This window comes from Vigna unguiculata, chromosome 3 (genome assembly GCF_004118075.2).
Source record: "Vigna unguiculata cultivar IT97K-499-35 chromosome 3, ASM411807v1, whole genome shotgun sequence".
NCBI lineage: Eukaryota > Viridiplantae > Streptophyta > Magnoliopsida > Fabales > Fabaceae > Vigna > Vigna unguiculata.
The window spans coordinates 25,938,331-26,010,419 of record NC_040281.1 but is presented as its reverse complement, the minus strand read 5'-3'; the positions used below and the strand labels follow the sequence as shown (position 1 = coordinate 26,010,419).

At 34.7% G+C, this 72,089-nt stretch overlaps 2 protein-coding genes across 2 annotated transcripts; one reads left to right on the top strand and one right to left on the bottom strand.

Moving 5' to 3' along the window:
• Positions 1 to 21,370: 21,370 nt before the first annotated feature.
• LOC114175899 (scopoletin glucosyltransferase-like) lies at positions 21,371 to 23,110 on the bottom strand. The gene has a single exon (XM_028060746.1). The coding sequence runs from the start codon at positions 23,004 to 23,006 to the stop codon at positions 21,573 to 21,575; it is 1,434 nt and encodes a 477-aa protein (XP_027916547.1). The 5' UTR covers positions 23,007 to 23,110; the 3' UTR covers positions 21,371 to 21,572.
• A 37,585-nt stretch (positions 23,111 to 60,695) lies between these two features.
• On the top strand, positions 60,696 to 62,284 carry LOC114179558 (scopoletin glucosyltransferase-like). Its single transcript, XM_028065940.1, has one exon. The coding sequence runs from the start codon at positions 60,759 to 60,761 to the stop codon at positions 62,190 to 62,192; it is 1,434 nt and encodes a 477-aa protein (XP_027921741.1). The 5' UTR covers positions 60,696 to 60,758; the 3' UTR covers positions 62,193 to 62,284.
• The last annotated feature ends 9,805 nt before the right edge of the window (positions 62,285 to 72,089 follow it).

The window sequence follows — 72,089 nt, the reverse complement described above, 5'->3', positions numbered from 1 at the left end:
CACAAATCACACCCCCTTTTCTAGAAGGAAAATTGTTGCTTTCACAGTCGGCTTTCTTTATTAATTTAACTTCTAGCATGCATCGCCTTTAACTTGCGGAAATCCTTTATAAGTTGGTACTATCATTTATTAATATTATTTAGACCATGTTTGTTTGTGATGATGTTAATGCGGAAATTGATTAGAGAGTACGGATTCATGAATGACACTATGTTCCATTGTATGGATTCAAACCGATTACGAAGAGCGGATTTGAGGGATGTGTAGATTTTTTCATCCACTCTCTGATGAGCAGATTAGAGAGTAAGGAGAGTTTATTCCGATTTTGCCCTCGCTTTTTCACTTGGCTCACATGCACACTACAGTGCAATATTTGTCCTTTGAAGTGGATGGCACATGTGAGGGTGGTGAGAGAGGCGGTCTGTCGCGGTGGTGGTGAGGTGTTGTGGTGTTGGGGTTGGCACCGGTGGCACTGGTGTTGTGTGTAGTGTGGTGCTGTGTGTAGTGTGGTGTTGTGTTTAGTGGAGTCATGACATCGGTTACGTAACCGGTGCCTTGTTTTTACAAAGGGCGACACCGGTGTCGTTGATTTTTTTTTTTTTTTTACGTTTTCCTTAACTTCTTTTGACTTTTTTTTTAATTTTTTAACTTTTTTTTTACATTCATAAAAATTTAATTTTTTTTTATTTTAAAATTTTATATAATTTTAATATTTTTTTTTAATTCGTATTAATTAATGATAATTATTTTTATAACATCAAATTACAAAGTCATTATCTTTTTTTACACAAGGGTATTATGGTAACTTAATAAATATATCTATTTTAATATATAATTTTATCTATCACATCAATCAAATCTTTCACTAACTTTCATACAAATTATCTCAAAATCCATTCACTTTACCCTCTAAATCCACTCAAAAAAACACAAATATCCATCCACCTAAATCTACACAAATCCATCTTCACACTCTCCCCTATATCCATCTACACAAAGGAACACACCCTTAGAAAAACTAACTACGAAATAAATTTTTGTTAAACTTGACGTTTTTCAGATTTAAAGTGAATAAATATTTATGCATCTATGGTTAGAAAATATTTTAGAAATAATTCACTTATTGTGAATTTAAGTAACAAAAGTTTATAAATCACTATATTTTCACTTGATATCAATTTCAATCAACATGCATTTCTTTTTAAAAATTATATTTTTGATATTTTTGTTGTTAAAGATAGAATGACAAAGGAATCAAAATAAAAGATAAAGCAAAAATAATAGATAAAGAAGAAAATGGTGATGAGGGTTTGCAAATTGTAAATTGTAGTAAAATAAATTATCAAGGATAAATAAGAACTAATAAAAGAAATCGATGAAAATAATGACTCAAATTGCTACAATCAACATTAAATTTCTCATTTCCTCCTGTTTGTGACATTATGAAAATGTTTTAAATTGTTTCCATAATTTGTTACCCCTTAATTACATTTGATCTATCTATATTTATATTTTCCTTGTTATTCTGACAGTTACTTGACATAATAAAAGAAATACATAAATTGGATTAACTGCCTTAAATTGCCCATATCGTGCCAGATATCCTTGTTGATTATATGTTTTGCAGTAGTTATTGCAGATAAGATCCCTCTCAAATTAGTTTAGATTTCTGTTTCGATTACTATTCTCTCGATGTTTTCTCTAAATTACCCTTCTTTCGATGTATCCTCTGCTTCAATCCAACTTCTTTCGATATGTTTTCATCTTGGTCAAGCTTCCTTCGATGTCTCAATGTTGCATTTTACTTGATTCCTCTTCTCGATCATACTTGTCTTGGCACGTTCTTTTTCCACCCTTTACATGACAATGTACTTCTTGAATTATTTGATTCGATTATTCAACATTTTTACATTTAATGCACTACCCACACCTAGTTGAGTGTAACCACCAAACTATTACTAAAGTAACAATGTGATATCATATCCCTTAATGGGCCTCGACCCATTCGAGTTTTAGTTTATAACGTTTTTCAAATTTTATTTTATAATCTTTCTATTCTTTCCCCTACTTCTTTAAACATCTATCTTTGTACTTATGCTTTGTTGCTCTCTAATCATCTCTATATTCATCTTCTTCCGCCACCTAAATCCTTTACCTTTACCTCTCACATCACTTCAATGGCTTCCTCTTCTCAAAGTGCCTTTATCTTGCATTTTTCCCCGGCCAACATGGTCAAGCTTAATGGGAAAATCTTTGTGTTTGTTCTTGTCTTGGATGAAGAATCCAAGAAGGTATGTGAGACTTAAGTATTGATCACCTACTTTGTGGGTGACATTATATAAGCCTTTGGTGGCCCCTCAATACTATGAGTTTCATTGAGGCATTCCCTAACTTTCCACCTCAGGCACCACCAAACTTATCAATCAACATGACAAAACAAATATGTATTTATGTCAAAATACAAGCAAAATATACCACTCAAGTTCATCTTCCCCTAAGCTTTGATACAATTTTTAAAATCCCTTGTTGATCCCTATGTGCATGTTACTTTGAGTAGTGGATTTTAGAGGCTTTCCAAGTTTGTTTGATTCTTGTTATTTTCATGGGTGATTGGAAAGAAAATAGTAGCCTAGACACTTGAGTGATACAATGCATATTATGTGTGGTTCTATTGCTTTCAATTCACCCTTTGAGTTGACTTGAGTCACTTGAGTTGAATTGTATGTATGATGTTCATAAATATCTTGCAACTTTGTCTCCTTTTGTGTTGAGTGTGTTCCATTTGTCTATTTTGTGTTTGTTTGTTTGTGTCTTGTGCATGTCTCTCTTTGATTTGTTTGTGTTGTCCTTACTTTGCTTCATGATTTTACCCAAGAGTGCAAAAGGATAAGTGTGGGGGAGTTTGATGAACCATTATTTTCCCATATTTTTGTACCTTTATGTATCAATCTTGATGAAATTTTAGTGTTTAATTATCTATTGTTAGTGAATTTTCATTTATTTGGCTTCATCGAGTGAGTAATTGAAATTGTAATTAATTTGGATTTAATTGGTCTAATTTTTATTTCTTAATCATTTTAGGATTTTGGTGAAGCATTTTCGGGGTTGGAAATTAATCTTAAGCTGAAAAGAGAAAAACCATAGTGTTACATCAACCCTTGTTTCCATGTCAACATTAGTAATAGGCTAGCATTTGGGCCTATAGAGGAAATTTTGTAATTCTGCAACCTAGAATGGTAGTTTTGTAACGTTGGAGTTTAGGGTTTTAAGGGCAGAACCCTTATTTTTCCGTTTTGTCTTCTCTTTTTACGGTTAGAGAGACCATTAAAGAGCCATTGAAGGCAACCACTCCGTACTAACATTTTCTTTGCATTTGGACAACACCCACTTCGTGTTTTCATATCACTTTGTTCACATTTTTCCTCTCTTCTCTACACTACTTGATGTATTTTTGTTTCTGTTTGTATTAGAACTCCATTTTTATGAAGGCCTAACTTTGCAGTTGATTCCTTGAAGAGAATGCATGAGCTTTGAGGTTTTTGTTCAATAATCTTTTATTATGCTTTGTTCTGGTTTGTTTTTCGTCTCTTAATCTCCATGGGTAATTTGGAAATATGGGTATGCTTAATATGCAGTGTTATTTTCGTGTTTAAGTCAACTTCTATTCACGCTTAATGAGTGGGTTGCTTATTCAGTGTGTAAGATTAATTGATGTGTGCATTGCTTAGATGTATAATGAAACTGTTTTATCAATGATAAGAGTTAACCTAGCATATCGTTAATTTGTGCAACCAAAGATAAGTGGAATTGCATTTGAATAAGGGCGTCAACACGTTTTAATCACTATTTTATCAATTTTGTTTTGCTATTCTATCAAATTGCCATTTTGTTGAATCTGCCATAACCCCCCAATTGTGTTGTGTTTTGTGTAAGACCCGTTAAAATTAATTAATTAAATAAATAAATAATTAATAAATGTGGGTAGTGGGAGCCTTTATGGCATTTAATTCTAACATGTATGACGTGGAAAAGTACTAGCTCAAATGGTTGAGAGTACTTGATTGTGTGAGAGGACTTGGGTTCAAGTCCTATGTATGTCATGTGTGTGTTATTTAATTTATTATCATTTTAGATAATATGCTTGATCATGTTGAATGATAATATAATCATAGAATTATATTAATCATCACGAAAGATAAATTGGTTAAATGGTTGTGCATTGATTAAACATTGGCATGGTTATGGGTTTAATCCTTGGTAGATTCTAATTAAACTTTATTTTTGCAAAAATTAGTTTTGGCCTGAATCTGCAAAGCCAGAAACCCTTGCAGCTTTAGAAACAACCAAGGAAGCTGGAAAAATACCCACTAAATGAGTATTGAATGAAAATTAAGGTCATGTTAATGCCAATTTTCGTTTTTGCCATTAACCTTAATTATGAACCAATTAAAGTGACTAATTAAGGGTGAAAGAAGGGTTTTGTTGGAGTTGCCATTGTCTTGGAATTTTGAGAGAGAGAATTCAGAGTGGAATTGGGCTGTGAGTGAAGCATAAAGGCTAATTAGAGAGAACCAAGGCAAACCATTTAGGAGCAAGGAAGAATTAAAGAATATTCAAGTTTAAGCAAGGAATTCCAAATTAGGGGAGCTTTACGCGTTAATTTGTATGTGTGAGCATGAATTGTATAATAAAATGTATGATGATCATCTATGAACCCTTCTATATGTTAAATTTCATGTTTCTGGAAAATTTTCAGAAATTGCCTGGCGGGCTATTCATAGCCACCAAGCGACTCATACGTTTTTTGTGTATTTTTTGGGTTCCGTGAGGAACCGCCTGGCGATGAAGCCCTGTACCGCCAGGAGACACAAGCCTGTAACTCAGTTATGGGTTTTCCCTGATGAATTGCTTGGCGGTGATGAAGACTCGCCAAGCAACGTGAGCCATGTTGGCTCGATTTTTATGTTTTTGGGGTTCTGTGTTGTTTTTGATCGATGGAAAATGTGTCTAAACCATAAAATGATTAAAGGGAGATGAGAATTGGTGGAATTTACATTGCAGTGCAATAGAATTAAGTGAAATTAGTTATATGTGAATATTAGGGTTAACAGATTTGGGGTTTTGAAGATTGGGTGTAATTATTGTGAAATTGAACTAGAATCCATGCTGGAAATAGTTAGAGTTGATTATCGTACCCCTGTTATTGTGTTCGTGATTGAAATGAAGGAGATTGAACAGAGAAATGTGAAAAAGGGAGTGAGGGAAGTTGTTAGCAGGTGTAACAAAATCTGAGATTTTTCCCACGACTGATGCACCGCCTGGCGGGTTATAGCGTGCCGCCAGGCGACAGCGCGACACCCAAAAGCGTTCTGGGGATTTTTGGGTGTGTTGGGTTCGGGTTGGATGCTGTGATGACCTTGATATGGAATAATATTGAACAATTAATGAAAATGATCCTCTTGTACTATCTCTAGAGTCGGTGAGGAACTTGTGAAGGAAAGGAGATGGGAACTAATGATTGGACTACAAATTTGTGATTTTAATTGTATTAGGGTTGAAGTATAAAATATGGCAGAGGTTAGTATATATTTCTCATAAGCTTAGCTAGTAGTTCAGATGGTTGACTTAGAGAAATTGACAACTTGTGCATAGGGAACAAATAACATATAAGATTATAAGGCATAATATATGGTTGTGGTGTGGGTATGAACGGACTAAATATGTTCCTATCAGGTAATAGTAAGGTTTAGTCATAAGTTAGTATGAGATGCAGGAGTTGTAAGGTTGATGAGTAGGTTTGATCTTAAAGTAAAACAATCATTGGTATAATGGGATTGGGGAACCACATGAGAGTAAGAACAGTGGTAAGCTCCCGACCGCTAGGTGACGCATAACTATTTCATCCATATTATGAGTTTTTTTGAAGCGCTTGGCAATGGCAATTGAACCGCCAAGCGATGCGAGCCATGTGGCTCGATTTTGATGTTTTATGGGTGTTGGGATGATTTTGATCGGTGGGAAAGCTAACTGTAATTGTCAAAGGATGTTTTTGATGTCACATTGCGCTTAATTTCACGTATTCGAGGGCATGATTGAATGGAACAGTGGGGAGATATTTTAAGTTTGGAAATTAGGGTTTTGATATCCTAAGGAAAATTGGTAGTTTAGTTGCACTGGAAAGAGTGAATGAATGTAGATGGAAATGGGAATCGTATGCTATAAAACTGTGGAAATGAGTAAAATCAAAGTTGTGTGCATGGGATAAGGTTCACAGGTGCTGTGAAGAGTTTTGGGTTCCTGGAATCCCAGGAACCGTCTAATGACACTCATTTTGCCGCCAGGCACTGTATCAGTGTTGTGGGTTTGGCGGGTTTATGGTTTTGTGGTGATTGGGAAGCTCTTGAGGATCATCTGAACTACAAATTTTTAAAGATTGGAAATATTATAGGGATTGGCATAAGTTGAAACTTGTGGTGAGGGTTACTAAGGTGAATTGGTGATATATGGGTATTTTTAGGACATTAAGCAATGAGGCATGGTAACTTGGGAGAAATTAGTTAGGTGATATAGGGAAAATATTGTAAGAAACTGGTACTGTGAAGGTTAAGAGTTCATGAATGCTTATATAAGATATTGCTGGATAAGCTTGAATTTTGTTAGCCATGGGATAGGCCTATGTTTCAAGATAAACCATATTATAAGTTAAATTGGGTGGTACAATAGTGTTCTGACTTATCTGTGATGTTTGGCTTGTATCAATCGTATAAAGTATAGGAATAACTCAAGACTAGGAGTTATTAAGGAGTTTAAGGAAATGATGGAGAATGTAAAATACTATGTATAGTAATCATGGGGGTGATATTGTATTGTAGGTGCTTCTATTGAGCCAAGACATAAGGACTAGATTGGTGGAGTAAATATGTGAATAAGGGAATGGAATACAGACCTGAAGTCGAACTAAAACCAGTACTGTGTGAGTACTGGTGTGGCGCCTGCCGGCAGTATGTGACCCGCCAGGCGAAAGTTAACCAATAGAGGAGAACTAGAACGCGAGTCGCCTTCCGGCAAGGGGCGTCTCGCCAGGCGACACCTGCAAACAGTGGGAACCAGAGGCGTGGGGCATTTGGTGATTTGTGTCCCCCGCCAGGTGGCCTGGAAGTCCGATGCGCCCGATGCCTCATAGTTTGCGCCAGGCGATGATGCTGTAGTATATGGGCGTTGCGCTTACCGTGGTGTGCCTGGTCTACAAGGCTTCTTTGATACCTTAAAGGTCGGCTTGCTGGTGTTCCTTGAGTTGTGGCTCAGAACGTATCCCATGAGTTGAGCTCGGGATAGGGGTTAAGCACATGGCATTCATTGAGTTGAGCTCGGAATGGCATCCCTCGAGTTGAGCTCGGGATGGCGGAAGAACATGAGGAAACCTTGAGTTGAGTTCGGGTTGGCGAGTGTTACCGATGTGAGTGTGCTGGTTGTGGCAGGTACGGATGGTTCCAAAAAATTGCCCTCCTCAGTAATTAGCTGACGAGTTTGGTAATCTTGGGACGTTACGAATTATGTTTGTATATGGGAACTCCACTTGGTGTTACGGTGTGTGATTCGTAGCATGGTTTCCCACACGTGCTCTATCGGTTGTGGCCGATAGGTATGATAGCAAGACACCTTGAGGTGCTCACTAGAAGACGTAGAACACATTTCACATGGTTGTGGCAATGTGGTCTGAATCAAAGAAAGGAAATTCCCTTGGCGATGATCGTGTACTCGGTACACGTGAGCAGAGGATGTTGCAGGTGGATTTGGTGAGGCATAGAGACAAAGCAGGGACTAACTGGGAGAATTTTATAGAATGGTTTTATTTTGGATTTTACAGATTGTAATAATTGGTTATGAACATGGATTTGTTTATAAATGAGTTTACATGTATTTGAGATACTTTTATTTGAAATAAAGTTTTAAATTTCCCGCGTTTTTGGGAAATGAGGTTTTATTAAATGAAGCTGATGTAATGATTCTTTAATTTATTATTTTAAATCCGTAATATCTGGTCGGGATGTTACATTTGGTATCAGATCTTTGTTTTCAAAAATGATTTTTGGGGCTTTTGGGGAGTGAGCTTATCGTGTTTTGCTTGCGAGACTATTATGTGTCTTGTGAAATTTTCTATTGTGTAAGCCTTAACTGTCGTTGTTTGGTGTGAACAGCTGAAAATGTGGTGTGCTCAGGCTATGTCAAACAAAAGGAGGAGGAATAACGTTGGGGCTGACGAGATCACGCATGCGATTCATCAGATCGTGCATGCGATGCAACCCATTGCAGCACAACCTAGAGCCGTTGTAGCACCCACTCACCCGGTGACGATGGAGGACTTTATGAGAAACAAACCCTCAAAATTCACGGGCAAATCCATTCCCCACGAGGCAGATGCTTGGCTCAGGGAGTGCGAGAAGATCTGTAGAGTTATAGAGTACACTGATGCACAAAAGCTGACCTTCGTCACTTTTCTGTTGGTGGCGAATGCTTAGTAGTGGTGGGTGAGGATGCAACAGGTGATGCAGACTCGAGCTGAGGAGATAACCTGGACAAACTTCAGGACACGATTTCTAAAGAAATATTTCCCGAATAGTGCCAAACACGAGAGGGATGCTGAATTCCTCACGTTCCAGCAGGGGAACTTTATTGTGCAAGCATACACAGACATGTTTGAGTACTTGGCGAGATTCTACTCGCTCACTGTCACAGAGGAATGGAGATGCAGGAAGTATAAAGGCAGGCTAAAACATGAGTTTCGTAGATTCCTCATACCCTAGAGGATCAGAGAGTTTCCATTCTTGGTGGAGCAGGCCAAGGCAATGGAGCAGCTAGAGATATGGCCCAACAAAGTGGCTCGATAGTAGAAGACTACTTTAGACTCAGATCACCGAAGAAACCAGACAGCAGACCACCAACTTTGTCCAGAAAACTATAGTGCTTTAACTGTGGTGGATAACATCTTAGGAGGTATTGTTCAAAACCCTTTGGCAGTTCTGGAGGAGGCTCTAGCATTGGCAAGTGCTATGTGTGTGATCAGACTGGACACTACGCACATCACTGCCCTAACAAGAAATCGGCTAGAGGTGCGCCCGCCAAGAAACCAGTTGGAGACTGGCCCAGAGCACCAGGGCGTGTATTTGTCCTGACGACCACCGAGGCTACTTAGTCAGGTATTTTAATGCAGACTACTTGCTTATTATTTAATCACGAGGTTGTTATGTTGTATGACTCAAGAGCTACCCATTCATTCGTATCCAATGAATGTGTGAGGAGGCTCGGACTTGTGATGCAGGAGTTAGGGTGCAAATTAATGGTCACGACACCGGCATCTGGTGAGGTATCCACCACTTCTGTTTGTGTGGGATGCCCTATGGAAGTGGCAGGTCACAGGTTCAAGGTGAATCTCATTTGCTTGCCAATGGAGGGCCTGAACGTGATTTTGGGAATGGACTAACTATCAAACAACCATATTGTCATCGATTGCGGACGATGCAAAGTAGTGTTCCCAAATGCAAAAGGATTGGAGCTTATATAATCTAATCTGGCAGTGAAGGAGATTGAAGTTGGAGCTACTTGTTTTATGATAGTGGCTCAAACAGAAAAGAAGAGAACTGTAGAGCAAATTAGTATGATTCCAGTAGTTGAGGAGTATTCATATGTGTTTCCAGACAAGATACCTGAGTTGCCATCGAGTAGGGATGTGGATTTCACCATTAATCTCATCCTTGGAGCTGGCCAAATCTTGATGGCACCATAAAGGATGGCGCCGGCAGAATTAGTTGAGTTTAAAAAGCATATTGAAGACCTGCTCGAGAAGAAGTTCGTCAGACCGAGTGCATCACCATGGGGAGCACCGGTATTACTAGTGAAGAAGAAGGATGGCAAGTCCAGACTGTGTGTTGACTACCGACAATTGAACAAGTTGACAATAAAGAATAAGTACCCACTGTCGAGGATTGAGGACCTGTTGGATTAGTTGAGGGAGCAGCAATATTCTCTAAAATTGACTTGAGGTCTGGATATCAACAAATCTTGGTCAAGCTTGAGGATGTGCAGAAGACGGCTTTTAGGTCACGCTGTGGGCACTACGATATGTGGTGATGCCGTTTAGGGTGACAAATTCTTCTGCCATGTTCATGGACTACATGAACAAGATTTTCCGACCATATCGGGATTAGTTTGTCGTTGTATTCATTGACGACATACTGATATATTCTGAGAGTCGGGAAGAACATGCAAATCATCTGAGAGTGGTGTTGGGAATTCTCAAAGAGCATCAATTGTATGCGAAGTTGTCAAAATGTGAATTTTGGTTAGATGAAATACAGTTCTTGGGCCATGTAATTTCATCCCAAGGAATAATAATGAATCCGGCTAAGATTGAAACAGTGGTGAAGTGGGAGAGACCGTAGACAGTTACCAAGGTGCAGAGTTTCCTAGGTTTAGCAGGATAATATAGGCAATTCGTCGAGGGGTTCTCCAAGATGGTGAGTCCATTGACACTGCTCACCAAAAAGGACTAACATTTCTCGTGGACATATGAGTGTGAAACCTACTTTGAAGATATGAAGAGGAGATTGACCACTGCACTAGTACTTGTTATTCCTGACATAACCAAAATGTTTGAGGTGTATTGTGATGCCTCGTATCAGGGGCTGGGTTGTGTGCTGATGCAAGATAAACGACTTGTGGCCTATGCGTCGAGATAGTTGAAAGTGCATGAGAAGAATTACTCGACGCATGATTTAGAACTAGCTGTAGTAGTGTTTGCTCTAAAGACTTATAGGCACTATTTGTATGATTCATAGTTCTAGGTATTCAGCGATCACAAGAGTTTTAAATACTTGTTTGATTAGAAAGAGCTGAATGTGAGACAGAGGCGTTGGATGGAGTATTTAAAACACTATGCCTTCGAGCTTCTATACCATCCTGGTAAAGCTAATGTCGTTGCAGACGCTTTGAGTAGGAAGAGGGTTCACATGTCGGCAATGATGATGAAGGAACAAGAGCTGATCGAGAAGTTGCGGGATATGAATATGGGACTGAATATGGGTGCAGGTACTATACGGTGTAGTATGTTGAGAATCCCCAACGAGTTCCTAGATGAGGTTCGAGTGGAACATGGTAATGATCAGGAGATGCAACAAATTATGGGTAAGGACAACATCCTACGTTTCAGGGAGAGGGTTTGTGTACCTAGAAGCCATGTACTAAGAAAGATGCTTTTGGAGGAAAGGCATAAGAGTCGTCTTAGCATACATCCAGGTATGACTAAGATGTATAAAGATTTGAAAGCAACCTTCTGGTGGACTGGTATGAAGACAGATGTGACAAATTATGTTGCTTCCTACTTGGTATGTCAGAAGGCAAAGATTGAGCACTAGAGACCGGGTGGTACGTTGGAGCCTCTTGACATTCCCCAATGGAAATGGGATAACATTTCCATGGACTTTGTTACACATTTGCCGAGGTCAGTGAGGGGGCATGACTCGATCTGGGTAATAGTAGATAGATTGATGAAGTGTGTTCACTTCCTACCGATTAATCAGAAGATGTCTATGGACAAATTGGCAGAGTTGTATGTCAGAGAAGTGGTCAGACTACATGGGGTGCCTGCGAGTATTGTGTCAGATGGAGATCCGAGATTCACATCGAGGTTCTGACAGTTGTTGCAGAAAGCCCTAGGCACTCAGTTGAGAATGAGCTCAGCCTATCACCCTCAGACAGATGACCAATCTGAGAGGACAATAAAGTCGTTGGAAGATTTGTTGAGGACTTACGTGTTAGATCACCTAGGTACTTGGAGTGATATGTTGCCATTGGTGGAGTTCACGTATAATAACAGTTACCATTCCAGTATTGGAATGGCGCCATACGAGGCTTTGTATGGTAGGAGATACAGGACACCATTGTGTTGGTAACAAGAGGGAGAGTCAATGGTTCTTGGGCCAGAGTTATTACAATAGACCACTGAGAAAGTAAAGGTGATACAAGATCGAATGTGTGCAACTCAGAGTCGACAAAAATCCTATACAGATAAGAGGAGGAGGTCGTTTGAGTTTGAGGAAGGTGACCACGTGTTCCTTAGGGTTACGCCTACGACAGGTATTGGTAGGTATTGGGAGAGCTCTCAAGTCGAGGAAGTTGACTCCTAGATTCATCGGGCCGTACAGATTACGAGGAGGATTGGACCAGCAGCTTACGAGATTGCCTTGCCACCTCACCTGTCAAATCTACACAATGTTTTCCATGTATCGTAGCTAAGGAAGTACATTGCAGATCCTACTCATGTGTTGGAGGAAGATGATGTTCAGGTGTGTGAAGACCTGACAGTCGGAGTTGGACCAGTGAGAATCTTAGATTCTCAAGTCAAGCAACTCAGAAGGAAGGAGATCCAGACGGTGAAGGTACTATAGGACGAGGCAACCCAGAAGATGACGTGGGAAATGGAGGATCTCATGAGAAAGTTTTATCCTCACCTATTTCCCTGGTAAGTCTTATTTTCGAGGACAAAAACTTTTAAGGTGGGGCGAATGTAAGATCCGTGAAAATTAATTAATTAAATAAATAAATAATTAACAAATGCGGGTAGTGGGAGCCTTTATGAAATTTAATATTGATTGATGTGATGTGGAAAAGTACTAGTTCAAATGGTTGAGAATACTTTAATGTGTGAAAGAACTTGGGTTCGAATCCTATGTATGTCATTTATGTGTTATTTAATTATTATTCTTTTTAATAATATGTTTGATCATGTTGAGTGATAATATAATCATAAAATTATATAAATTATCACGAAACATGAATTGATTGAGTGGTTGTGCATTGCTTTGACATTTGGCATGGTATAGGTTCAAACCTTGGTGAACCCAAACTAAACTTTATTTTTGCCATAATTTCCTTTGGCATCAAGGTGAAAGGGCATGATAACCCTAGCTGACTAAGGAGCAGCCAAGGGTGGCTGAAAAATAGATTATAATGAACCATTGAATGGTAATTAACATTACCATTAAGCCTCATTTTCGTTTTTGAGCATTAACCTTCATTAAGACCCAATTAAAAGGCCATTTAGAGGTAAGAAAGAAGGTTTTGGTGGTTGCCATTAGAGAGGACCTGTGAGGAGCAAAAATTCAGAGAGAAAAGTGTGTTTCTAGTGTGAAAAGAATAGTTGTTTTGGGAAGGATTCAAAGGAAGTACATTAGTGCTCAAGAGAAAAACCATAATTCAAACTCTAAGCAAAGGAATTCCAGGTTATGGGAGTTATACACGTTAAATTTTATGCTAAAGCATGAATTGTATGATAAATGTATGTGTTTAGTTCCATGAACCTCTACTATATGAAAATTTTCTTGTTTCTGGAAAATTTCCAAAAATCACTTGGCAGGCTATTCATAGCCGCTAGGCGACACATGCATGTTAGCCTTTTTCTGGGTTCCTGAAGAGGAACTGCTTGGCGGTAAGCTCTCGATCGCCAAGTGACGCATAACTGTTTCACCCATTTTCTGGGTTTTTATGAAGCACTTGGCAGTGGCGATTGAAAAGCCAGGCAACGCGAGCCATGTGGCTCAATTTTGATGTTTTATGGGTGTTGGGATGATTTTGATCGGTGGGAAAGCTAACTGTAATTGTCAAAGGATGTTTTTGATGTCACAATGCGCTTAATTTCACGTATTTGAGGGCATGATTGAATGGAACAGTAGGGAGATGTTTTAAGGTTGGAAATTAGGGTTTTGATATCCTAAGGAAAATTGGTAGTTTAGTTGCACTGGAAAGAGTGAATGAATGCAGTTGGAAATGGGAATCGTATGCTATGAAATTGTGGAAATGAGTAAAATCAAAGTTGTGTGCATAGGATAAGGTTCGCAGGTGCTGTGAAGAGTTATAGGTTCTTGGAATCACAGGAACCGCCTGGCGGCACTTAGTTCGTCGTCAGACACCGTATCAGTGTTGTGGCTTTGGCGGGTTTATGGTTCTGTGGTGATTGGGAAGCTCTTGAGGATCATCTGAACTACAAATTTTTAAAGATTGGAAATATTATAGGAATTGACATAAGTTGAAACTTGTGGTTAGGGTTACTAAGGTGAATTGGTGATATATGGGTATTTTTAGGACATTAACCAATGAGGCATGGTAACTTGGGAAAAATTAGTTAGATGATATAGGGAACATATTGTAAGAAACTGGTACTGTGAGAATTAAGAGTTCATGAGTGCTTATATAAGAGATAACTGGATAAGCTTGAATTTTTAGCCATGGGATAGGCCTATGTTTCAAGATAAACCAAATTATAAGTTAAACTGGGTGGTACAATAGTGTTCTGACTTATTTGTGATGTTTGGCTTGTATCAATGGTATAAAGTATAGAAATAATCAAGACTAGGAGTTACTAAGGAGTTTAAGGAGATGATGGAGAATGTAAAATATTGTGTATAGTAATCTTGGAGGTGATATTGTATTGTAGGTGCTTCTATTGAGCCAAGACATAAGGACTGGATTGGTGGAGTAATTATGTGAGTAAGGGAATAGAATACAACACCTGAAGCCAAACCAGAACTAGTACTGCATGAGTACTGGTGTGGTGCCTGGCGGTAGAGTGTGATTCGCCAAGTGGAAGTTAACCAACAGAGAAGAACTGGAACGCGAGTCGCTTGGCGGCAAGGGACGTCCCGCCATGTGACACTTGCAAAGAGTGAGCACATGAGGCGTTGGGCGCCTGACAGTACGATAGGCGCCTGACGCCTCATGGTTTGCGCTTGGCGATGGTGCTGCAGTATATGGGTGTTGCACTTGCCGTGGTGTGTGTGGTCTACAAGGCTTCTTTGATACCTTAAAGGTCAGCTTGTTGGTGTTCCTTGAGTTGTGGCTCAAAACGTATCCCTTGAGTTGAGCTCGGGATAACGGTTAAGCATGTGGCATTCCTCGAGTTGAGCTCAGAATGACATCCCTTGAGTTGAGCTCAGGATGGTGGTTGAACACGATGAACCCTTGAGTTGAGCTCGAGTTGGCGAGTGTTGCCGGTGTGAGTGTGCTGGTTGTGGCCAATACGGATGGGTCCAGAAAGATTGCCCTCCTCAGTAATTAGCTGACGAGTTTGGTAGTCTTGGGACGTTACGAATTATGTTCGTATATGGGTACTCCATCTAGCGTTACGGTGTGTGATCCGTAATATGGTTTCCCGCACGTGCTTTATTGGTTTGGGCCGATAGGTATGGCAGCAAGACACCTTGAGGTGTTCACTAGAAGATGTAGAACATGTTTCACATGGTTGTGGCCATGTGGTATGGAATGAAAGAAAGGAAATTCCCTTGGTGTGAATTATGTGTTATATATATATATATATATATATATATATATATATATATATATATATATATATATGTATATATATATATATATATGTATATATATATATATACATATATATATATATATATATATATATATACATATATATATATGTGTGTGTGTGTGTGTGTGTTTATTCTATTAGCTCACCCTATCTGCTTGTGGTTGGCAATGATCATGTATTCGGTACACGTGAGCAGAGGATGTTGTAGATGGATCCGGTGAGGCATAGAGACGGAGCAGGGACTAGTTGGGAGAATTTTATAGAATGGTTTTTTTTTGGATTTTACAGATTGTAATCATTGGTTATGAACATGGATTTGTTTATAAATGAGTTTACATGTATTTGAGATACTTTTATTTGAAATAAAGTTTTAAATTTTCCGCGTTTTTGGGAAATGAGGTTTTATTAAATGAAGCTAATGTAATAATTCTTTAATTTATTATTTTAAATCTATAATATCCGGCCGGGATGTTACACAGCTCGCTGTATTGGTGTGGCGCCTGGCAGCAGAGCTCAACCCGCCAGGCGATAGTCAGTGTTCCAGGTGTTTTGCAAGACGCGAGGTGCTTGGCAGTGAGAGATGTCTTGCCAAGCGATAGTTTAGAGGTATTGTGTTTCAAGGCGCATGGTGCCTAGTAGTACGTGTCCCCCGCCAAGCAGTCTGAAAGTCTGATGCGCCTGGCACCTCGTGTGTTGCGTCAAGCGATACCGTGAAGCAAAGACGTTTTGTTTGCTTTGATGTGCGTGGTCTACAAGGCTTCTAGGATATGTTAAAGGTCGGCTTGCTGGTGTTCCTTGAGTTGTGGCTCGTGAAAGGGGTTAAGCACGTGGTACTCCTTGAGTTATGACTCGAAATAGCATCTCTTGAGTTGCAGGTCGGGATGGCGGATGAACACAAGGAACTCTTAAGTTGTGCCTTGGGTTGGCGAGTGTTACCGGTGTGAGTGTGCACGTAGCGACGTGTACGGATGGGTCCAGATAGATTGCCCTGCTTGGTATAAGATCAACGAGTTTGGTAGTCTTGGGACGTTACGAATATTATTTGTATTGGGAACTCCACCTGGCGTTATGGTGTATGATCTGTAGCATGGTTTCCCACACGTGCTTTATCGGTTGTGGCCGATAGGTGTGACAGCAAGACATATTGAGATATTCATCAGAAGACGTAGAACACAGTGAACATGGTTGTAGCCATGTTGTATGGTATCAAAGGATGGAATTCCTTTAGTGTGATTATGATATATATATATATATATATATATATATATATATATATATATATATATATATATATATATATATATATATATCGATGTGTGTATATTTATTGATTCTAACATCAAAGGGCTAAGATGAAACTTGGTCTCTCCGAAGGGTGGTTCAATGTAACCTACATCATGATGTAACCTCTTCCATGTGGTATTTTGAATCAACATCACTTTAGATTCCATGTCAGGATGATAATGGTCTTCCCAATGAAAGTCATATAGCATCGAGCAATCTTTATGCAAACTTGCGAATTCTTTAGGAAGAATTAAAATGACCACTATATTAAAGTCATAGTAAATCAAATTCATGAATCAAACATGTATAATTGAAGTTTGTACAAATATCTTATTGGTGGGCTAACTAGGATTACCATGCGCGAAATTTCTATGATTATGCATTGGCCTCCAGAACAACTTGATCATTTTCTCCAATGGTGCCTTTTGATAGAAAGGCCCCTAGAAGAGAATATTACCCCCAACATTTGTACTGAAAGACAATTATCAAACACATTCTTATACCTATGTATTACTTGATTCCTATGATAGAATGGACACCTTCAAACCCACTTGTTCAATGGTACTCCTGCTTGAGGGAGAAAAGTCTTCAATGGCTTCTGACTCACCTCATTCTAAGTTACCTATTGCATGTCCTTTGTTATGCTTTCTTTCTTTCTTCTTTCGATCTTGAAATTTCTAATGTTTTCTTGAATTCCAAAATTAATATTTGCATGTAGATTTGAGGAATCTCGATAACTTGTACACGAGGGATGGCTAAAGCATCCTTATTCGAGTTATCTAGTCTGCTACCTTTTGAAAACTCTTAATTGTTGTTTGAAGCAAAAGGCTCAATGCAAATGTCATTTGACTTGATAATATATTTACTATCTCATAGTTACTATCATCAATTTGTTGTCTTATGTCACCCAATGAGGTATTTGACAATCTTGTTCCTATAGCTTCAAGTTTTGCATTATTTTTTCCTAAACTAAACCGATTGGTGTTAGGTGAAGTAGGCATACCCCACTAGTATTGCTCATTTAGAATTCTTTGATGATCCTACATTAAAATTACTCGCCCCATGTAATGCATGTTCTGCTCGTGTACTTACAATTGGTCCCATTTATGTTATTATGAGATTACTTCAAGTTTAACCAATCAGTTGACTATTATTAACTCCAATGGTTTGCACCCCACTTTGACTAACATTATAAAAGGGAAGGGCCATAAACCCATTGTTAATGGATGTTATTGTACTTAGTATATTTTGAGACATATAATTTTCCATTCCCCAATCTCATACACTCTTCAACCTTGTTCTTTTAAAACTAACCCTTTGTGAAAGATAATTAAAACACAAGTAGTCCCACCAGGTGTGCCAGTTTGTTTCTTGAGGATTTCGATTTGATGCTTGTATAATGTCTTTCAATGAATCCAATCTAATCGACATGGGTTCATTTACAATGGACTAGCAAAGTTAATGTTTCTCAATTTGATTTAAAGTGTCTGAGTGTTTATGCATCCACGGTTAGAACAAATTTCATAAATACTTTAGTTACATTGTGGATCAAAGTCACATAAATCTTTAAATCACCAAACTCTAGATTGATATTGACTTTAATCAACAATTTTTTCATTTCTCTCCAGGAATCGTAGTTTTGGTAATTTTGTTGCTAAAGATGGAATGATGGAGGAATCAAAATAAAAGATAAAGTGGAGAATGATAAATGAAGATAATGGTGATAAGGGTTTGCAATAATGTAAAATGCAGTAAAATAAATTACCAAGGGCAAGATTGTTGGAACAAGCAAGCTTGAAGCAAAGGATTGATAAAGCCATGTACATGAAGATCACATGTGTTTGATAAAGATTGATGAGGATCCACTTGAAGATTAAGTTTTTAGTGTGTTAAATGTGGAATTAATACGTTAAATATAATGTTTTGGTGTTATATCATGTTGGTAGGCTATATGATATAGGTTAGATGTCTTGTTAGTCTTGGTGTGTCTCTTTTAATATGTTAAAATGGGTTTTAACAAGTTAAAAGACTTATAGTATATAGTTTCAGGTATGAATGTATTCAGTTAGTTGAATTATTTTTCAATCGACTAATTTCACTTAAGTCAAGTAAAATCAGTTGACTGTACGGAAAATTCAATCGACTGATTTCATTTAAACCAGACTATATATGTTGTATTTTCGAGAGCAGAACAAAGTTTCTGACTTTTTAAGCACGAAATCTTGTCATTCTTCTCTGGAAAACTCTCTCTCTCTCTCTCTACAATACACAACTGCAACGTGAAGTTTGAAGATCTTGGTTGATCTTAGAGGCGTTTTTGCTTGTGAGTAGCTTGAAGAACACATGTATGGTTGGCTAAGGAGAGCCACCATCATGTTTGGCTAAGGAGAGCCACCATCATGTTTGGATGTTCTTGTCCCTCTAGTTGTTTTGCCTGATGTGATTTCAGATTTGTAAGTGTGATTCTTGCCAAATAGTTGTCTAGATTTTGTGAGTCAAAAATCTTGTGTGGTTCGTTATTCAAAAGTCTAATCTTGGTGTTAGATTTGTAAAACTTTTGAATATAGTGGAAACCAAGCTCATGTTGTCCTGATAAACTGGATGTAGCTTTGTGAATGAGTGAACCAGTATAAAAACAATTGTGCAATTCTCTTTCCCTCATCTCACTCACTTTGAATCACTTTAAATCTCAAGAAAATCAAGTAATCCACTATTTGTTGTGTTTTAATGTGCTCTTGTGTAATCTGGGGCTGTATAGTAGTTAGAAATATTGATTGGAACAAGTCTTGCATGTAAAAGATTGTTGTTTGAGTTAAATCTACGAACTCTATATTCTGCATAAATTCTCAGTATTTTAGCTGACTGATTTGTCTTTTTAATCGACTGTTTCATAGCTCAAGAACAAATTAGTCTACTGTTTTATTTTTTGACCGATTGAAAGTGTATTGGTCTACTGCTTTTACATCTTAACTTTCCAGTCTATTTGATTCAATTGAAAAGAGTTTTAAGCTTTCAAAAAAGTTTTAAATAGCCAATTCAATCCCCTCTCTCCCCCCTCCCCCCTTCTTGGCTTAAATCATCATTTCAAAACTAACAAAGATAAGAATTATTAAAGGAAATAAATGTAAGTGGTGACCCAAATTACTACATTGAATTTGTCATTTCTTCTTGTTCACGACATTCTTAAATTATTTTAAATTATATCAACAATTTGTCATCTCTTATTTATATATGATTTATCTATTTATATTTCCCCTATTCTAACAATTACTTGAGACAATAAAATAATAGAAAAATACATAAATTGGAAAACTACCTTAAATTGCTCACATCGTACCAAATATCCTAGTTGATTCTATGTTTTGCAAGAGTTATTGCATATAACCCCCCTCTTTTATTTCTGTTTCAATTACTCTTCCTTCGAAGTTTTTTCTAGATTACCCTTCCCACGACACTTTCTCTGCTTCGATGTAACTTCTTTCAATATCTTTTTATCATAATCAAGTTTCATCTCAACAATATGCTTTACTCGATCCTACTTGTCATGACACACTCTTTTTCCACTCTTTACATGACAATATACCTTTTTTGAATTCTTTGAATTGATTATTTTCCCGATGTCCCGAACCTATACCACCGTAGCTAGAATTTCTAATGCTTCTACTAATTATAGTACTTTTGATAAACTATTATACTAACTCGACTTATTAAATATTTAAATTTAAAATTACTAACTCCATATGATATATTATAGATTAGTAAATTAAAAAGAATCGATTAAATTTTCTAGATAAAAAGTAAGAAATATTTATTTTTAAATTTTTTATATATTTAAGAAAAATATATGATATAAAAACTAAGATTATATAGTTAAAAATTAAATATTTCACATTATATATAATATTTAATAAATAAATAAAAATCATAACATTTTTAATAATTCTTAAATTTTTCAAATTTTGATATTACTTTTTCTATCAATATAAAAATTTCTTGATTTTTACATCATAATAAATTAAAAAGCTGAAATCTTCATTCATGAATACTATTTTTTTCACTGTAAAATTTTCAACTCATTTTAAATAGTTTGGTGGGAATCTAAGAAAAAGTCTTATCTAATAAATAGTTAGGTTACATCAACAATTTCACCTTACTTAGAAATAGAAATAATTAATAACATTTTAAAGATACATCTTTTTTCATTTCTTTTTGAGATACAATTTAAAAAAAAAAATATGATGAGAATCTAAATTTTAAATGAGACAATGTCTTAAAATCAGGGATTCATTCTTATTTTTGTTTGCGAATTGAGAGATGTAGCAAAGGAAGCGAAAAGAATGAAAAAAAAGGAAGAAGAATGTAATTGTTTGAATGAAGAGAAAAGGTATAAAAAATAAATAAATTTTCTTAAAAATTTAAGAAAAATTTTAAAATTTGTAGGAAATTTGATTGATATAATAATTATTTAAAAATGTAAAAGGATATTATAAATTAATTTTAACTGAATTTATATTTAATAAATTAATAATAATAACAGTTAGTTATGTAAAAAATATAATATACATATATAACAAATATTTTTAAATTAAAATTATAGCAAAGTATAATGATATTAATTCAATATATTTTAAATTAAAATCGCACCAAAATAACATGTTCAATTTTAATAAAAGTTTTGTAAAAATAATATAACTTTAAAATCGCACATGCTTTAGTTCAATTTTAATATGATATTTTTTTATCTAAAAATAAGATAACTTTAACTTCAAATGTTATCAAGTAACACCTTAACACAACTTCTTCATAACTTCGACGACTAACTTATATCTTACTTAAAAAAAAGAAGAAGAATACTGTACTTTAATAGAAAATCTAACTTATATCTTCAATGCATCGTGCACGGACCGGTAAGTCAGAAAGTTATTGAACTTAACTCTTCAATTAAAGCTATCAAATCAGAGTGAGAAGATCCTCCTTCTTCCATCGCCCGCCTAGCCAGCTTCGAAAGCTCCATTGCGCTGTTCCTCATTACAATGGCTTCTCCCCCGTTCATTATCCTCTTCACTGCCTTCTCCACCGCATCCCATGAAACACTATCTCCTTCTAATCCAATCCACTTTTTGGCACCAACGGGTACCCCAATTTTAAGGACTTCCGTCACCAACTTCTCATTGAAAAATTGATCGGCAAAAATCGGCCACGTTATCATGGGAACCCCAGCAGTCACTGATTCCAAGGTTGAATTCCATCCACAATGGGTCACAAATGCCCCAATTGCATTGTGTTCAAGAATTAGCACTTGAGGTGCCCACCCTCTTATGATTACTCCCTTCCCTTCCATCCTTCTCTCAAATCCATCAGGTAGCCATTCAACTCCATCTTCTTTGCTTTTCCTCACCACCCACATGAATGGTTGCCCTGAAGCCTCCAGACCAATAGCAATCTCTCTAAGTCGAGAATCAGGTAACCGTGTTGTACTTCCAAAGCACACGTAAACAACTGAGTTGGGTTTCTTTGTGTCAAGCCATTTTAGACACTCGTGCTCATGCACAGACGCATCCTTTCCTCTATGTGCCTTTTCTTCGATGTCCCTGTTGCAAAGTGATAAGGGACCAATATGCCATGCTTTTCTTCCAAGAACCTTGCTGTAAAGATCCGCATAGTCCTTCTCCAGTGCGTAGAAGGTATTAACAACAATCCCATAGCTTCTCAACTCTGATTCCTTTGCTTCCTTCAACAAGTTGTTCATGTCCGTTCCCGTGCCATAAGATGCCAACGACGTCCTTGCTATTTTAATCTCACCCGGAAGATTAGGAATGGTGACTGACTCAGAATCGGAAGAAACATCGTTGTTAGGGTCCATAAACCGCATACACGTTGTAGCACAGAGTGAGAAGAGACTAGTTCCATGGAAGACGAGCCTAGGAATTCCAAATTTGGCGGCAGAATCAGTTGCCCATGGGAAGAACATATCAGCAACAACGCAATTCGGACGTTGTTTGAGCAATAGTTGTTCAAGTGGCTCTTGCAGCAAAGAGATGGCCATGAAGAAAGGTTCAATCATACATGGGTTAGTGATTGAATCAGTAGTTTCAAGGCCATCAGGTAAACCAACCTCTGCAGAAGAGAAGTTGATGGTTTGGATCTGGATCTGGTTGTTGTTAGTTTTGGCTTTCCCAATGGCTTTGGAGATAAAAGGTGCGTTGCCTGGTGTGGTGATAATGGTGGCCTTCACACCCTTTTCTGCAAATAATTTAGCCATGTCAACTGTTGGTATTATATGACCATAAGCCAAGAACGGGAAGAAGAAAATGTGCAGAGTATGATGTTCATCACTGCTACCCATTTTTCTCTTTACTGAGTGAGTATGTCAATGTAAACTTTATCCTCAAGGCCTTTCTATATATATTCAGACTATCCGACACCTTAATAAAGATAAAGTGGAGATAAATATATATTCAGAGCATCTGGCACCTTATAATAAAGATACGGCAGCGAAGAACATTTAATCTACTTGCCAACAGTGTCAGATATACATCCATAAAGATATTATTTTTAAAAAAAACACCTTAATTTTCTTTTAAATAAATAATATTTTAATTACTCGTATGGTACTCACTTTGATATAGGTGTGTCAATTTGGTATTAGCTTTTAAAAAAGTGTCAATTGCATCCCAACTTTAGAAAAAATGTTTCAATTAGGTCCATTTCAAACGGAATTGACTAACGTCGTTAGTCAACGTGCCACGTGTCAGTCTGTGGTTTTTCTGATTTTTTTTAGTTTTTTTTTAATATTTTTTAATTTTTTGAAAAAGAAAATAGAAATGTCACGTGTCAAGTCCCTGTGTGTGACACGTGGCATTGTTAGTGTCACGTGACATTACAATGTCACGTGTCAGTGTCACTATCAGATGTCATTGTGTTGATTTCGATTTAGTCCCCATATATGTCTTTTTGTTTCAATTTAGTACCTACTCATGTGTATCTAATTCAATCTTGACCTAATTTTTTTTAATAATTAAAATCCATTTTTTATAAAATTAAAAGTAAATAAGTATAATTTTTTTACAAAAATTAAGTATTTGATATTTATATTAAAATTTATTGGTAAAAGTCATTTTATTAAGTCATTTTTAATAAAAAAAATTAGTATAACATTCAGACAAATATAAATTTTGGTTTAAAATTAGTATTAGACAATATTGTTCTATTTTGAAAAAAAATAATAATTAACAAAACATGAGTACTTAATAAAAAAGTAATTAATAAAGTAATATGTTAAAAAGTCATTTTTAATAAAAAAATATTAGTAAAGCATTTTATACAAATAATAAATTTAGTCTAAAAATATTAGTAAAACAATATAAATATTAGTACTTAATTTTGCAAAAATATATATATACTTAATTAGTTTTAATCTTAAAAAAAATGGATTACAAAAATATTTTTCTTATTAAAAAATTGGGACAAAATTGAATCAGATACACATAAGTGGGTACCAAATTGAAACAAAAAGACATATATAGGGATTAAATCAAAATCAACATAATGGCATCTGATAGTGACACTGACACGTGGCATTGCAATGTCACGTGTCACACACAAGGACTTGACACGTGGCATTTTTAATTTGTTTTTCAAAAAAATTTAAAAAAATTAAAATTTAAAAAAATTGAAAAAAAATAAAAAAAACCACAGACTAACACTTGGCACATTGACTAATGGCGTTAGTCAACCCTGTCTGAAAGAGACTTAATTGAAACACTTTTTCAAAAGTTGGGATGCAATTGATATTTTTTAAAAACGGGTACCAGATTGACACACTTTTACCAAAGTGGGTATCATCCGAGTAATTAAACCTAAGTTTAAACATGGCGTCATGCTTACCTTACCTAAAAGGTAAGACAAAAGTATCAATTTCGGGAGTTGTTGTTATGAAAATGTTTTTTACACTAAAAAATACAACTTCCAACTCATTTTTAAAGATAATTTAATTATTAAATAAGTAAAATTTCATATTTAAAAAATAAAAGGAGATGAATATCAAAGTAAAGTAATGTGTATACAACACCAATAAAAATTATATGTTTATTTTAAAATATGTTTATAAAGAATTAAATAAAAAGGTAAAGTATTAGATTTATTAGATGTTGTATAGGGATAAGAAAAATTTAATGGTATTAATATAGAATTTTCCTTTTTATAACTAATAACTAAGATGGTATGTATTTGAAACTATTTGTAAGAGTCCCGATTTTCTACTAAATTTTTTTGTGTTGTTTTTTATTGAGCATTAAAAATACACTATGTTGGTAAGTTAAATTTTTTTAATATATCTTAAAATTTTAAAATGTGTATTTTAAAGACACAACATAGAAACACTACAAAAAAAGCTAACAGAGAATCCAAATTGATTTGTAGGTATGGATGGAACTATTTCCACCACAACTTAAATTAGCAACATTTATAGGAGGCTAATTCTTTTTCCTTCTAACACTACGCTACCAATCTTATTAGCTTCGTATGGTACATGGATTTTACTTTTAGTAACATTGGAGAGTAAAATTCAAAGAATAAAAATATCAGTACCAATAGTGTGTTTACATTAACAAAAAAATAACATTCTATGTCATCATTTTCATGTTAGGTATAGAAGAAATCAACAATGACATTTTAGTAAATAAGTCTCCAATATTTATGTTAAACCTTGGTCAATCCACTTAAATTTCAAAATTTACGTCAAGTCTAGGTCTAACAAACGTAAAATTACGTTGGTTAGCCCTAGATCTTATGTAAATTTTGAAATTTACGTGGCTTAGACTAGGCTCTGACATAAATATTAGTTTTATAACAAAAGAAAAGAAGTACAAGCTCATTTCACTATATTTCTCTTTGCGTGCAAGGCTCCTAAAGTGCAACGACGATGATGACAAACCTTTAGGGTAATCTTCACTTCATTGAGGCTTGTTATAGTTGTTTTCTGTCAAGCACTCATTCTCTCTTATTGGTTTTCACATTAAGGCTAGTTTTCTTCACCATTGTATTGCCTCTTGTTGATTTTCACATTTTCCCTCTTGTTGTTTTCATATGGTGGTTTACCTTTCTTTTGTCTTTGTTGTGTTTGGCTTCCCTTAACTTTATTGTGTTATCATTGTATTATTGTTTCCCCCTTGTTGATTACATGTGATGATGACTTTGAGTAGATTTTTTTTGGCATTTTTAACTTTATTAAATATTTAGAATATTTGTAGTATTAACTTTAGTTTTATGTTAGTTTTAATATAATATGGAAGTTAGTTTTATGATAGTTTTATCTTATTCAATTAATTGGTGCATTTTTAGTTTATATTATGATTTATTAGGTATTGATTAAAGTATACATTCTCTTAAGTCTTTCTTTTGATCTTGATAGTTTGATTTAGACTTAATTGAGATATAAACTTATGGAATTTTATGAGTCGTATTACAATATGGAATATTAGGGTTATGAAAATATGAGAGATATGAGATATACAATAGATACAAGAGATATTATATAAAGGAACTTGTTATTTTATTTTGGTTAAAATACTCCCTTAGTCCATGTTTTTGTTGAAAAATCTCAAATAGGTCCTAAGATTTTTTTTAGTCTCAATTAGGTCCATATTTTTGAAAATGTGTAACAATTAGGCCCATTCTGTTAGTATGATGTTAACGGTGTTAAGGACATGCCACGTGTCAACTCATTTTTTTGTATTTTTTATTTTGTATTTTTTTATTTTTTTTAAATTTTTTTAAATTTTTTAAATTTTTTAAATTTTTTTTGAAAATTATTCATGCCACGTGTCACATCAATATTGTGCCACGTGTCAAGTCAGTAAGGTGACACGTTGACACGTGTCAAGTCATTGTTTGAATCTCAATTTGGTTCATATATTTGTTATTTTAATTATATTTTAGTCCATTTTTTTTAATTTTCAATTTCATCTTCTCCAAATTGAGATCAAATTTAACTTTTATATAAATTTAATAATGATATTTTTATTAAACAATTTTAATGATATTAAGTTTATTTTATATTTTGTTTTAAAATTTTAAAATATTTATTTTAACTTGTTACAAAATTGTTTTAAATAATTTATACACAAATGTTAGAGTTGGTTTAAAAATAACAATTTAATAAATTTAAATATAAAATTTTAAAATAATTTTGTAAAAGGTTAAAATAAATATATTTAAAAAATTTTAAACAAATGGACTGAAATGTAATAAAAATAACAAATATATGGACCAAATTGAGAATCAGACAATAATTTGATACGTGTCACCTTACTGACGTGACACGTGGCACAATATTGACGTGACACGTGGCATGAATAATTTAAAAAAAATTAAAAAAAATTAAAAAAAAATCAAAATAATGTGGAGCTGACACGTGGCATATCCTTAACACCGTTAACATCATACTAACGGAATGGGCCTAATTATTACACATTTTCAAAAATATGGACCTAATTGAGACTAAAAAAAATCTTAGGACCTATTTGAGATTTTTCAACAAAAACATGGACTAAGGGAGTATTTTAACCTTTTATTTTATTCATATACTCTCTCTCTCTCTCTCTCTCTCTCTATATATATATATATATATATATATATATATATATATATATATAACAAAATGTAACAAAATATAAAAATAATATATTTACAATACCTCTATCTTGATTTCCTAATTCTAAAATAATGACTAATTTTTAAAATTGAAAGATATTTTTTAAAATAAAATATTTCTAAAAACTATTTTAAATAAAAAAGATATTAAGTAAATATTCTCAACAATGGGTCATATAATAAACCGTATATTTTTTGAAAAAGTAATTGAAAAATCAATTTGCCTTATAGTATTGCAAAAGATGAGCAGTTAAGGAGGCACGAAATGCAAAGCCCAAGATCTACGTCTTAATGATCTCAACGCTTGGAGATTATTGATTTATTGGAGCAATCTAAATGATAGTCAGTGTGAAGTAATGCTCGATAATACGAAGTTGACGAGAAAGTCATTTGAAACTTGAACTAAACAAATATGTGGTTAATGAGCGATCCTAGAGAGTCGATCAAGCCACTCAAGAAATGACATATGATTCATTGATGGCTTGGTTGGAAGGAGAATGCAACAGAAAATGGAGGAGAAGGCTCAGTGTAGGTGTTTATAATGGTGTATGGTGAGGTTTCTCTAGAAAGGTTGGGTCTATTCTAGAGGAAGGTGGCTAGAGGAAGCTCCAATAGAGTTTCACTAAACATTCAAGAGTGATTTTTACAAGGGTGGAGGCCTTCATTTATAGGATTGGAAGCTCCAAATTGAATTTCCCTCACATGTGCTAAAATGGTGCTGATTTTTGTGGATCACAAGCCATGTGACACTCATATTTTCCATGCATTTGAAACATGTGCTAAATGAGGTTAATGTGAGGTGTTTATAGATGGTGGATCGACCTAGCATTTGTAATTGGGTTATTAGAAGAGAAATTAAAATAATAGGTGGTATTTTGTGATTCAATCCATTTACAAGCCCATTATTTAAAATAAGGCCCAATTACAAGGCCAAAATAAATGTTATTCTACTAGGTGAAACACAAGCCCATCAAATCTTGACATCCTCCTTGGCCCATGTCATCATTAGCTTCAGCCCATTAGACCCATTTGCCTTAGTATCTTCCCAATCTTCTTGGATCTTTCTAGTCATGCTCCTAGTGATTGAGCCTTTGGTTGGACCAATGTCATCATCTCCTCCTTCTGGAGAAGGATTTGTCCTCAAATTTGGCAGATCGATATAATCATTTGAATCACCTACAAAAGGAATAAGATCATTGAAGGTGGTATGTACTCCAAAATCCTTAGGTAAGTCGAATTGATATGCATTATTGTTGGCTTTCCTAAGGACTTGAAAGAGACCATCTCCTCGGGGTTTAAGTTTAGACTTCCTTTGTTTTGGAAATATTTCTTTGCGTAAATGAAACCAAACTAAATCCTTTTTCCTAGAAGATAACCTCTCTCTTCCCTTTATTGTTAAATTTTTTATATCTCTCAGTTTGTTGTTGTATTTGTGTTTTAACCCTTTCATGTAAATCCTTCATAAATGTAGACTTGGATACTCCTTTATGAATAGTCAAAAGAAGTAGGAAGACTAGCCTCAAGCACTTGGTCAATTTGGAACTCCTTTGTTTCTTGTGGATTTTTCCTATAGGCAAGTCTATTAGGAGGACTAGCCTTAAACACTAGATCAATTTGATGCTCTATTCCCCTAAATGGTGGAAGCCCAATGGGTCATTCTTTAGAAATTCCTTCAAAATATTCTCTATGGAAGGAGATAGTTTCTTAGATGTAGACTCACTAGATGTGCATGTAAGTATTCCTTGACACAAAAAGGAGGTATGAAGGTTGTTCAACATGAAGAACTTTTTCTAAATATTTTTGTGTTAAGAGAAGAACCTCGTGTTGAATGTTCTTGTGAGAAGAAACACCACTTTCCCACACCTTTGACTCATTGTTAGTTACTTTTTGGAGTTTTTAACATTTTCTTTTCTTCTTCTTCCCTCTTGAATTTCATTTGTATTTGATCCTCAACCACTTGTGATGGTGTCAAACAATGAACGACAAATTTCTTATCCTTGTGTATGAGGTTAATTTTATTAGAAAGACCATTGTGTGTAGATTTTCTATCAAATTGTCATGGTCTTCCCAACAAAAATGGCAAGCTTCCATGGGAACTTGATAACGTTGTCGTTGATGTGATCAAATTAACACTACTTAACTATAGTAACTTCAATATGTCAATATTGAAATGGTTGAAATGCCGAGAAGGGGGTGTTGAATTGCCTAATTAAAAACTAAGGTAACTTTTATGAAATTAACCACGAAATGAGAATGCAAAAGTTACATAACTATACACTTTCAACCGATCAAAAACATAGACAGTTCATTGATTTCATTAAAAAGATACAGTACTGATAGAATCAATAGATTAAATCAAAAAAACAATCCAATGAAAAATTGGGAAAACTGCAGAAATGTGAATTTGTGATTTAAACAAAAAATAACATGAAAGATTAAACAAGATTGATGCCTATGAGTGATACAAATATGAGCAAAGCTTCAAATCATGCAAGAACACACAATAATATAAAAAAGATGGTTCAGTTTTCAAATTTCTTTAAACTTTAAAGTGCTAAACAAGAAAGAAGAGTTAGAGACAATTACAATGCTCAAGATTTTTATACTGGTTCACTCAAACTTGAGTTACATCCGGTTAGTCAAGGCAACCCGAGCCTGAATTTGCACTATTTCAAAAGATTTGAAAGCTTACAATATTACGCTTTCAAAATATGCAAAAATTACAACCAATGAGTCTTTAATCACATAAGAATCAACACAAGCACAACAAGACTACCCTTACAAAACTGGAAAACCACCAAGCACAACCTAGAAGCTTAAGAAAGATCAAACCTAATTGGGAGCACAACCTAGCCTACCAAACCTCTTCCTCCAAGCTTCAAAAACCAAGCTAAAAGCTCCAAGATGATCCAAGTTCAATCTTCAACAACTTCACATTTGTATAATCACAAAAGAGAGAGTATTCCACTGATTCCAAATAGTTTTTGGGCTAAGAAATGGTTGTTTTTTCTCTACCTTGGGAAAAATAGACTTTATAGTCAAATTGTTACAAAATTCAATAGGTTGATTTTTAAATCTATCGGTTGATTTCACTTAACTTAAGTGAAATCAGTCGATTACAAAATAAATCAACTATAGAATCTGTTAAAAAGTCATTGAATAGATTAAAAGTCACAACCAAGACCTTATACATCTATATAATGCTAAAAGGTCTACAATATGAACTCTAGTCTTCAAGCTTGTTTTCTTCATGAATAAACCAGATAGAGAGTACGCACACAAGGCTTGATGAACACGTGAAACATCAAATCTTCACATCTTCATCAATTTAAGCGTGGTTCCAACATGTTCCAAGGTAATGGCCTTATCTTCATCAAATCTTCAAGCACCAAATCATCAAGGCTATTTATGCTAACACAATATTGTCAAGTTAGTAGTAAACAAAGTAGATAGGGTTAAGCTAACCCCAAGTCGTATCCCAACGAATACGAAATTGATTTTCAATATTTAATTCTTTTAAAAATCTAACCTAATGTAATTACAACTATATGGATGATATGCAAAAATATTAAGAATTTAAGAATAAATGAAACTGTAGATTAATAAAAGACTTTAAAACAATTATAGTAAAATAGGCTAATTCCACTATTTTAAAAATAGATTCATCATCGGTTATCTAAAGATGATTGTTAAATTAATTGTTGTAGATTTACAAATAAATCAATGTAAAGTCTCAATTCATTTGTTTACGTTCTCACTTTTAATTAAAGTACAGTCTCAATTAAAAGTGAAAACTTTTATATTATTCCTAGTAAACTCAACCAAAGTACAATCTCAATTAAATTTTACTATGTCTAATCATGTCTATTCCTTTGTTTCCTCACCTAATAAAAACATAATTAATCAAAGTAAAGTCTTAACTAATTTTAGTTAAAGTGATTACCTTTAATCAAAGTAAAGTCTCAATTTTGGTAAAAACTTATTTAATCACATGAAAGTTGCTAAATAAAATCAAAGTAAAGTCTCAATTGAATTAAAAATCCTTTAACTCATATGATTAACATGCATATAGATTTAAAATCATTATTTTCTATTTGATTAAGAAGCAAAGGACACATAGATAAATGGAAACCACAATAATAATAAAAAGAACAAGGAAATTATTTTAATTTAACCTTAGAATCCATAATTAAATTACAGTGGAATCAACCTTAAAAACTTAGCACTCCATGGATTGGATGGAATACATGAGAAATGATGAATGAGAGAAAAAAATACAAAGGATGAAAAAGAATGAGAGATGTGATGGATGGTAGCTGCCGAAACTAGAGAGTTGCCAATGAGTCCTTATATGCTTCCCCTAGGTCTCTTTATATAGAACTTGAATAGACTTGGACTTTATCTTTTTTGTTGATAAAATCTTTAAAATCTTTTATTTGTTGATGTAATATCTTTCAAATGATTAACAAATTTTATCAATTAAAAATATGTGAAAGATATTCTTGGTTGATATTATCTGATTAACTATCTAAAAATATTTAAATAATTATCAACAACTAAATCTTATCTCAAAATTCTAATTTAGACCTTGCATGTTTGACTCACTTTGCTATTTTGACCAGAGTTTGAATGCTTGACCATATTTTGACCCGTTAATTGTGCAATCAGGGGTTGCCATGTGGCAGTTCCTCTCTTTCTTCTAATTCAAACTTTTTTATCCTGGGTTTTGAAATGTGTGGTTGCTACTGGCATTTTTTGCAAGGGGTGATTTCAGGCATAGAGGCTCTTCGTTGTCGATGGTGGTTCAAATCAGAGGTGGCTCGTGGTGAAGACGCAATCTACAAGGATTTGAAACAATTAGGGTTTCTTTGCATTTGAGAGGACTAGCAATGGAGGGGCTCTTGTTTGACAGTAGTGTTGCTGCAAGCTTCAATGGTTATGATTTGTTTCACGATTTCATATATGTGATGGTTCAATTGGTTCTTAGTTTGATGTTTTGCATTTCTCAAGTGTAACATCCCTAAGTAATATTACTTAAAATAAATAAATAAGAAAAAGAAATTAAATCGTCCTGATATTATTATTCCCAAATGCGGGAAAATTTAAAACAATTAAACTCGCGCCAAAACTATAAGAAAGTAGTCATAAAGGCATTACAGTTTCCAAAAAAAACTCCATAATCATAAAATAAAAGCATAATCAACTATGCCTAGCTCTAATCCCAACTAGCCCTCACTCCGTTGCCTGAGCATCCTCAGCATCACCTGTATCCACATATGCTCTCGTCTAACGAATCACACGATCATCGCCATACACAAACAGAAAGGATGAGCTGAGAAAATAAAATAACATATATGCATATATATAATAACATCAGATAAATCATACACCCATTTAATTTCAACCTACGTAGTTCTTGGCCAAGACCTTAACTCCAAGGTTGTATAGCCTTCAATTCACACAAAAGGTTAGCCTTGAACTCGGGAATATGATGCTCACACGAACATGCCCGCTCGTGGTCCTGCCTCTACGAACCTCCCCGCTCGTAGTCCTGCTCTACGGACCTACCCGCCCGTAGTCCAACACATGTGATCCACCAGCATCGTACCTCTTCGCACGTGACATCTCTCAAGCGTGAGCACGGAACATACGAACCTACCTCGCTCGTATCCCCACGCGAGAGTAACTGGATATGAACCTCCCCACTCATATCATAACATGTAACCACCATCCATGAACCTACCTGCTCATGGCACAACATCTCCCGATCCAAGTATATAATCATTGCTTAAAACACGACACACAAGTCAAAGACTGCTGAATTGCCACCCGGCACAACACCCAGCGCCGCCAGGCGAAATTGGTCCAGACAGCCCGGCGGTATAGTCCTCTTCGCCAGGCGCCAGACTTGCACGCGGAGCCCCTGTTCTCTCCGCTATCGCCTGGTGGGTTACCCCTTGCTGTCAGGCGCCACTCTCACACAGACCCACTATTGTGGTGTCTACCGCCTGCCGGGTCACACTCTGTCGCTTGGCGGGTCACACTTTGCCTCCAGGCGCACTCGTGACAGTGTCCCTCCCCTGGTACGCTTATCACCTGGCGCACCCACCGTGTCGCCAAGCTCCACATCAGAAGCAGAACTTTACTAGTTTTTAGCACCTCAATTAGTCTGATTTGCTGTATAACCCAATTCCAAGCGCCCAAATAAAGACTCATCTATTGAATCCTCATTATGGTTAGTCTACAACTATCATATGTATTAAGTACCTAAACTTTACAATTGCAAGACTCGTGAAATTTAAATAATTAAATAAATAATTAATTAATAAATGCGGGTAGGAAGATCATTTGTGCCATTAAATTTTAATTAATATGATGTGAAAAAGTACTAGCTCAAGTGGTTGAAAGTACTTTAATTGTGTGAGAGGACTTAGGTTCAAGTCCTATATATGCCATTTATGTGTTATTAAATTATTATTGTTTTAATAATATGATTGATCACGTTTCTTCTAATATAATGCTTGAATTGTATTAGTGAGTAAGAAACATTAATTGACATGATGGTTTAACATTGACTTGGCATTTGTGTGGTTGTGGGTTCAAACCTTGGAGAACCCAAATTTAACTTTATTTTTGCTATTTTTGGTTTTGGATTGAATATGAAAGGGTAGAGGAAAACCCTAACTGAGGGCTGGAAAACCATCATAAGACAACCAATTAAAGGACATTAACCATAATTTAATTGGATTTTCGTTTTATGTCATTAACTCACACTAAGGCACCATTAAAAGGCCAATTCTAGGTTAGAAGAAGGGTTTTTCAAGGTTGTCATTGTGCTTAGAAAACAGAGTGCGAAAATTGAGAGTTTTGTGAGGTTTGAGTGAGGAAAGGAGCTGCATTAAGAGAGTCAAAGGAAGATCATTGGTGATCAAGGGGGAACTCACAACAATTCCAAATAAGCTAAGGAAACCAGGTTAGGGGAGCTGTCATTTCCTTTTTGAATGATATTGTATGCAATTGCATTATATATTGATATGAAAGCCTTCTCCTGAACCAAAATTATTTTATCGTTTAACCTTGATGTTTGTTATATGTGATTTTAGAGAGGGTATAGGTATGCTTGTGGTTTCCATTGTATTGAGTACTCTATGTGACTCTATCACTACTATGATTATTATGATTCTTCTTTTTTTTATGACTTACCGAGATGTTTAGAGTTTTTCTCCTAAATATGGCACAATTATTATAATTATCATTATTATTATTATTTATATATTATTATTATTATTAGTTATTATTGTTATCGTATTATTATTATTACTACTACTATTATTATTATAATTATTATTAATTTTATTATTATTATTATAATAATTATTTATTATTATAATTATTACTATTATTATTATAATTATAATAATAATTATTATTATTTATATATTGTTATTACTTGTTATTATTATTATTATTATAATTATTATTTTTATTATTATTATTATTATTTATATATTATTATTACTAGTTATTATTATTATTATTTTATTACTATTATTACTATTATTTCATTTACTACTATTATTAATATTAATATTATTATTATTATTTTTACTATTATTATTATTATGATAATAATTATTATTATTTTTTTATTTTTTTTTATTATTATTATTATTATTATATATTATTATTAGTTATTATTCTTTTTATTTTTATTACTATTATTTTTATTATCATTACTATTATTATTATTATTATTTTATTTACTATTATTATTAATATTATTTTATTTTATTATTATTATTATTGCTATTTTTACTATTATTATTATTATTATTATTATTATTATTATTATTTTATTATTATTATTATTTATATATTATTATTACTAGTTATTATTATTATAATAATTTTTTTTACTATTATTATTACTAGTTAATATTATTATTATTTTTATTATTACTGTAACATCTCATTCAATTAATATGCGTAATTAAAAGAAACGCCACACGTAAATAGTATAGCAACGCAGTCTTGGTGTCCTTAACGCCACCCCTACAAAACTAGGTACACCATGATGCCAACAGACAGTTGAAAAGTCTAATAGACGAAGTACAATAATAAAACATAGAGCAATACATGGGCCATAGCCCTAAGGAAAAACCATCAAGAAATAAGGTTCAGCCTACGCGGACTATGCAGCGGAACTATCACCTCCCTGTTGTCCACGGGTGTTCCTCGCATCTGCTCACACTAACAAGTTGATGATCATCGCAAAAGAGAGTACCACACAGCAGAACACACAACAACGAAAGTAGGGTAAGCTAGAGCACAAAAGATTTCATCCATACAATTAAATATATATTCACCATACCATACCCACATATCAACCAAGCATGTTATGACTTCTCAAGCAATACACTAAGACACGACTCGACTCATCCGGATTTATATAACTTGGTCGGATTCAGCGGATGCTCGCAATTATTATTCCTATTATTATTTTATTTTATTTTATTTTACTATTATTTTATTATTATTGTTATTATTATATTTTTTATTTATTTATGATTTTATTATTATTATTATTACTGTTTTATTATTGCTTTATTTTGTTATTATTATTATTATTATTATTATTACTTTGTTATTATTGTTTTAACTTATTAGTATTATTGTTTTATTATTATTGTTTCATTTTATTTTATTTTATTATTGTTTTCATTATTATTGTTATTAATGTCGTTTTGTTTTATTTTTATTTTTTATTATTATTATTGTTATTGTTATTATTAGTTTTATTATTATCATTTATTATTTTATTGCCCATGTGATATTTTGGGGCAATAGTTATATATTCTTCCTGCTTTTGTATATTGTTTGGTTGTTCAACATTGTGTTGGACTATGATCCAGTCATGTGATTATGACTGGATAAGCATATTTCATGTTATGGATTGTATGTATAGTGTTTGGGGTTCTTTGGAACTTGTTTCAAAGTGCCAAAAACCAGTAGCAGTGACACTACTGGTGTGACACCTAGTGGCTTGGGGTGCGCTGCCAGGTGATAAAGGAAAACTAGAGAAGCTTGAAACGCATGGCGCTTGGCAGAAAATGTGATCCCGCCAATCGGAAAAGATCTGGTAGAGGCTCTGGAAAGCACGTGGTGCTTAGCGGTGAGGAGTGTCCTACCAGGCGATAACTACAGGCATGGGCATCAAAGGAGCGTTTGCGTCTGGCGGTACGTGTCCCCCGCCAGGCGGTCTAGAAGTGGGCAGCGCTTGGCGGTACGTGTCCCCCGCCAGGTGATTTTGCTGCTGCAATTTTGGGTTGCTGGTTCTGCAGGTGTGATCTACAAGGCTTTTAGTGATGCTTTAAAGGTGGGTTTGATGGTGTTCCTTTAGTTGAGCTCGAAACGTATCCCTTGAGTTGAGCTCGGGATAGGGGTTAAACACGTGGCATTCCTCGAGTTGAGCTCGGAATGGCATCCCTCGAGTTGAGCTCGGGATGGCGGATGAACATGAGGAACCCTTGAGTTGAGCTCGGGTTGGCGAGTGTTGTCGGTGTGAGTGTGCTGGTTGTGGCCAGTACAGATGGGTCCAGATAGATTGCCCTCCTTAGTAGTTGACTGACGAGTTTGGTAGTCTTGGGACATTGCGAACTATGTTTGTATTTGGGAACTCCACCTAGCGTTACAGTGTATGATCCGTAACATGGTTTACCGCACGTGCTCTATCAGTTGTGGCCGATAGGTATGCCAGCAATTCATCTTGAAGTAATCACTAGAGGATGTAGAACACGATTCACATGGTGGTAGCCATGTGGTATGGCATTAATGAAAGGAACTTTCCCTGATGTGAATGATGTGTTATATATGTATATGAGTGTCTTATATATATATATATATATATATATATATATATATATGTGTGTGTGTGTGTGTGTGTGTGTGTGTGAATATATAAATATGTGGTTTATTTTGTTAGCTCACCCTATGTGCTTGTGTTTGGCGATGATCGTGTACGCAGTACACAGGAGCAGATGATGTTGCAGGTGGATTCAGTGAGGCTTGGCGACGGAGTGGGGATAGCTTGGGAGTTTTTATGATTTATGGCTTTGAAATAAATTGTAAACACTATGGATGTTTTATATTATTTTGAGTCTTATAAATTATGGAATTTTAGACTATTCATAAATTTAATAAAATTTTAAATTTCCCGCGTTTTTAGGAAATGATGCTTTAATAAATGAAGCTAACGTAATATTTCTTTACTTTTTTTTTTTAAAATCCATAATATCCTGACGGGATGTTACAACAATGGTCAATCCATCTATTCAAGTTTTCACAATACATGAGCATTATCATAGTACATCAACTTCATCCATACCTATGAACACAGCCAACAATTTAATACCTTCAATCACACCCCCAATTATACTACACTGTAATAACTAGAACTTTCCTTTCAATAGTCTTAGGATATCTTTCCCATAATTCCTCATGGATAACCATACATAACCACATTTTTCCTCCAGTACATATAACTGTATATCTATGCAATATTACATAACCAATTATCATCCACTATTGAATATAATCACAAATGTTACCTAAAATCAGTAAGTCATAATCAACACTTATCCAGTCACACATAAACGAATGCTATGCTTCCAGAACATGATCTATTAATTAAAATTTCCCTTCTCCCTTTCTTCCCTTAACATCCCAACCAACACCATAAACTAGTTATACTTTTAACCTATTACCATTCACACAATTAATCTCCATAGTACATTGCCCTTTTCAATGTTACCAAAGCATTTTAAAACCACACTTCAAAGCTCCTCCCTCATTTTCTGCTACCTGAATTTCGCAAAACACCCCCTGGCCTCGCTATCGCCTGGTGGCGCTTTGCTTGCCGCCAGGCGGGGTATCAGTGCCTGCATAAACCAGGCTTCTTCATACTTGCGACAGATTCAACCCCTTTTCTAGTATTCATTCCCATCATTTACATTCACCAAGATACGACAATACATATATAATGGACTAGTTTCCTGCTCTTAATTCAATTCATATAGGTTTCTCAATCTTTACTCTCTTGAATAACCTAATTCAATTCATGCACGAGTATATCTAGAACTTTGCCAAACCCCAAAATTCAATTGATTTCAGACCAACAAGGTATCCAATAGAAGTTACACACATCAATTTCGGAAACCATATTGATTCCCATACAAACAACATTAAAACCACCAAACAGAACGCGAACAGTGTCGCGCTGCCTGGCAGAAATTCATCGCCGCCAGGCGGTTCAAGCCAAAACAAGAATAGCGCCCATCTTTGATGTGCTGCCTAGCGGTATGCCAAGCGGTTTCTGGGAAAAACCCAGAAACCTCAATAAAATAGTGCCGAAAATAGATGAGAAACATGCAATTTCAATCAAGCAATGCACAGTATAGGGTTCACGACTAAAAACACGCAAAAACAACTCCCCTTACCTGGATTCCTTGCTCCAAATTCGAATTTGTGTGCGTGTGTCTAATCCAATCACTTCCTTGCCTTTGTTCTCTCTCCAACGATGGTTTGCACTCAACTTCTTGGCTCCACAAAACCCGAATTTCTCTGGAAAAACTATGCCCAACCCTCACACGAAAAATGGCAGCGCTCCCTTCTCTCTCAAGGTTCACTCACCCTTAATTACCATTTAATTCCTTAAAACGAAATTTAATTATAATTTTGGTTTAATGGTTATTCAATACTCCTTCAGAGAATGTGTTCAGCCCTCTGGATTGCCACTCTTGGCTGCTAGGGTTCCTAAACCATTTCATGTTCTTGCCAGGGAAAATTTTGGCAAAAAGAAAGTAAATTAGTTCTCAACAAGGTTTGATCCCATAACTTATCAATTACCAAAGTAAATTGCACAACCAATTCAACCAATTCATATTTGTGATAACTCCTACAATTTTAGGAATTTATCATCATGTCAAGCATTCAATATATAACATAAAAATGCATAAATTAAATAACATACAATTGGCATACATAGGACTTGAACCCAAGTCCTCTCACACAATTAAGTATTCTCAACCATTTGAGCTAGTACTTTTCCACATCATAGCTCCCTGCATTAAATTCTTTAAATGCTTCTATTACCCACAATTATTAAATAATTATTTAATTAACTATTTAATTTTCTCGGGTCTTACATCAGGTACAGATTGATGAAGAATAGGATTTTCCAGAACTTGTTGTTTTTAGCCTTATTTTGTAATTTAGAACAATTCAATTTCACACCTTTAATGAACCAAATTTTAACTTCAACTTCATCAATAAACGTTAGACTATCCAAATATATTTTATGCAACTAAAATAACTTTTTATGTCATTTTTATCTCACGAACTCAATAAGCTTAATTATCACAAATTTTGATTAAATGAATCTTTTAAGCACAAAAAATTAATTAAACCTCCAAATTTAAACATTAAATAAGGGCAAAAATATGCACTCATCAGGACTACATCATAAAAAACTTTATCTTGGTATTTACCAAAAGAGAATTGTACCTTCACTTGATTTTGAATTGTGATATCCCCATCTTCATTTAGCCAATGAAGTTTATAAGGTTTGGGATGGGGTATTATTGTAACTCACACATGCTTACCACTCCATGGCCATACTTTCAACCATAAATTGCCAATTTTTCATGCTCTTGGATCATAACCCCAAACTTCATCATGAACATATAATCCCCGTGAAGCCATATCATACTAATTTAATCACCAATAGAATTTTTCATAGGACACTAAAGAATATCCCGTAGGTACTTTTTTTTCCAATTTAATCACACATAACCCCAAAATAATTATAAGCCCAAAATCCCAACATCATTTAAAAAAAAAAAACAAAATTCCCCATTACATCATGCATTCATCCACTCAACTGAACAAAAAAAATTATCTTCAAACAAATTAGCACCCCTCTTGAGATTGTTCACCCACCAAAGAAAATAACATTACTTTTCACATACCCCAGCATCACACAATAAAATATAAAGCAGTTTCCCTTACAATTCCATTTTGAAAGCTCAAGAACACAACATGTCACAAGAGAATTAAAGAGGTCAAGGATTGACAACATGTTTACAATTCCATTTAACCCATGACCACAAATCCATGACTAAGGCTTTAACCAACTATGTCACTCTTCACTTTTGTTTATAATTCTCCGTATTAATTTAACTAGTATTCCTTAAGGTCATTATCACCTTAAAAATATATTTATTTTTCCTGGTTCTTACAATTACAACTAAATTCAAATTCTCAATCAATCTAATGTTGCAACAGTTGCAACAAGAACCACTATCAATAATTAGACAACATTTATTGTTTGAAACATTACATCTTGTATAAAAGATGTTCTATCGATGTGTGATGTGGGAAACACTAGGTTGGTTGTTAAAGAGACTTCTAATCATGAAAAGGCTTCCTTCACAAGGGTGTGCATCCTCTCCAATAGAATTTTGTGAGCTCTCTCTTTCACTCTCACTAGATGTTGATTCGTCTTGGCTACTATAGAGATCAATGCCCCTCAAGATGATAGTCCTTTTGGGGGGCACTGAGTAACTATATGACATCTTCCTAAACACTTATAGCACTTGATGTTACTAGTGTGTGGATGATTCACACTTCCCTTTGTCATTTTCCTTGGCTAAGCTCTTAGGTGGTTATTCTCTTTTAAAATCTTTCTCAACATACAAACTAGATTGAGCTTGATCCTTCTTCAAAGAAGATTTTCTCAAGTGTTGTTGTTATACCTTTATACACATTTGAACTAAATCATTCAAATCTCTATAAGGTAGAAGCTCAACTCTATCTCTTATGTCAAGTTTAAGTCACTTAAGACCCTAACAAAGGTTATACCCTCAACCTCAACAATGCCCGTTATTATCATGTAAAACTTCATTTTATGCTTATATTCCTCTACAGTCATGGATCTTTGTTGAAGTCTCTAGAGTTTGTCCATGTCCATTATAGTAGGAGGGAATGTGCCTCCTTCTAAGGGCAAACTGAAGATCATTCATGTACGATATAAGGCATATGAGGCTAGGTAATCTATAACTAAATGGACAAATCCTAAGTTTAGAACTTGTATACGCTGCCCACAATGGATAAAATCGGCTAGTCCACAGCTACAAACTACTCCCAAGGCCAATAACTCACTCAAAAGAGGTTGAGCACAAACCTATAAACACAATAACCATATAATTGTTCCTTGAATTTAGAAAAAAAGGAGCGTCGAGGAAATGGAAGCACTATGGCAGTAGAACTTGCAACTTAGGAGGAAGGTCGAAGCGGAAGCAGCCTACAACAAAGGGAAGAAGAGGGAAATCCCAAGTGACTCCAAGACTCCCTTGTATGCCAATAGTACCCACGCTATAGAAGAGGAAAGAAAGTACAACCCAACTCCCTACACTATGGCCACCACGCATATTGCCACAACAAGCAAAACCAAGCGTCGACACCCTTCATAGAGGACATCATGGAAACCCCACTCCCTAAGTAATGGGAAGCCTTCACCAAGACTGATATGATGGAAACACGGATTGAGATGAGCATGTTTCCGTCTATGTAACCTAGGTGGGCCTTTACTCAATTGAGGATGATGTAATGTTGAAAAGCATTCCCTATAACACTCAAAGGTCCCACTTTAGAATGGGTCACCTCATCCCATGACGTCCTTATAACTCCTCAACGTTTGACAAGAAAAAGATGAAATGTTGAAGGCCTTCATCGACATATTCAGCAAGGTAGCACAGAAGATAAAAAACTTGATGCCAAAAATTGTTTTATAGTATATGGCCATGGCCCTAAAATCGGGTCTCTATACCGATAACCTATGCATGAAACCTTCAACCACCATGCATGAGTTATGATTGCGAGCTGCATACTACATACGTGTAGAAGAAATGAGAGAGTTAAGAAGCAAACCTCGCATTAAAGACTATAAGCTAAGAAGAAAGGGACTGACATATAAGTAGTATAGAAGGGAGGGCCTCAGCCCAAAGAACCTAAACCACCCCGATATTTGAGATACGCTACCCTAAACGTGTCGCGATCACGCGTCCTTGAAAAGGTCCTATAGACAGAACTTATACCCTTACTATGAAAGGGTTACTTTTTTATTTTTTTGGGTTGAATATATTTTTGGCCCCTTAACTTTTAGTGAAAATTGGAATTAGTCCCTCTTCGAGGAAAAACTATTTCCAATTTTCAACGAAAGTTAAGGGACAAAAAACTTTCAATTTTTAAAAATTGGGAAAATTTAAGAAGTTCACAAAATTAAGTAAAAATTTTGGGGAGTTAGATGATAAATTAATGATTCAACATTTTCATCATATTCATACTATGACATATACAATGTATTCTTTAAATTTTAGCACATTAAAAAATATATAATACTTGTCTTTTCCAGTTATACAAGAATTTGCAACGTTAATGCAAGAGTCCATAACAAAGTAATTAATATACATAAGTGCAAGTTTTCTTTTTTAATATGCGGGCTTGCAAGTCGTGGACTTATGCGGGTCAGACTATGACGGACTTGCAGGTTCAACTTCTGGGCCCGCCCCGCGTATTTTGTGCGGGCCTACTGGTCGGCCCCCTTGGCCATGCACTAATTGCCACCCCTAACCAAAGGGTATATGGATCTGCACACGATATTCCATGAAGGTAGTCTGGCAAAGATGATACCTATGTGGTACCTCGTGTTTAACGCACATACATATCCTATATCATTTTTGTTGGGAAGGCCCTCGTTAAACAAATTAGGGGTCGTAGTGTCGACCCCCCACCTCAACATGAAATTCCCGTTAATAGCTAGAGATATCGTCACCATGCATGAAGATCAGAAACTAGTAACAGAATGTTACATAGTTAACTTACGACCCCCGAGTCCAGCATTAAAGACCAATAACATTAAACAAACACTAGGTACTGAAACCATCATGGTAGGGAAAGACATAGACCCTTAAGTAGGGAAAGATGCACGGATAGAGTCAGTGGGACAAATAAAGAACTTCCCTCTCCTCAAAGGGAGAAACTTAAAAGTAGTATCTATGATGAACAGTGAGGATGAAGCAACGGTACGACGATCCCTAAGCCAAAATGCATATCTTTTTGCTTGATCATCCTCATACCCGCCAAGCGTCAACCTAGGAAGCCCCGACCAATGTCACAAAAGAATAGGACGTTGGGAGAAGAAAGACGACAAATTGCTAAGCAGGAAGTCACAAGGCTCTTAGATGCCTGATTTGTAGAAGAGGCTTAGTGGACCACCTAGCTCGCCAATGTAATATTAGTGAAGTCGAGTGATAAATGATGGATGTGCGTTGACTACACCGACTTGAAAAAAACATGTCCTAAAGATGTGTACCACCTACCTAGCATAGATCGATTACTTGACAAAGCTGTAGGAATTTGTATCTTAAGTTTCTTAGATGCCTATATCGTAAAAGCTGACCTCTAACTACTTGTGACAACCATTCTTACCACCCCTACATAACAAGTCATTTTGGGTTAATTCCTCTATCGAATCCTTCCTAATATCAGGAACCCTCTCAATGACCAACCACCCGTCCTTGAATAAGAGTCACTCAAAGAAGAGTTAAAGGTCGACTACCCTGACTACTTTAAGTGGTACTCGTCATACCTGCTTGTTTTGAAGTTCTCAAGTACTACTCTAAGTCGTACTGGTCAAACCTATTTGCTCTAAGGTTCCCAACCACCACTCTGAGTGGTACTAATTGAGCCTCCTTGTTTTTAAGTTCCCAACCACCACTCTGAGTGGTATTGGTTGAACCCGTTTGTTCTTAAGTTCCCAACTACCACTTTGAGTTGTACTAGTTGAACCCGCTTGTTCTTAAGTTCCCAACCACCACACTAAGTGGTACTAGTCAAAGATGCATGTTTTGAAGTTCTCAGCCACCACTTTGAGTGGTACTGGTTGACCTTGCTTGTTCTAAAGTTCCCAACCACCACTCTGAGTGGTATTGGTCGAACTTGCTTGTTCTGAAGTTCCCAGCCACTACTTTTAGTGGCACTGGTCGAACTTACTTATTTTGAAGTTCCCAACCACTATTCTAGGTGGTACTAGTCAAACATGCTTGTTCTATAGTTCCTTGCCACTGTTTTAAGTGGTACTAGTCAAACCTGCTTGTTTTGAAGTTCCATTCCATTGTTCTAAGTGTACTGGTTGAACCTGTTTGTTCTAAAGTTCCAAGCCACTATTCTAAGTGGTATTGGTTGAACCTTCTCATAATGAAGAATCTTTACTCCTAATCTAAGAGGTTAAACTTCCTCCCAAATAAACCAAGATAGATAAAAATGATGAAGTAAAGAGTTTGGATAACCAAACAAATTGTTTCATTAAAATTTGCAGAGGGATTATAAAACACTGCCTAATATGTTTGGTAAACTACAAAAAAGAACATACAATATTTTCTCAAAATCTAATCCTTAGTAGCATCCTTGACATTAGTCATCCTCGCGTCCATTGTAAGGTCGGTAGTAGGAGAAGGGCTCAGCCTTGTAGTTCCTTCATCACTAGCTTCACCTTGAGTAGTCTCCATCGCGTGTCTAGCTACCTTAGTGGCTTGTATCTCGTCCACATCAATGAGGCGACCCTTATACACGTCCATATCAACATTGAAACAACAATCATTGGTTAATACCTCCTTGTATATAAAATATGTTTGTCCCAAAATCTTCTGGAAACCTTCAACATGATAGCGATTACATGATGATGAAGGTTAGATTCTCAACATCGACCTCTTTCACTATTGTGTCCTTCTATGCGAGGTCATCCTTGACCTTTTTGAGGTTCTTCTCAAAATCCACACATTGAGCCTTGTAGCCCTTAAACTTCTTTAGCTCATCCTCGAGCCTCTTATTCTCTTTCTCCTACTTCGTCTACTCCTTCATAGCTTTTTTTAAGGAGCAAAAAGGTCCTTCATGGCCTTCTTCCCCTTCACTTTGTTAGATAGCTAACAGTGTAACAAAGTTGTTACCCTTTGGATCATCACCATGGCTCGCGCTTAGAACTCAAGCAAGGACTTCAAAGAGACGTGGGGGTCCACAATATCCACCATCTCCAACTTTTCCTTAGTCAAGGTGAGGTCAATACTCTTCCTCAAACAAAGGTTTGGATCCCCCATGTCGCCAAGATCAAAGACACCAACAACGACGCTCGAGGTACCAACCTTCACCATCTTCTGGAGCTAGCTCCTATTTTTCCCCTTCCCTCGTTGCTTTGAGGGGACCAACCTCTTAATAGCACTCTTCGACCTGTGAGTTTCTACCATTGGCTTAATCAAGTTGGGAACTTTGGATTGACCCTCTTTCTAAGTAACATTTATCCATCTACTTCCTCAACTTTGCAAAGATGTCTTCCTCGTCACCCACCTTAGTTGCGTGTTGAGCTATGTAGCCTACAAAAATGAATTCGCGTCAGATTAGTCAAATCATACGAAGTACAATAAAAGGTAAACTCACCACATCCTTACAATGTTGCGGGCCAGGATCTTCCTTGGCAGTTGTTCCAATACCTCCACTATCTGTCTATACTCTGCGAACAATGATCTTTTAGGAACCCTATCCTTACACCTATAGGGATTGGCCGTTGAGTAGAAAGGAAATTTCGGCTGACCTCTATCATCATAAAAGTATGATCTCCTTGCCTATATCACAGCAATTTTGAAGAACCCATCCTTAAACTTCTTAACAGATTGGGAATACCCATTAAATAGGCATGAGTTAGACCTCCCTATCAAAGACAACCACTTCACCAAACCCTTAGGCCGAGTAACATAGAAATAAACAAAACTTTCTAAGGTGGAGGACAAATGCAAGGCTTGACAAATAAGCTGGAATGTTTCTAACTCACCCTAACTATTGGGGTGAAGTTGCATAGGAGTAACGTTTAGAAAATGGAGCAGACCCATGGTGGACTCGTCAAAGGGCAATCGAACATGCAAACATAGGAACAAAGACAAATAAACATAAAAAAACTCGTCGTTGTCCCTCTCATGACCATGGCATACTCTGTCATGACACCAACCCTATTAAGGGAGACGATATCATGACTCATTTCCTAGTAAAAAATGTATATACTATTTAACCCAGATATCAACAACTTCGACCAATGAAACTTAGACGAAGTAGCTCGGACCTCCTCATGATCCTTATCATACCAAGTCCTCAAATGGTGGATTTCTCGGCAAGCTCCTTCATAGGAGTCTCCTTGTTTTCCCTTATGACCTCAACATTCACCTTGAAGTAGAATCACTAGACTCCTCCAAAAGCCGACTACTACTCGGTCCTTCACTACCACTAGCATTAGAACCACTAACCGACATACCTAGTAATTCAATTTTATAAGCAATAAGGTAGGATTTCTTGATAGAGATGAGAACTGTAGTAAGTCACTCAGAAGTTGTGTAAAGCAAATGCCCCAGCCCTCTCTAGTTGTAGAAGGAAAGAACGACGATATACCAATGTAAAATTTCAAATCAATTGGCCAATACTCAAGGTTTAGTAATTGCTTAGTCTCAAAGACAAAGCCTAACTGATCTAGCATAAGGCAATGCACTCGCTTGAATGGGTCAAGATCCTCCACTTGATGAGGGCCTTGGGGATTGAAGCTTTGTGTTAAGTACAAAGTAAAGACCTCCAACAAGGTAGGATTGTAAGGAGGAGCTTGACTTTTAAGAAACGCACCCTTAAACCCCTTGCAGGAGGAGTGGAGCAATGTTAACAGATCTTAATCACTTGCCCTGCTTAAGGACAACCACATCTACCTTTGAGGATTCTTTAACATAAAAAAGTATAGAAATGTATTAGTGGTAGGAACAATACCGAAGTAGATGTGATTAGTCATTATTTTCATTTATTCTAATACCTTTTTTGTGCCCATCTTGATGAATATATAATGCTTAATTATCTATTTTTAGTACATTTTCATCTATTGGGCTTTATTAAACCATTATTATGATTTTTGATTAATTTTGGATTATTTTGTGTAATTTTTGTTCGTAATTATTTTTAGGTATTTTGTATGAAGTAGTTTTAGAGCTTGGATTCTAATCTTAAGATGAAGAGAGAGAGTTGCCATTTCATTCCCACATCATTACCATGTCTGCGCCATGTCAATTTGCTTGTCCACGTCATTGGGCCAACATTTTGGGCCTATAGTGACTTTTTTGTAATTCTTAAGCATGTTGTGGCATATTTATAATTATGAGGGATATAATTTATGTGACCACATTTTTAGAATTTTAGGGAGCTTTCTTCATAATTATCTTATTCCTCATTTTGAACCAATCACGTTTTGGAGAGCACCCATTTGGGAATTTTTCGTTTTCTTCATTTTGTTTCCATTAGAGTGCAACACAACTTAGGATTTTCATTTTCTTACTTTTGAATTCCATTTGTTCCTTCTTCTGTTACACTTATAATGAAATCATGTTAATCTTTTCTTAGTGGTTTGATTGCGGTTTCATAAGAGTTTTTGGATAGCGTATTTAATTGGGTAATCTGGATAGGTGGAATTGCAATCGAATTAGAGAATCAATGCATTTTTATAAACTATTTTATCAAAATTGAAATTACGTTTTCACTCTATGTTACATTTCTAAATCTGCCACCCCCTTTGGTTTGTGTTGTGTTTCCATCTGGAACCTTTGATTGAAAACATTGGTCACTAGGAGACAACCTTAGGATCACTTCCTAAGTACTACATTAATATTGTTTTATTTGATTGGATATGACCTCGATCAAGGTGAACAAGATATTGAAAGCTCAGATAAAGGCCTAACTGTTATAGTGAAGTTGAGACGATGCCACATTTAAGGCGATTAACAACTCCTTTTCAAAGGAACTCAATGGTAGCCGGAAATTGAGCTTCGAGAATAAAGTGGAGTAAAAGAAGCTAAATCTACCAAATAGATCACTCAAGTTACTAGCACACACCAGCTCATCTAAATCACTGAGAAACGAGGGTATCCTTCTCGCCACTCTTGTAAGGGCATGTTTGTGACAAAATTGGTTGACTTGGTGGTCTGAACTAAAACTAGTGGTTTTTCTCTAAAGATCCAATTTAGCCCAAGGAAATTAAGATTTGTACACAATTGTCATCTAAAACCCTATAAACCTAATTAGAAACCTAGAAACTCAAAACCAGAAACCTAAAATTCAAAATCAAAAACTCATGCGCCAAAAGTCAGAGACGCGCCTAGCCAACCAAGCACTATGCAAAGGAAAAATCACCAAAATACAAACATGACAGTTTAAAAGGAAAAGAATAATGCAAGAACAAAATGGCTTGTGAAGTACCCATATTCCACAAAAATCCAAAAAATATAAGATGAATCGCTTATTTAAGGGGGGGAGGAAGCAAAGATCGTAGAGCAAAAGGGAAAAATGTCACAGTTGATTAGGAGGCAAGGTTACTAGCAGTAACAAAGAACTAGCCAAATGAGGAAATTGAGATAAAATGGGCATACCAGAAGGAAAGGGAAGTTAAATTGCAGTGAAGAAGGAAGTGTTCGACAACAGTTGAAGCGTTTCAAATTATTTGAGGGTGGCAATTATGTGTCTAGTGGAGAGAATAAAAGATCATTTGACAAGATAACACATGTTGAGTCAAAAATACAAAAGGTCGCACATGAGGGTTATTATCTTAAATATACCCATGCGATTTCCAAGGGAAGGATGTTAGGTGAGCAAAAGATCTTAGAATAAGGATGATTCATTACAACCTTTACACCTCAGGAGGGCTCAAGGTTGGAAGGTTGTTAGAAACCAAATAAAGAAATAAAAGAAATTATAATATAGAGGAAAAATGTGATTTTTAAATTTTAAAAAAGTTTTTAAAACTAAATTAATATAAATAAATTAATAATATATCAATATAATTTTTAAAAATATATAGAAAATAAAATAAAAAATTAAACGTTGGAAGAGTCGTGGCTCCCCGTTAATGCTATGGTCTGCCCTTGGCGAACGATCAAACAAACACCAAAAGAAAGGAAGAAAAATGTTTTCCAAATTTTAATTTTGTTTTTTTATTATTATTAATATTAATATTTTTAAGAAAATATTATTTTATGTACAAAAATGGAGTAAAATGTGTGTGAACCATGATTAGAAAAAAAGTAGAGAACTAGAAAAAAGAAAAGAAAAGAAAAGAAGAGGGATTAAGGTGTGTAAATAAAAGGTATGTGGTGTGAATAACAAATAGTATACCCCAACCCAGAAAAAGATAAAAGGAGGTGGAGTGTGTGTTGTGAAGCGCAGATGCAGGAAGTAAATGCTTCCCAAACCCAATTTAATAGCAAGAACAAAATAAGTGTGGCTTTAACTAGTGCATAAATTAATGTTACAATCCAATACAACAGAGAAGGGTTCAAAGATAAAAAAATAGAGGTGCAAAAATCAAATAATATAAGTTAGCCCAAATTTCTTCATCCTTCAAAACACAAAAACCAGTTTTTCATCTCTAAGATCATGAGTATTCCCTGCAATGTCAATGGCTTCACCCTTTTCTTTATGAATGAGTCGATGCTTCTTTTTCCCCACCAGTGGCACCGACATCATACAGAAGCCTCATCAGAGTTGCTCGTGTTCCACTAATATTCAATACCTTTGCGCGAACTCTTCTTCAACTTTGTAATTGCGACCTTGAGTATCACCAGCGAAGACCAGTCCCAAGTCATCACCAACGCTGCCACAGTGCTTGAACGGGACCACCTATCTCCCTCATGCAAGAGTTCCATTGTTGTGTGTGTTGTGTTTCAATTAGTGAATGGAGACTTATGCCCATGTAGTTATCAATTGTGTTTCATAATGAGTAACTCAAACTTTCATCCTAGTGTCTGAAGGTGTGCGTGTTTCACCTTTGTGGACCCTTGATATTTCCTTTTCATAGAGCTCCATATTGCTTTTGAAGTGCTCTTGTCTAGAGTGGTTTCAATAATATCTCTATCAATGGTTGAAAGAGAAAATTCTTGACTTTCAAGTTCTTGAGTTTGGCCTCTTTGATAGTCTTTCGTTGTGCCTCAACTGTTTGGGTTGTAGGAATTGGTATACCTTCATCTATCAAAATTCATAGACCATCAAACTTTTGAATGGCTGGTTGGACAATTGTTTCATACAACAAACATATTTAAACTTTGAGATATCTTCTTTTTCTCAAACTCACTCATGCATTGTGATTGCGTTGGTTTCGCTTTGTGCACACTTTGCACAAATTCTCTTCACACTCGATCTTTGTCTCACAAGTGAATGCCACACTCCCCTCACACAATTTGCTATTTTCACTCTTTTCTCACACTGTATCAGACCCCTTACGGAGCTCTGATACCAATTGTTATAAACTGGAAATAATATAAGATAAGATATGATACCAATTGCTATTTGTTGTTTATTGAATTGAATGACAATGGCTTATATAGCCCACAAAATAACAATGCATAGTAAAACTACTCCACGTAATATTGCAACAACCCATATTTTGTGGTACCAAATCGAATAACAAGAAAATAATCCTAAAAATAAAGACTTATTCAAAATCTGTTAAAAACAACTTACGACTTAACATTACTCAAGCTAGATTTTAAACTTAACATTAACGCCCAAGTTCAATTATGTTGTATGTTCAATTCAGCAATCAAATGATTTGGGTGTTTTAAGCATTGATGAAGTGCATGGAAGTCTTTTGGTGCATGAGCAACACATGCAAGGATTCTAAACAAATGAATAGGTCTTGAAAATAACAAATGATGATAGACCTCCCAAGGGTAGAGGGACACAACAATAGAGGAGGTAGGGGCAGAGGCAGACAATCATTTAATAAAGAAACCATCGAATGCTTTAAATGCCACAAACTGGGTCACTTTCAATATGAGTGCCCAAATTGGGAGAAAAAGGCTAATTATGCGGAGCTTAAAGAGGAAGAGGAAGACAAAGAGCTCTTACTCGTGGCATATGAAGAGTTACATCAAACCATCCATGAAGAAGTATGGTTTCTAGACTCCGGTTGTAGAAATCACATGACAGGAAACAAGGAGTGGTTAACAAAAATGGAAGAGGGATTATCAAGAATGGTAAAGCTTGGAAAGAATATTACTATGACAATGGTAGGCAAAGGCAACATCCACGTACAAATTAATGGTATTACACATGTAATATCTAATGTTTACTTTGTCCCTGATCTTAAAAATAATTTATTGAGCTTAGGCTAACTTCAAGTAAAAGGGTGTCCATATTAATACAACATGGCAGTTGTAAAGTGTTTCATCTAGAGAAGGGGTTAATCATGCACACAAGCATGAAGGGAAATCAGATGTTTTATGTAACAACCATTGTAGCACCCAAAGATCCCATGTGTATGCAAACTAAAACTGCCTCAGAAAAGGAAATCCACCTGTAGCATTACCGATTTCACCACCTCAATTATAAAGGACTAGATACACTTGCATGCAAGAAGATGATCATTGGGCATCCATTGTTAAAATCCCCAACAGAAATTTGTACCACCTATCTCATTGGAAAACAACAACGAGCTTCAATACTAAAGAAAAGCTTGTGGAGGGCCATGCGGCAACTTCAACTGATTCATGCTGATATTTTTGGTCCTATAACATCAGCTTCAAACAACAATAAAAGGTATATATTAAACTTCATTGATGACTTTTCCCGTAAAACATGTGTCTATTTTTTGCAAGTTCACCATGTTCAAAAGATTCAAAGCCTGTGTTGAGAAGGAAGTTGGTGCATCCATCACTTATCTCCGAACTGATCGCCGAGGAGAATTTACCTCAACAGAGTTTACAGATTTCTGCAAGGATCAAGGAATTGTAAGGCAACTAACCGCTGCCTACACGCCTCAATAGAATGGACTCACTGAATGAAGAAATAAAATACTCATGAATGCAATACGAGCAACATTGAGCAAAAGACAAGTCCCCAAAGCTTTCTAGCTTGAAGTAGAAAAATGGTGGGTCCATGTACAAAACAGGAGTCCAATTTCAGCAATGGACCAGAGAACTCCAAAAGAAGTATGAAGTGGTGAAAAACCAAAGGTGGATTACTTCCGAGTCTTCGGATGCTTAACGCATGCTCATGTACCAGATCACAAAAGAAGCAAGCTTGATGACAAGAGCAAAATATGTGTCTTTCTTGGTGTCAATGATGAATGTAAAGCAGATAAACTATTTGATCCTACAACAAAAAGGGTCATTAAAAGAACAAACGCGATCTTTGAGAAGACAAGAGTTGGAACTGGCAAGGAGCCGAAGAAAGCCAAAGAAATAATACACTGAATTGGGAGGAAGACATAAGTGTAAGAGAAGACCAAGAATCTATGCAACGTGAAGGAGTCAGCATCGATGATCCCAGATCACAACCAAACAACGAGGAGCAAGACTACCTAGTTGAAAGGAGGGCAATACGGCACAGAAGAAAACGAACTTAGATGGTAGATTATACAAACTTCTCTATCAAAGAAGCAACCTATTGTAAGCTTATCTACCACGAAAGCGGAATACATTGCAGCAACATCTTGTGCTTGCCAATGTATTTGGATTAGAGTAGTTCTAGAAGAACTTGGAGTTGAAGAGAAGGAAGCGGCTGACATAGTCATATTATTGACAATAAGTCCACCATTCAATTGTCCAAGAATCCAGTCTTTCGTGGCAGAAGCAAACACATTGCAATACAATTTCATTTTCTCAGAGATTTGGTAAAAGATGCAGTTATGAGGTTATTGCAATCCTGAAAACCAAGTTACAGATATAATGATAAAACCTTTAAAACTTGAAAGGTTTGAAAAGCTTTGTGGCATGCTTGGAGTCATGAAGATCAATGGAATAAGCTAGTTGAAAATGTATCTAGATTAAGGGAGGGAATGTTAAGTTTAAAATCTAGCTTGAGTCGGTTTAAGTCGTAAGTTGTTTTTAACAGATTTTGAAGGAGTCCAAATTTTTAGGATTAGTTTCTTGTTATTCGATTTGGTACCACAAAATATAGGTTATTACCATATTATGTGGAACAATTTTATTATGCACTGTTATTTTATAGGCTATATAAGTCATTGTCATTCAATTCAATAAACATCTCATTCCTTCATCATATCTTATATTATTTCCGGTTTATAACATGGAGGAAAAGATCATGTGCTTTGGTTGCTGTGAAGAGGAAATTGTTGGTTCTAATTATGGTTTTGTGTGTGTATGATTGTGTCCTATAGGGGAAAAATGTTGAAGAGGTTGTGACGAGAGGATGGATCGTATATGATGTGAGGAACAAATGTATAAATGAAGGGGATTTGGAGAATGAGAAGATGGTGGAGGGTGGCCAATTTAGACCTTGTTGGACGAAGAACCATGATGAATAAAATGAACATCCCTTCTTTGGGAAATGGAGGTTTTTTAATGTATATGAACTAGATGACAAGAAATCGTTCGCTCGTACTACCAAAACATTTTTTTTTCAATTTTTAAATTTTGAATAGTTAATAAAAACTGGAAAATCTAATAATACTATTTTATCACATTTTTTTAATTCATTTTTAATTTAAAATATATCCATATTTATTTAATTTTTAAAAAACAAAATTTGAAAATAAAAACTCTTTTTAATCAATCTTTAAAATCTTTTTAAAATTATCTTAACATATAAGAAAATATACCATTAGCACAATTACATAATTACCCTACTTCTTATCTTAATACATGTTTCTTTTAATGGTATTTTAGTGATTTTGCACCCTACTATCACTGAATTTATCGAACTATCTCAATTGTTTTCCTTAATATAAAAAACATTGACACTCAATAAATATCCTTACTATCCTTCTTTATTTATAAAATTGTCTCTCATTAAATACCCTATTACTATTATTAGTATTATAATTATTATCATTAGTTATTATTATAATTATTATTACTGTTATTATTATTAATAATAATATTATTAATATAATTATAATATGATTAATATTATTATTAGTATTAGTAATATTATTAATATTATTTTTTGAATTAATATTAATATTAATATTAGTAATATTACTATTTTAATTAGTATTACTATATATTGTTCACTATTTTTATTACATTTTTATACCGTATGTATATTTTTTATTATTTGTAATTTTATTTTATCTCTTATTAATTTTTTCAATATTGAATATACAATTAATTATTTTTACTACAATATTATGTTGTAGATATATTTTTAATTCAATATTTTCAATTTTAATGACTATTAAAGTTTTATTTAATTTTAATATTTTTACTACATTTTTATATAATAGATATATTTGTATTATTTATAATTTTAATACTACTTGATGAGCCTATTAATACATATTGGATGACTATGTTCATTTATTGATTAGACGAGTCTAGCAATATATATATTTGAAAAATATATTCGTACACATATTAGACAGGTGTATTAATGTACATTAGATGAGTTTGTATCTTAAATAAATATTTATTGGACAAGTATATTTTAAATAATTAAATATATTACCAGTTAAAGTAGGGGTGTCAAAGTGACATGGATTGGCTTACTACAGGTTGAGCTAAAAATGGGTTAGTTCAAGCCAATCCACTTTTCAGTGTGCCAAAAATTTTGCAACCGAGCCTGACCCACCACGGGTTGGTGGATTAATGGATTGGCTCACTTACGAGTGTTTTTTTTATAATTCATTTTATATATTTATTTCATAACAATAAATCAAAATTTACTATTTATTTTTTATAATTGTTAAATCAAAGTATCCTCCTAATTTTTGAAATATTATAATAAAGATAATAGTTAAAGATTAAAAGTATCAACATATATAACCTAACAAACAAATAAATTAAATATTCAAACTATTCGAATATTATTGATCAACATTCTAGTATTTAAAAATATCAAATTGTAAACTTATATATTTAGAAGTAGTAAAATAATTATAATAAAAAAATTAAAAAAAATTAATAGTGTTGTTGGTGGGTTGTGGGTCAATCTTGCTTCAACCCGGCTCGTACCTGTTTAACTCGTGGGTTAAGTGAACAAGGTTATGTTCAACCCAATTTTGAAAAAAATGAAATTTTCTCAACACAACCCGGCTCAAACTCGTCGTGAGCCTGATTAGTTCACGAATTGAAACTCATTTTGACATCCCTAAGTTAAAGTATTACTTCGTGTGGGAATGACGAATAAACCCTCCCCTATGGGTATTGCTCGAATTCGTCCACGCTTTGACAGGAAATCCCCACATTGATTGGGTATGGTATGGGTACAAGGAATTCCCAACTTTAAAAATTAGGTATGGGGATGGGATGGGGATGTACGTATCCACCCTGTCCCCATCCCTATACCTGCCATAATACCCGTCCCCGTCATATCTTCGTTCCCGTTTAAATTATTAAAATACTCATAGTCTATTAAGTAACCTTACTTGGTTGGGCTTTGATCTAGTAATCCTAATTACCTACTAATTGTGATTAGTTACATGATCTGAGGTTATTTTCCTTTGAAATGATTAAGCTGACATGGTTTAACTAGTTGGTATGAGTACATGTGGTCCTATTGGGCCGACATGTACCCAGCTAGGTCGTGTATTGGATGATTCCTCTAGATGGGTGGTCTTTAGCAGCCATTCTGAGAATTGGTATCTTGGGAAGGACGAGGATGAGTAGTTCTTTGTTCAGGACAAGGATGACGGCGATTGGCCTTTTGCCGAGGACATGTGTCTAATCACCTTTCTAGGGTTACTTTATATGGTTGTTTGTCATAGGGGGCAAGGACATATGGTCCCTTGTTTGGGACGAGTAGTCTACCATCTACGGTTGTCTATTAGGGACGTGTAACCTGGTGGAAGTGGTGGTGGCAGTGGTGAAGAGTCATAAAATAGAGGGTGAGACTAAATTGAACAAATTTAACTAAAATAGGACTTATTTGAACAAAACACAACCAATAATAATGTGAACAGTGCCACATCATGTGAACAATGCCATCTTGTACACTCTATCGTTATCAATTTAAACAGCGTTAACGAAAATGACAAAATCGAACATAATTTACGAAATCAGGAACCAAATTGAAATCACAAAAATAGGACCAAATTGAACAAACTGAATCAAAAAAGGGACCAAAATAGTATTTAAACCTATAACTTCTATTACCAGATAAAATAAGAGTTTTCATTAGAATTTAAAATTTTAAAGTAAAGAGACATTTAAAATATTTTTTAATTTGAGTATTTATTTTCTTTTTATATTTTCTTAAAAATATTTTAAATTTTATCAACTATGTTTTAATAGTGTTTGCAAATTTAATAAATGTTTTGGTTTTCATGAAATTTTATCTGGTATTCTAATTTGAAATGTTTATAATTGAAATATATACAATTATAATTTCATTCTAAATATTTTATATTAAAGAAACAAACTTCCTCTTAATATTGAATATGTAATAATATTATATTTCTTTTATCGTAATTTTGTATTATTTTAATAAAATTAATTAATTGATATTGAAATAGTAAGAAAACAAGTACGAGTATAGATACAATTATATACATGTTACTCAGTGGAAATGAATATGAAAAGAATTTGATATCTATTAGATTTAAGTATTGAGATATGATAAATGTTTTTTGTCTATAAATAGTTATGAAATAACAAAACTCGTGTTCCCTTTGTCATAATTTCACGCAATAAGACATTGTCATTATATTACATAATTATAGCATTGACTCAACCAACAAAACCGTGCAAAGTCATAAATACAAAGTGATCCATATAGCCTCGGTCAATGTTTTATAAAGAGGAAATTGCACATGATTTCTCTCATTGACCTTTATTAAATGAAAAATATACATAATAAAATGATACTAACTCTTTTATAATTTTTAAATAAATATTTTCTTTTTATATTCTCAATAAATAATATCTATTTCTTAATTTCTTAAATAAAATTACTCACTTCCCTTATTTTATTAATATTCACTAAAACTTAAATAAAAATTAAAAAAAGTCAAGTTTCAAAATATTAATATCAAAGGATTTCTTATAAATAAAATATTAAATTATTTATTTAATAGAGTATATTCTTGTTGTTTTTCCTAAAATGCCATCTACCATGATAGGAAACCATATAATAAAAATTCTTATTTGATCTTCACTTTATTCGAAAATCAACAATTGTAGTTTCACTTACCAAATGTAAGTTTTTTTTATATTATATATTTTAAATCAAATCAAATGACATTAATTAAAAATTTAAGGGAAATTTCTAGTTTTTAAAACCAGTTATAAGAATGGATAATTATACAGTGAAAGGAAGACAAATAGATATTGTTCGAATTTATTTTCATTTTGACCGAAAATTTTTGAGTATGAGTATGAAGAATACTCGACTTTTTCAATTGGTATAGGGATGAGAATATACATATCTATCATGTCTTCCTCTCCATATTCGCCATAATACTCATCCTCGTCATATCTCGTTCTCGTTTAAATTATTAAAATACTCATTATATATATATATATATATATATATATATATATATATATATATATATATATATATATATATATATATATATATACTACTATACATACTACACACTTATAATTTTTATTTCTTCTAATAATTGTTTGGCTTGTCATCAAATTTATTCGCATTTTCAAAATATTTTTTGTCTTATCATAGTCTTTATGTAATTATGTTCAAATGATATATTTCAAATAAATATTGTTTATGTCTCACTTTTGAATATTTCTACTCTTTTATAATATTTGTATATTTTCTTTTCACATTAAAATGTTTAACACTCTCAATGTAGTTAGCCTCAACCTTTCATTTACTAGGAATATACAAAATTTATCTTCTATATTCTATTATTATTAACTTTTGTTTGATTTGAAGAATTCTTTCTTTCGTTAAAACAATTTTTGTTATCTCTCAACCATCCAACTAGGTTAATATTTAAAAAGTTTTATTAGATCTCTAACATAGTTTGTTGTTTATTTGTATCATGTAGAATACTATTTTGATATGTTTTAAATAATTATTTTTATTTTCTACCTCATTATCATATGTGTAATTATTGTATCAGTATAATTGTGTAAATAAATTTTATTTACTATAATATAATAATTTAATGTAACTTTCATAAATCTTTTTTATTACCATCTAACATATATTGAAATTTAAAAGATTAAATATCTATGTTAACATTTTATTATTATTAGTTTAATATTTGTTCTCTATGTGGTTTTGATGATGTATTATAATTTTTTTTAGTATATAAAAAAAAGAGATTTAGTTAAAATTTATAAAATTGAAGTAAATAGACATTTAATATATTTTAAATTTGAATATTTGTTTTTCTTTTATATTTTTAAAAAATATGTTTAAATTTTATCAACTAGGTTTCATTAATATTTACAAATTTAATAAGATTTTGATTCTCATAAAATTGTATTTGATATTATAATTTTAAATTTACATAATAATTATTTATTTTTAAATATTTAATATTAAGAAAACTATTTTTTTAATATTAAATATTTAATAATATGATTTTATTTATCATTTTATAAAAATTAATTAATTAATTAATATTAACACTATAGAAAACCATATATAAATATAGATACAAGAATATATTCATTATCTGATACAAATAGAATATCGATTGATTTTAGACGTAGAAATGAAAATAAATTTTGACAAACTTTTCTATTTAAGTTAAAAAGTATTATTTTATTATTTTATTTTAATTAAAAAATAAAGGCTTAAATACTTTTTTGGTCCTCATTTTTGTAGTGTTTGTTGCGAATGGTCTTCATTTTGACAGGATGTTTAAAATGGTCTTCATTTTTAACGAATGTTTAAAATGGTCCTCATTTTCGCAATTCGTGTTTTATTTGGTCCTTTGCTGTAATGCCGTTTAAATCATTAACAGAGCATTGTACAAGTGGCACGGTTTGTATTAGGGTGTGTTATGTGTACTGTACAAGTGTGGTAATTAGATATTTAGGGTTAAATAAGTGAGCTAGGGTTTTGGTAAGGAATGTTTGCGCAGTTGGTGAGTTTTGGCAATCTTGTTCCTCCATTCCCAATTGGTGTTGCTGCAATCTTCCTGTAATCCCATTATATAGGTATGTTACGGTCCCAATCTTCTTCCTTTACCTCTGGTTGTAATCGTTGGAGGCAATCGTGTTGTATCACTTCGTGCACTGTTGGTGGTTCAACGAGAAATGACCCGATTTGTAGCTGCAGAGAGATGACAACTTTGAGGATGACAAGAACTCCAAAGAATTTTGATAGAAAATTTTGGGTACAATCTGTTTTTATTTTTGTGTTAATAATAAATTGGTTTTAATTTTTGGTTTATTGATTTACAGAGTAGTGGTTTCAATAATGTGGGCTGCAACTTTTTCAAATGGTTGTGTTGATGAAAAGATGTCATCATCATGACACAAATGAGGCAGATTAATGATTTTAAAGTCCAATCTGTTTTGTACTATTGTTAAATGAAGAAATGAATTAGTTTGATTATGTTGATATTAGTTCCAACATGTTTGAAATGACATCTTAATCTGAGCATTGAAGTAAGTGATATTAATCTAAGTTTGGGAAAAATTAAATTGATCTAAGTTTGGAAGAAGTTAAATTCATAACATTAATTCATCCTCATTAAAATGCATTACATCAATGTTTGGCAAAAGTGAAATTGAACGAAGTTTAAGGAAAGTCAAAATGCAGTACAATGCTTGACTCTCCACTTCATTCCGAGCTCAAGAAAGACGAATATAAAGAAATTTTCCTAATTGCAAAATTTCTCTTAAATTGAAAAAATTAACGTTAATTAGCCACCTGTACAATACACGTAACATACCCTAATACAAACTGTGCCACCTATACAATGCTCCGTAAATGATTTAAACGACGTTACATAAAAGGACCAAATAAAACACGAATTGCGAAAATAAGAACCATTTTAAACATTAGGTAAAAATGAGGACAATTTTAATCATTCTGTCAAAATGAGGACCATCCGCAACAAACACTACGAAAATGAGGAAAAAAGGTTTTTAAGCCAAAAATAAAAAAGTAATCTACTTTAATTTCATTTTTAGAAACTTTGTAAAGTTTCTCAAAAAAAAATTTGTCACAAGCTAATTTTCCATAATAATATATGATAAAATTTGGATACAAATTATTATATTATTATAGTAGGTTGAAAGGTGGGTGCATGTTTTTGTAGAAGGGTGTGATAGTATTATTATTTTCCATAATAATGTGACAAGCATAGAGCCATATATACGAAGTCCCGTTCTACGCATAATCTGAATAATATCTTACCCATATTCAAGTGTGAAAGATGGCAAACAAAAATGCTTCTTTGAACATATTTTTCTTCCCATTCCTGGCTCATGGCCATATGATACCTTGCGTTGACATGGCCATGGTGTTTGCTGCAAAAGGGGTGAGAGCCACCATAATCACCACCCCACTCAATGCACCAACCATCTCCAAAGCTATACAAAAAACCCAAACTCATCAAACCAAAGAGATCAACATCCAAACCATCAACTTTCCTTCTACCACCGAGACTGGTTTACCTGAAGGATGCGAACACGTTAACGCACTTCCATCTCTAGCTTTACTGCAAGCTTTCCGTAACGCTACCAGGTTGCTGCAGGAGCCCTTTGAGCAACTGCTGCTTCACCACCATCCAAATTGTGTTGTTGCAGACATGTTCTTCCCATGGGCAACTGATTCTGCTGCCAAGTTCGGAATTCCCAGGCTCGTGTTCCATGGGATGAGTTTCTTCTCATTGGGTGCTTACGAAGTAATGAGGCTGTACGAGCCTTACAAGAACACTTCTTTGGATTCAGAATTATTCGTTCTCCCTAATTTTCCTGGTGAAATAAAAATGACAAGGTTGCAGGTGGGAAGTTTCTTTAGGAAAGATGACGTGGAGGCGAAGAGATTCTGGGAGGAAATTCGTGAATCAGAGGTGAGGAGCTATGGGGTGGTTGTTAACAGCTTTTATGAACTAGAGAAGGATTATGCAGATCAATATGTGAAGGAATTTGGGAGAAGAGCATGGGGTATAGGCCCCTTGTCACTTTGCAACAAGGATAAGGAGCAGAAAAGAGGAAAAGAAGACGAGCATGAATGCTTAAAGTGGTTGGACGGGAAAGCAACTGGTTCAGTTGTTTACGTGTGTTTTGGGAGCATGACAAAGTTTTCCGATTCTCAGTTTCGAGAGATTGCTTTGGGACTTGAGGCGTCAGGGAAAGAGTTCATGTGGGTGGTGGGGAAGAGAGAAGAAAATGAAGAAGAATGGGTGCCGGAAGGATTTGAGGAAAGAACGAAAGAGAAGGGAGTAATCATAAGAGGTTGGGCACCTCAAGCGTTGATTCTTGAACATGAAGCTATTGGAGCGTTTGTGACTCATTGTGGATGGAATTCAAGCTTGGAAGGTGTGGTGGCTGGGGTGCCTATGATCACTTGGCCTGTGGGTGCTGAACAGTTTTACAATGAGAAGTTGGTGGTTGAGGTGCTGAAGATTGGTGTGCCTGTTGGTGCTAGAAAATGGAGTAACTTTGTGGGAGATGAGGATTGTTGCATAAAGTGTGATGCTGTAGAAAAAGCTGTGAAAAGGGTATTGGCAGAGGAAGAAGCAGAGGGAATGAGAAACAGAGCAAAACTTCTTGCTCAAATGGCGAAACGAGCGGTGGAAGAAGGAGGCTCTTCCTACTCAAATTTGGATACCTTGGTTCAGGAGCTGCTCTCCCTTTCACATTAAGGCGCAATTCCCTTGTTCAATTCATATTTGTCGCCAGAAAACCATACTGTCCGAAATTGTGTTATCGTTGATGATTAAAAGATTCAGTTGAATGTGTTGTTATTTTCTATCAAATATTTGTGTAAATTTCTATGAAGAAAATTTATTTATTAGTATTCAACATAATTTTAGAACAATTAAAAATCAAAACTACTTATTCAGAAGCATGTTGCGGGTTTCAAGGTTGATTGATTTGTGATTGAAGCAGCTCCTTACATCAATTTATTCGGTGCAATAGATCTGTTCGGTGGAGGACCAAGTTTCATGAAAAGCTTTCGTTGTGAATGGGCGAACAGATTTTACCAATTTATGACAATATTGTTAACTTTGAATGGAAAGTGCCGAATTTAATTGGTGAGTTTTTGGCAGCTGTTTGGATTATTTTTGGCGTCTCTAGAAACGATATTGGTTCAACATCACGCAGCCGAAAGCACTAACTCTACGCAGTGACGTGACAGCTGCAAATTAATTTGGATCAAATTGATTCAAACACTAGGACGGTGAATCGGCTAGTTATAGTCGTGAAGAATATCGCTCAATTTCGTTCCGCAATTAAATTCGAACAATCCTATAAACGGCGCCACTTAATTCGTCACACAAATTCTCAGGCACTTCATTCATTAATTCATGATTCAAATGCCTGGTTTTATTTGATTAGACATATGTAACACTTATCTGTGATGATAAATATAAGATGTATAATTTATTCTTTCATAATAAAAAGGAATTTTTATTTCCGGTGAATATCTCATAAAAATTAAATATATTTGAATTAAAATGTAATTAATACGTCAGGTAACAAAATACTCAATGTGAAAAATACCTGACGTTTTTGTAATTAAAATATAAAGTCATGTCAATTCTTATGAAATAAACATAAAAAGTGAAAATGACGTCGGTCAGTCTTAGATTTCTTCGGTCCACCCTTTGTTTAAGGTTTAACGACGTTTTAAAGTTTGTCGATGTGCCACCCGACGTTAAACGTGTTTTAAAAAGTTAAAGAAAAAACAGTGAGTCACATTTTGCCCAACATTGTTCTTTTGCGCGGAGACCTAACAATTGCGACGACAGCAGCAACAATGACAACAAGGTGTGATTTTGGGTTCATTTCAATCTCACTGAAGTTGTTTCGATTCCCTTGTTATCATTTTTTTTTTTCATTTTCACCAAATGGTTTTCATGCAGACTGCGTTCTCAAGGCTCCAAGGTCACCCTCTAACGGTGGCGACGAGGCCCGGTTGTTCCTAAGTTACTTTATTGCTCTGCTGCTATTTTTTCGCTTAATACTTCGTTCTTACCTATTCGTTTTCAATAAAAGGTTAGTTTTGGTTTCATACATTGCACTTTCTCTTCTTTTATTTCTTGTGGCATTGGTTATATTTTATCATTCCCATTCTTTTTCTTTTATCTTTAGACAGTTTTTTAGCAATTTGAGGAATTTTTTTTGAAGAGGTCTGATTAATATGAGAGTTTTAATATAGATATTTAGATAAAAAATATTTTAGATGTTTGATTAATTATTAGTTCCATTGTTAGTTTATTTTAAGATTTACAAGGTGATCCATTAAATTGTATTGTTTTTTTGTTTTATTTGATATTTGATTAATTTAGATTTATTAGATGTTGTATGTTTAACTAATTTTAGATTTATTAGATTTTCTATTATTATTATTATTATTATTATTATTATTATTATTAATAATAATAAGTGCATTGTTATTTTATATTAAGATTTATTATAATTTTAGTTAAACATTGATCAAATCTTAGATTTAGTATAAATGATTAAACATTTAATCACTTGAATTAAATCTTGAATTATTTGATCAGACACTTTGAAAAAATTATTTTTCATAATTTGCTATAATGTGTATATTGAACTTTATGCAAAAATTTGATAAAATTTCAATTGAGACCATTTTGTTTTCTTTTCTAAATGCATACATGATTGTGGTCATGAGTGCTCACTTTCATTTCATGTACTTCGGAGACCAATGTGAAATGTTGCCAAAATTTTATCAAAATTATGATGTTAGATTTCTTTGTATATGAGTTAGCAAATTATGAAAAATATTTTTTTCGAATGGGTAGAGCCTCACCTTGTGAGAGATAAAAATTTGAGATTGATGGAGTTTGTTATGAACGTAATATGGATCAAAGCTAGATGATGATCGTCACATCAGTGAAGAATCTGAAAATGTTCTTTTTGAGTACTTGCAATATGCTCAAAATATGCAATCTTTGTGAACGGGACATATTTTTGTGCCTGTGTTCGTTATCTTAATCAAATATGTTAAGACTTGGGCACAATGTGTGATCATTAATTCATCTTCGGTATAGTAAGGAGTTATACAGTTTGGACTTGGCATGGAGAAGTATTCCATAAGCCTATGACGTCATGAGGAACAAATTACGTGGACAAATAGATGAATGATTATTTAGAGGACATGGTAAGTGATGTTGGTAAAGAAAATTTTGGAAGAGCTCTTTTATGTATTCACTTAAGTCTGATTAAGATGAAGAGTTGTACCTATGATGCCTTAACTTTACACGAATGTCAACAACTTTGAAATTGTCACCAATGCAGGAAAGGATTTCGTCCATAATTATTTTGGCCATTTTGCTACGGTTGAAGACTTGAGGCATATCCAACCGAGGTAAAAATGGTTGACCTTTCTGCCTCGGTTATGAACCGAGGCATATTCATCCCTTACTACCTCGCTTCTAGAGGCAATCAAGGCTTAAAAGGCATTAAAATTAATATATATATATATATATATATATATATATATATATATATATATATATATATATATATATATATATATATATATATATATATATATATATATATATATATATATATAACGATCTTTCTGCCTCAATTCTAAGGCAACCAACGTCAACTACAATGGCAGCGGTGGCGCAACTACAATAGCCTCCCTCCCTTTCACCAACATTGATGTAATAGTGGTGGTCTTCAAGTGCAACGATGCCACAATAACAATAGCGACAACACCAGTCGATCAAGTGTAGAGTGGCGGACTTGATGAGCGGAAGAAGACACACAATGGCAGACGTGATGCGAGCAAGAAGATGTGGAAAAGTAGTGGCGAAGACGTAGAGGGAGAAGAAGAAGAATATGTAAGGAAGAAGACGCGATGTGTGTTGTGGTGGTGGAAGACGAAGATGAAGTGTAGAGAAAATGGAATAAAGAAGCCCCTCGTGTGTAGGGAAGAAGATGAAGTGCAGTCTATTTCTAATCGGGGTTGAAATAAAAATTGAGGCATAAAACCTTCTTCTGCCTCGGTTAACACACATATGATGCATAACACCCTATTCTGCCTCAGTACCGAGGCTATAAAGTGGAGAAACAAAATTACATTGTTTTTTTTAACTACACAAATTTAACTACCTCAGGTTCACATAAAACTGAAGTAGATAACAAGTTTATGCCCCGGGTCCTTCGCAACGGAGGAAAAACTCATTTCATTCAAATTTAAAAATTCAAAATAACGGGAATGGTAGTTTCTGCCTCGGGTGTGTGGGTAACCGAGGTATAAAAGGTTACGTAAATTTTGAAATTGCCATTGCTTGTTTATAGGCCTCATTTCCACTGTGATCGAGTCATAAAGTCCGAGTTAGAAATCAAATATGCACTAGTGTGTGCAGTTTAAAAGCAAGAATTGTCGTCCAGAATTGGTTGAATTGAAGAAGGAGATGCTTCCAAAAAAATAACACCTTACTTATATGAGGTGAAGAAAATTCTATGTCCAATGGTTTCAGAGTACAAAAAGATACATGCATGCCCCTAATGATTGTGTATTGTATGAGACGAGTTTACCTCACTAAAGGTGTGTTCAACTTGTGGTTTATCGTGATTTAGAAAGAAAATTTCTAGAAATAGTGGTGATGAATACACAGATGGTCCCTTTGCTAAGGTGGTGTGGTACTTGCCATAATACCTAGGTTGAAATGATTATTTGTCATTAAAGAAGATGCCAAGAATCTAAAATGGAATGTTGATGGAAAAAAGTGTGACAATCTTCTTCGACACCCAACTGATTCTCCATAATAGATAAGATTGATGAAACATTTCCAGAATTTGGTGCAAAGTGAAGAAACTTAAGACTTGGACTTGCTACAAATGGTATGAATCCTTATGGGAACTTAAGTAGCAAACATAGTTCATGGTCAATTTTGTTAATGATTTACAACATGTCTCCTTTGTTGTGTATGAAGACAAAATATATGATATTGTCTATGATTATATGTTTCCTAGACAACCTGGAAAGACATTGATGTGTACTTGAAGTCGTTGATCAATGATTTGAAATTGTTATGGGAAAAAGGCTTCGATGTGTTTGTTTCATATAGTCAAGAAACTTTTCGTTTGCGTGTAATGTTGTTTTGCACCATGAATGATTTCCCAACATATAAAAACTTGAGTGGTTATAGTGTTAAAGGTCATTTTTCATGTCCCATTTGTGAAGAAAACACGAGTAATATTCAATTGTAGCATGGTCATAAAACTATGTATACAAGACATAAAAAATTCTAGGATATAATAGATTTTCCAAGATACATTAAATTCTACGAAAATATGCCCCAACAACCCAACTTTGCATAATCACAGAATATACAGAACACCACCCCATTATATACATACATTTAGGTCAAATTTCAAAGAAATAGTACCCAAAACCCACAACCCCAAATTCCCTCTTATGCAGCATGAAATTCAGAGCATAACTTCATCAAAATCATGCAAGACAATGCAATTAACACAGAATTTCGGGTTCAGCTCCCCTAACCTGGAATTTTCCTTGCTTAAAACATGAATTTGGGGACCTTTCTTGGAACACCAATGCCTTCTCTTAGCTTCTCCCCCAAACAGTTCTCAAATGCCCCAAACCTCACTATTCACTCTCAATTTTCACACTCCTTCTAAGCTTCTCAGAAAACAACCTCCAAAACCCTCTTTCCTTCTCAAATTTTACCTTTTAAAGAGTCCCTTAATGTGGTTGATGGCAAAAACGAAATTTGGTTTAAGTGTGAGATTAATTGCTAATCAAGGCCCATTATTTTGGTTATTTTTCAGCCCCTTGGCTGCCCCTTCTGCTAGGGTTGTCTCTACCCTTTCATATTCAGGCCACACTAACTTTTTAGCAAAAAGAAAGTTAAATTTGAATCCACTAAGGTTCAAACCCACAACCATGCCAAAGCCAAATCAATACTAAACCATCAGATCAACCCATGTTTCTTACTAACTCACACAATTCAAGTATTATATCATACAAAATATGCTCCAACATATTATTAAAACAATAATAATTAAATAACACACAATTTGGCACACTTAGGATTTGAAACTAAGTCTTTACACACAATCAAAGTACTCTCAACCACTTGAGCCAGTACTTTTCCACGTCATACCCATCAGAATTTAATGTCATAAATACACTACCTACCCACATTTATTAATTAATTATTTATTTAATTAATTAAATTCTGCAAATCTTACAGTGTAATTCCAGAATGTTAAAAATAAAGAATGATCAACTAAGGAATAAATATTATCATATGAAAGAAGTAATTGAGATAATTTTACATACCATTGCTTACTTGCATGTTTTAAACCAGATAAAGATCTCGATGGATGAAGACATTCTTGAAATCAAGTTGCTTGAGATGCTATTTGTTAATAACAACTAGAGTAAGAAGAAGATGCAAAGTAGTAAGTTTTATGACAAGCAAGAATGTATCAACAAAATTGATCCCTTACTGCCGAGTGTACCCCTTACCTAAAACATGCACCTTGTAACATTCTATAAATCCGTCAAATTTGTGTTTCACTTTATAAACCCAGTGTTATCCAGTGACAATTTGGTTAGTTGGAAGATTAGTCATGATCCATGTCTTATTGGCTTCAAGGGCTACAATCTCTTTATTCATACCATGCATTCAATAAGTATCTTTGGAAGCTTCTTCATAAGTGTTGGGCCTAATGGTGCAAGAGATAAATAACACAAAAAGGCAATAGATAAAGAAATATATGATATAAAAGACTCTATAGGGTATATGTAACTTGTAATAATATTGGATGTAGTAGTGGTCTCAAAATATTTAAGAAATGTTGGAGGTAACACGAGTAGATTGACGAGGATGCATAAAATGATCAATAATGTGATTATGAGCTTGAATATCATTATCCTCTCTTAGCATATCTATGTTATCATAGTCAGACATATAATTTTGTTGAACAAGCAAAAAATATCACAGGTTGCATCACTATTGTCTTTTGAAAAGTAAAGAAAACAAATCTTATCAAAGGTTACTCATCAAGGTCGTACCCAACCAAATAAAACATGTAAATGTAGTACTTAGGAAGTGATCCTAAGGTCGTCTCCCAGTGACCAATGTTTTCAATCAAAGGTTCTAGATGCAAACACAAAAAAAGGGTGGCAGATTCACAATTTCAAAACAGAATTAAAATGTAATTTCAGATTTGATAAAACAATGAACATAATAGTATTGATTCCTTGATTCAATTAAAATTTCACCAATCAAAAATTACAAAATTAATTGTTGTATCTAGTTTACTCTCATGAAACCCGATATTAATTAACTAAGCAAAAATTAACACGATTTCAATATGTCATTAAGCAAAGCATACTTCAAGCATCTAACACCCCCAGATTAAGCATGTTGTGAACAACCCATACCCATTAAGCATGAATACAAGTCAATTTAGGTGTGGAAAAAGAAAATTTAGATTAAACATACATCAATTTTGTGTTTTACCATGAAAATGCAACCTAAACAAGGGCAAACCAAGTAGAACTCGAAAATGAACAACAACATTAAGGTTTAATTTCTATTTTTTCAAAGAATCAACACAAAGAGTTTACCTATATGTAAATACAACTCAAGGAAAAACGAAAATGCATCATACAATTGCAATAAAATGCTTCAGAAACATAAACCCAAGGATGGTTCAATGTCAAAACAAAATTGAATAAGCTTAAAAGAGTGTAGAAATTACAAAATCCCCAAATGGGTGCAGGTTCAAGATGTAGAAAATGTGAAAATGGAGCTTCTCCTCAACGGGTCTTCAAAATGGAGCTAAAAAAACATGAGAAAGTTGTTGGAAAACGAAAAACCCCTAAAACCATCAGAAGAACTCGTGGTCACATCCATTATGCCACTCATATTTACAAAAATGTCACTCAAGGTTGCACAATTACAAAAATGCCACTCTAGACCCAAAATGTTGGCCCAATCACTTGAATGAAGTTAAAATTGTAAGACCCGCTAAATTTAAATGATTAAATAAATAATTATTTAATTAATGCGAGTGAGAGAAACCATTATGGCATTAAATGCTAATATTTAGGATGTGAAAAAGTACTAGCTCAAATGGTTGAGAGTACTTTGATTGTGTGAGAGGACTTGGATTCGAGTTCTATGTATGTCAATTGTGTATTATTTAGTTCTTAGTAATTTAGCAAGGGTGGTTGGGAAAATAGAAGGTAATAGGCCATTAAGGGAGATTAATGGTAGATTAATTGCAAAATTCATTTTAAGGCAATTTAACCATTTTAAGAACTCTATGAAAAGCTAATTAGGAGAAGGAGAAAGGGTTTGGTGCGATTATCAGTGTGAGTACAGTAGAGAGCACGAATTTGTGGGTTTTGGGTGAGTTTTAAGTGAAACTGAGGGCTGTCTTGAGAAAAAGGAGAAGGAAGACATTGAGGGTCAAGGGAAAGCTTGCGAGAGCCAAGACAAAGCTAAGGAAAACCCAGGTTAGGGGAGTTCTGTTTGTATGATTTATTGTTATATCGTTTGATGATGAATTCTGGACCATGTTGAATTGTGAACGCTTGAATTTCTGGTGTATTCGCGCTTTTTGGATTTTTCCAGAAACCGCCTGGCGGCACATGATCTGCCGCCAGGCGGCACATGTTGTTATACTCATTTTTCTAGGTTTACGGATGAACCGCCATGCGGCCGGGGATGAACTGCCAGGCGAGGTACTGCTGTTGTTGGTTTTTCTTTCATTTTGATTGGTTGCTCAGTGATGGTAGTGTTAGGATTGAATTCTCGTTGCACATATAACAATTGTATGATGAATTATAGGTTGCAGTGACTAAATTAATGGAAGTTTCATGAACTCGAGAATGGAATTGGGGGTTAGGGTTTATGCGGGAATTGGGAGTAAGAAGTATGAAATGTTCTATGATTGGTGTGTTGATTATCCAGAATTGACTTTAGTATAAATGTTGTACCAACCCTGTATAGTTGTGCATATAGAAACTGTGTGATGAAGGTGGGTACTGTAACTGGAAAAATTGGAGTGCAGTTTGGTACTGAAATTCTGGGCGAAACCCAGGGGTGTATGCACCGCCTGGCGGCGCATGAACTATCGACAGGCGGCCTAACAGTGTAGCCTATTTTGGTTGATTGATAGGGATTTCGTGGTGTTGGCTCTTCAATTAGAAAATTCATTATAAATATATATATGTCTAAATATGGAAATTTTAGATGAATATGGTATGTAGGGATTAAGGGAGGTTAGAGATAGAAAATGGGGAAAAGTGAGATAATGAAATGGATGTCATAAATATTTTGCTGTGTGTGCTAAGATAGATTCCAGGAAGCATGCTAAATTGGTAAAATGAGAAGTGTGAATTGCATGGGCATTATTGTTAGAGAGATGGTATGCTAATACATGAGAAGAAAATGTTAAATGCAATGTGTGAATTTCAATTCAGTTTTATGGATATGTAGGGATGTATGAAAATTATGCTTATTGGGTGTTGTAGTTGATATGCTATATTGTTTGTATTATTTTAAGAAGTTTGTGCGACATTGGTAATTACAATTTACATGATTAAAAAGGTGTGTATGATATTCTAGTAATAGAACTATGTTTGGTGTGTCCTAATTATTCTATAAGTTGGTGTGTGGTATGATTTAAGATCCTTTTGGATATGTTTTAAGTGCCAAAAACTAGTAGCATTGCGTTACTGGTATGGCGCCTAGCGGCGAGAGCGAGCCGCCAGGCGGACAAAAACAAATCAGTGGCAGTGGCCACTGTTGACGCTTGGCGCCTGGCGGTAAGGGAAGTTCCGCCAGGCGGTATGGTATAGCAGAGATCTTAGAGGTGCAGTGGCGCTTGGCAACGCAAGACAGGTGCGCCAGGCGGTGGCGGCGAGTGGCGCCCGACGGTGTGGTGGAGTTCACCCGATGGTGACGGTGCAGTGATGATGCTGTAGGCGCGTGGCGCGTGGCGGTGTGTGATGCCCGCCAGGCGGTCTGGACCCAATGTTTGCTTGGTGACGTGGGATGCGCGCCAAGCGGTTTTGTTTCAGTGATGGTGCACGAGGAAAGGTTTCTACACAGCTTTAGGTGATGTTCATGATGCAAGGCTTTGGCTGGGGGTCCAGTTATGAGTGTAACATGTATTGGAGTAACACGTGACCACTCTAGGTTGTAGCCTAGTGGTTTAGGAAGTCCAGTGGAGTGTGCGAGTTGTGGCTCGTACGGCGAGGTTCGGGTGATTGCACTCTTCGGAGTATTCTGATAGAGTTTTGGTAGTCTGGAACAACTACAAACTATATGTGTGTTTCGGGGAGCTCCACTTGGTGTCACGGTGAGATGATGTGACAAGGTTATTCCCACGTGTGGACTATCAGGTGGTGGCCTGTAGTCGGAGGGGCGAGTAGACACTCGTGCAGCGAAGATCGATCATTGTTCTCACCTAAAAGGTATAGAGATGATAGACGTCTAACCGGGTTTACATTTGTTAATATGGTATTTACTTTGATATTGTTGATTTTATTTAAATGAGCTCAC

Bases quoted from the DNA above. Each gene is read 5' to 3' on its own strand.
- LOC114175899 (XM_028060746.1), bottom strand. From the start codon at position 23,006: ATGGGTAGCAGTGATGAACATCATACTCTGCACATTTTCTTCTTCCCG.
- LOC114179558 (XM_028065940.1), top strand. From the start codon at position 60,759: ATGGCAAACAAAAATGCTTCTTTGAACATATTTTTCTTCCCATTCCTG.